Source organism: Sardina pilchardus, chromosome 18, assembly GCF_963854185.1.
Source record: "Sardina pilchardus chromosome 18, fSarPil1.1, whole genome shotgun sequence".
NCBI classification, from domain to species: Eukaryota; Metazoa; Chordata; class Actinopteri; order Clupeiformes; family Clupeidae; genus Sardina; species Sardina pilchardus.
In genome coordinates, this window is record NC_085011.1 from 16,707,345 (window position 1) to 16,779,433 (window position 72,089).

Consider the following 72,089-nt stretch of genomic DNA (forward strand, 5'->3'; position numbering starts at 1 on the left):
TTTTCATAGTCATAAAATCGCTTAGAAATCGTTATTTTGCTTGACTGACCAGTAATATTTCCTAACCTGACTTTCGCCAGATCCTGTAGTTCGCTGTTTGCTTCACACAAGGATCTGGGACTTCTCGATAGGAAATGTATTTCTGAAGGCGTGTCCTTGTAAAACGTCCTTGCATATGATTTGATAAACCACTTGCCTGTTATCTTGAATGACGTGCTAGGCTTCTTCAAGCTCTTGCCAAACCCGGTCGGAAGAAGAGTAAAAACATCCTTGCCACCAATAAATGTCTTCAAAACTATTCTCTGTTAATCTTTTAAAGAATGACTACTCGATAGATTCGACAAAACGGTTGAAATAGCAGAATCAATGTCAGCACAAGACTCCTCGCTGCGTGCCGCCATTGTTATTTGAATCAAACACTCGCTTCGGCGCTCCTGATTGGTTGCTCATTTTTTGATCACTGGCAGGAGTTTGGATTGCCCTCGTGTCCAGACCCTTGTGTGGAGCTCAGCGAAACGCCTCTGGTGGAGCATGGCGGAACTACAAGGGTCTGGCGAGAGTCAGGCTAAATATTTCCTCCCTTGCAGTTTGTTCAGGAGGCGATCGCTCCTTGTTTACATCTGGAAGTCTGAGACGCATAAGGAACAAGAAGAACCACACTTGCAAGTTATATATAAATATATAAAATTATATATAGCCTATATATGTATAAATATATGTGCTAAACCTGTCGGGGAAGCTCTGCAGAGAAATATGCAAGCATAAAACGAGCGAAAACGAAAAACGAAACCGAAACCGGAGATGAAATCGCCAATCCTGCATAGTAGTAACACTAAAGAGTTTTTTGTACCTTACAATAATGTTTCCAAAATCATTTCAGTGGTTCATCAACTCGTAATAGGGTGAACACTGCATTTGTGTCAGCTATAACCACACTATGTAAGTTTACCAGATCGGGTAGCGGATCCGTAGTTTTTGATAGAATGAGACTAAGAAACTACAAATTTGACTTGATTTTGACTTGATTGATTGATTGATGTCGTAATACATCATACTTTCATAAAATCATGCAACATACCTGGTCAGTAGATATGACTCTGCCTGTCACTAGTCCTTCGGCTCACATATACCGGTGTGTGTGTGCGTGTGTGTGTGTGAAATATAAACACTCCGTGACTCTAGGGAGAGCCCTAGGATCCAAATCTTCATGGGATGCCTTTAACCTGACCCCAAATGTTTTTTGTGTTCTTTGCATCTGCATTTTCCAAATCTGATACATGTATCTCCAATAGCTCTAGACCGTGGCTCCTTAGTGCTCTGATCTGACCTCTCTCTGGGCCGTAAATGCGGACCGCGAAGGCCAGGACTCCAGTAGCCGGTCACATGCAATAGCTGCCTTATCTGCAAGCACAGTGGCATGAACTTCATACAGTATAGGACAGCGTAGAGAGACCTTATGTGCAGCTATATGGGGCCTGGATAAGGAAGTGTACCATATGCTCACCTTCTGTAGTGCTCTTTCAGAGGGTCGCACTCTCCATCAGATAAAGAGGAGACGAATATGAGCCACTCTCAACACCCGCAGCTGAGCAAGCAGTCCCATAGAGGACTTGGCAGACTTGCAGACAGACAGACAGGGCTTTTGATGTCTCCCCCCCCCCCATGTAAACGAAATGGTCCCAATGCTGACTGGCATTTTCACTTCCATAAAAAGAAAGAAAGAAAAAAAAAAAAACGATGTGCAGGAAGGAAGTGAATTTGAATTTGATTGAGAATCATCATCTCACATGCATCTGGGTCAGCGGCTCCACATGTGTTCCAGGCCAGACCAGAGAGTGGGTGGGGGAGTTGGGAGTTGGGAGTTGGGTTTGCATCCACTCCTACCCCTGCACTACTGGATCATAGACTCAAAAGCCAATGTGCCCACTCCACAGAGCGAGCAGAGGTGAATGAGCGTTTAGTTTGGCCTGATGTGCCCTCATTTTAAACAGAAGACAGATCACTGTTATTTATGTCTGTTTCATAGAAAGGCAATCAAGCCATTCGGCCCAGAAGTGTAATTGAACCTGATCAACATGTGTTGGCTAAGGAGCTCGATGAAAAGTAAATAGACATTCCAGCTTTTGAAGTGATGCACGAGATGTTTAGGATGGGCGGGTGCAGATTGAGATAATGAGAAAGCATTGATTTACCAGGGTTAAGCCTAGTAATTATTGTTCCCTAGTTTATAGGATGGCTGCCTTTAACATGGATCAGATATAAAACACAGTATTGATTTTTTTTTTTTTTTCTGGATTACTCCGTAGTGCTTGATCACAAGAAACTTCTTAAGGCCCCAGCAGGGTGAGAAGAAGCCGTAAGTGTGTAAGTGGTAGGAGTGCTTACATGAGATGGATTGGGGGTATCTTTTTGTGTCAGCATGCCTCAGTGGACCCAACATTTATCCTGGCAGTAAAGCTAAAAGCCGACGTCAGGAATGATGTATGTGATGTTTAATTGGCATTTAAACCTATCACATATTGCTTTCACAAATGAGCGACCTCCAAGAATGGGTTTAATTGAATTAGCACCTTGAAATGGTAGGTAGCCTCTCTGAAGATTTCAATCATTTACGATCGGGTGTTATTGGATGAAGGGATCAAACTGACAGGCTTTACAGTACACAAATTGATTTCCCTTCTTTGGACCATTAATCCACAATTTCAAATTCGTTAATATGTTTGTCTTGTCTGGCCAGATTCTGTGCAATTGTTCTGCCGTGACAGGGGTGATTTACACACTAAAGAGTATAATTCCAAATATTTCTTCAATTTGTCAGACTTGTCGGATAATAACATAAGGGACTCAACAAGCAAAGAGTCTTAGGTAAATAGGCCTACACCAGTCTGCACTGGATTACAATAGAGCAAGGCAATGAAACATATGAAACATTATGATTAAGAAAATGCTACTCTTTACTGGGTACTGAAGGAAACTGTTGTCTTGCTGAAGACATCAGTATGAAATATAAATAATAAAAGAATCATGCTCTTGGACATGAATGTTAGGTCAGAGTATCTCACACAATTCTCAAAGCACTAGATAGTGTGGCAATTTAATTTAAATTTTCTACTGAAACCCCCTCTAAACATTGCACACATTACAGCTGTTGAATACCGCCCTTCCCCTGCGCTAACTAAAGATACATATTTAATGTAGGCTAATGTCATATTTTAGTTAACTGGCTTGGTTGGAAGTAGGATATGTGAGCTGCATAATTGTTCCATATATTTCTCTGACTTGCCCATAGTGCGAGCTGCCGATAGCTTAGCGCTGTTAAACTGCTATTGATCTGCCTTTAAGACAATTTCATTGTATATGTAGCAGAGCCCAACAGAGAACACCAATATTCACACAGAGGAGCAGTCGTTTTAGTTTGCCACTTTGGCACAAAGCATTTTAAACATTAAATGATGAGCTGCACATGAGCAATAATTCCCACTGAATTATTGTAACTGCGTTCACTCTCTCTTCGTATTCCTGGAAAGGTGTTAACTGTGTAATGTAATGCAGAGAGCATGACAGGTTGCCATGGGAGTCAAACAGCAGTGGTGGAAACATCTGTGCTGGCCTTGAACACTCTGCATTATTCTGCGTTACTTCCAAAGTTGCCTGATTTCCATTCCGGCTCTTGCCTGCCCAATTTAAATGGTTGAGTCCCGGGCACATCCCCGCTATCACCGTCAGCATGACAGTATGTCAATAATGATTAGCATGACTTCACTGATAACGGAGAGACATGACGTGACAGGGGCTAAATTGTGAGTTCTGTACACACAGCCACACACACAGTGAATATATTTGAGGAGATATTAGTTGAAACTGCCATGAAGAACTTCTGTGTGAAGGCTGGCGTGCATAACTATTTGGCTTTAAATGTTCATTCATGTAGCCTACCAAACTTGATCCATTTATGCGTTAGGGAGGCTGTCCGCGGATGTATTTGGATCCTCTGCATATGTTCTAAATGTTCAAGAACTTTGCACATTATTCATACATATTGGAATACAAGAAGTCATATCAGAAACTATGTTGACATCAGGGTGATTACTGTTGATGCTACGTAGAGCTTTTTATATTGGTGTCAGAGGTCCAGTTTATATGTGGTAGAAATCTACTCACCTCCCATAATTTTCCAACCTGATCAACTGAAAATTTTGAACAAAACTTCAAGTAACATAATATGCCTAATACAAAATGTGGATATGCATGCTGTCTGCAAGTGTAATTTTACAAGCCATGCCCCCCCATGAGTTTTGGAAGCCTCCGAGTAGGCTACTTGTATATCTGAACCTCAGCATGTGGTCTTATGAATGGACTTGTCCTACGCATCCTCCTGCAGAGATATGGGCTCAGCCCCAGAGGAACGATTAAGTCTTTGGAAATGGTGATCAATTCCCCCCAAATAGCTGGATGTTTGTGTCAGGGTAAGTCTAAAAGAAGTATTTCACGGGAGGCCTAAATGAATATTTGCTATCTGGCGTACACATATTGAGGAATGATTATAGCATTTGGGTTTGGAAAGCTTCTTTTAAGACTCAGGGTGATAATAAATGTCCTGAGGTGCTAGACCTGATTTATTTGCTGATGCCAATTGTCTCACCTTGTTTATGTTTACGTGGCCTTCACATTGAGATGGCACAAATTCCGCAGTAGTGTTTTGGAATAACAGAATATCACCAAATGAAAAAGAATGGATTGAATGTATTTTTGTATTTGAGCGTCTTTGAGGTGTGCAGGCCATAGCTGTGTTCCTGGCCATTACTCTCTGCCTCCAGAGTGCAGGTGGTATACCTTGCATGGCCACCTCCACTGTAGGTGTATGAATGTGTGAGTGGGTGAATGTGAGCCACTCCGTACTGCGTAGAGCACTTGGAGTACTTAGAAGAGTAGAAAAGCAAAAGCACAATGTGAATGCAGCCCGTGTACAGTACCATTATCAGCATGTTCCTCCACCACAGCGACGGTTGCTATAAACAAACCAGAGCTCAGTCTCCAGAACACACCAAGTGAGGTTGATGAGGTTCCCCCTTCACTTTGAGTGTTGAGGGAAGTGCTAGATTAATGTAATGTACTGTTTGTTGTTATTGTAAGGACTTAAGAGAGGAAGTGACTAAAATATCATGATCTGGTTCATTTGCGACATACTTCAAAAACCCTGAGATATGTTTACACTATGTTTTTTGTGCCAAAATGCAATAAATAAATAAAAGTTGAAATAAATAAATAAAAGATTACACGGGTGTAGTGAAAGATAAACGCAAGTAAACACGGTTTATCCACCTCTGAAAGGTCAAAAATGGCGTTTATCCACCTATCAAAGGTTTATTCACCAATTTCAACGTTTAACATGAGAAAATAACACTGTATTATCCACATTCACAAAATGTGCATTCATCAACACTCAACAATATGAACCATTTAATACCACTTATTGTTACAATAAGTCTACAATAACCTTCACTATTATCAAACAAGTTCTGAATGCCTTTTTAAAAAACCTGATACGGCATGGCGCAGTCCACCTTAGCCTACCGTGATGGCAGGATTCATAGTTTACCTACCTCTTATTTTACAACTACACCCCTGGTGGGTAATAGTTCTTCTTTTCACAGTCAAAAGACGTTGCCGTTGACCTGCGCTAGCCCCGCTCTGGACTACTCTACCTATGTCATAATAATCCCATCTCTCCGTCTTAATCACCATGATGAGCTTTTGGCTCCACACTCAGCTCACTGCCAGACACCCTCTGCTCTCACTGTCAATGAATGATTAATTACCTCTTGGCGTCATTTATAGGCGAGTTGGTTTACATTAAAAAGTGTTTTCCCTCTGGCAGTGTCCAGGTCTCAGTCACTAACCTTCGCCCAGAGAGCCGGCTGTGTGGGGGCCGATGGGGTGGGAGCGTGGGGTTGCGGGGAGCTGGGGCGGGCGAGGGGGGGGGGGGCGAGGGGGGAGGAAGGGGCCTCTTGCTGGCCAGGAATGATCTGCTGTCCTAGATGCTGGTAAAGTGCCATGGTACCTGCTGTGTCTCACCTGCTGTCCTTGGATTTCAAAAAGCTTTCTGGCCACGCACGCACGCGCGCACACACACACACACACACACACACACACACACACACACACACACACACACACACAGGCACAGATACACACACACACACACAGACACAGACACACACACACACACACACACACACATAGACACACATATGCACACACATATGCACACACACACACACACACACACACACACACACACACACACACACACACACACACACACACACACACACACACACACACACACACACACACACACACACACACACACACACACTCACAAGTATTCACGCATGCAAGCTGTAGCCTGGCTAGCTGGAGGTGTGGGTGAGTCAAGCAGGGCTCAGAAGACACAGCTGACAACCTTGGTCTCCGAAGGTGTCTGGTTCACTTGCGTTTTGCCCTTTTAAGAAGTCAGACCACAAACAACTTCACCATTAATAATGAAGAAATATGATGATGGGTTAGGGCGAGGCTTTTTTTGGCAAAATTATTTATTTTAAATCATTAGTTGTAATTCAGTAACTTGTTGACAATTGTCCACAGACCAATGGAACAGACAATCTTGCTGGTAGGCTTATATGGTAGGCTTACTGTATGTTTTTTCCAAAAATAAATATGCTTCTTTGTTCTGTTTATGACTGATAAACCCTAGAGCTCTTTGGTGTTACAATGATATAAAATCAGACTCAAGACTGGACAGACTCATTTTAAACACTCTAGGATAAAAGTGTGGATGTGGATTCTTGAATCAGATGAAGTGGTCCAGTAGCAATAATCCCTTTACAGATCATGTATATACCTTTAAGTGGTTACTGACACATGGAACGTGACTAAGGACATGTAATGAAACTACTTGTGTTCTTAAAAAAAAAAAAATCAGTCTAATCTATTCTCTAATAACAGTACTGTACTGTTATTTAGTAGCCACACCTGATAGTCAGTGTTCCTGTGTCTAGCCAGACTATGAATGTTTTATAGAGCAACATGATTTTTACCTTAAAATGACAGCTTCAAACTCATTTTGATGCCCCACTGACCTACAGTAATGAGGAAGAAGTCTCTGTCATTGCTGACACCTGCATGGAAGGGAACACGTTGTGTTGCTCTCGTTGTTGTGGGTAGGGACATTACACTTTTCATCATTTGTAGACTATATCATATGGTGCTCCATTAATGCTAAATGGGTACACAGTGCATTAAATACTGAAAAACAGGGTTCCCACTCTAAGTGAAATGTAAAATTCCATGACTTTTCCCTGACAACAAAACCCCATGAAGATGAATAAATGGGCATTGAATAAATGAAGTTGAGCTTCTCAAGCAGACATTAAAGTTGATAACTAGATATACAGAATTTCTGCTTGGAGATATATTTGACAGCATATACATACAGTATTCATGGTCTGCCATCTTACTCCATCTGAATCAAATAGTCACAAAATGTCAGATATACTGTAGTGTCAGTGGACTTTTGTTATGAGGAGGCTGTGCAGCCTTCAAAGCATGAAGTGCCCCTAATATACAAGGCTCGTGCTTTATTGTAATGGAGGCCATGTACTCTAATTCAGAGAGGGAGGAGCCCTTTTGCTAAGGGAGGCTGTCTGAGTATTTGCCTTGTAGACAGACATGGCATTCTGCCCAGACCTTGTCTCTGCTCACACCTTCAGCATAGTAATGTCCGTCTAATAGAAACACTTGTGCTCCACAGATACTGTAGCCTACATGCTGTATGCATTAGCCTGTATGTCTACATTTATGGTATCTGACTGATGTTATGCCATTCTACCTGTGCTACAGTTCATGATTAAGTCGCTATAAATTGTTATTGTTGTTAACTTGTTAAGTTACGGATAGGGAAATGTACCTGTCTATTTACACTTTACTTGAAGGCATTTACATAAGAGTGACATGACACTGTCATGAACGTGTCATAAACATTATAAACAAGACAAACATTTAGGTAACCAACATTTACAACATGATGCTTCTGTCATGTCATGCCATTGTTTTTGTCATGACAAGTTAGGGGTTAGGTTTAGGATTAGGGTTAGGGTTGGGTTGGGTTTAGGATTAGGGTTAGGGTTAGGTTAGGGTTCATATGTCATGACCGTGTCATGTCACTCTAATGTAGATACCATCAAGTTACTGTAAGTACTACCAAAAGTCTGTTCCTGAGAAATGAAATGTGTTTCCTGCCACCAAGTCTGGGTGACGAGATCAAAACTCACTGATATGCCTACGTCAAATGAATAACAGCCAACAGAAAATTAGTTTTACACAACAAACTGGGTTTCTGTAACCTATTGAGTTGGTTTGCATATTACAGTATTTGTTTATTTTCATTAGACTGTTGATCATTGATATTGCATGATACTGACATTGTTTAGCATTACTAAACTCCTTAATGTAGTCTTACCATTTTTTTGACCGTTCACGGTTAATTCAAACTATTATATTGTTGTTATTAAATAATTTTGGACAAAAGCGTCTGCCATATCCCATAACCATATCCAATTCATGTAGACCACTCAATAGAGACAACATGTGAATTGGAAACCAAGTACATTGAAATTGACAAAAAGGTGAATTTCTATATTGTTTTACTTTATGTAAAAATACATAAATGAATTTAAATACCGTAGATATCATTAAATAGATATCATCTGATCTATATACTGTATATCATAGTATATCCATTCCATGCACTGATGGATATTTGATGTTCAGAGTTCTTAGTCATGTTTTTCGTAAAAGTTCTTAGTTCTTAGTTAATTCTCAATTCACACACACAATATACAATTTCTTGTTAGCTGTCTGTGAAATCATCCAGACAGGCATCACGATGAATGAACCACAACTCTCCATCAAATACAACACAGCAGGAGTATCAACCAGACAAGAACACAAGAAGTGTTTTAGGGGAGTGGACACAAAATAGATTTCCAGCTTCTTGTAACGGCTCTATTTGGAACCGCTCCCAGTTTTCAACAAGAAAAAAGTTCCAACCAGCAGTTTCAGCAGCGGTTCCACCGGAACCGTAGCACTCCCAGAACTGTAACATCAGAAACGGCGCAAATTGAATTAAGTACGGGGTCCGCTCAATATCCACTGAACAAGTAAGTCAAATCAACTACACAAAATGCTTAGTCAAAACAAAGGAACAATGCAAAGGGGGGGAAAGGGGGGCCTAATTGACCACTTGGTGAGGGAAAATAGCCAACCTCTTTTCGGGGAAGTCTTGCAGACCCCTGTAACCTCAATGCTGCATACGGTCATGATTCAGCATTGGCAGAGGAAAAAGAACAATAAATTCCCCTTTAGCTTCAAAGGGAGAGTTGAGTCAAGTCAGGCATCTGCCAACTTCCCCACTGAAAAGCTAGTCTCTCCCCTGTGGCAGCATTACAAGCAATCTGTTATTTTAGAAAATTAACAGCCTAACAAAGGTGACCACACTGGCGCATTGCTGAACGGGAGCTCACAGAGGTGACCATACTGGCGGTGAGACGCAGAGCTCGCAGCCAGCTGTCACAGAGACGACGCAGGAGGGTCCTCAGATGCACCTTCAAGAAGCGAAACTCCCACAATGCATCTGTGACGCACGCCGCCGCACCGCCCAACCCGCTCACATCCCTCGGCGTCATGTACGGGGTGCACCACCGCACTCAGTTCTTTAGCGAAGTATGTCATCCAAAGTGACTTGCAGTCTGTCAGATGCATGTGTTGGGTTGGATTTGCACCACAGGATAGAGACCCATGACCTTTGTGGATGTCAACATGTCAGACGGCGGTCTTTTATTTGCCTGGGAACCCTTCACTGAAAGGCACTGATTCATACGTGTTTGTGTGCATGGGGAAGACGCAAAGGGAACAGACCAGGGAGAAGAAAGAAAAGTGTCCTGGTTGAAAAACGGAGGATGTTTTGTTGGGGCGGTAGACATACAAGAAAAATAGAGCTTGGCTATGGCACAGCTGTGTCTAGCACCGCTGCCAAGAAATGGGCCATAAAAAAAGGAAATGGCAAACCATGGTATTCATAGTCATCGCTTTCAGATTAAGTTGTGGAAATGCTTCTTATTTTTTAACTTCTGCATGCATCAGCTGTGGGATAAAATCATTCACATGGAGGATACTTTTAGAGATGTGGTAGATCAACTTGATTTGCATTTATTATGAGTTTTCAAATAAATCCAATAGTCACAAAAGTACATAAATAAGCAGCACATTATGATGATATATGGGTATTTCAAGAGCTGAACTAATTCAGAATATTACAGTGTGTGGACTGAGTCTGTTTAATGTGCAGATAGCTATGGTTCTCAATAGCTGCGATAACATATGGCCACAGGATGTGGCAATTTATTTTACGCACAAACATTTAAACTGGGAACAAAAGCAAAGATTGTTATCAGGTTCAATGAAAGACAGATGGTGTGTAAAAAAAAACCCACAATGATGATTAAACCCAACAGTGTTGTGTAACTAAAATGAAATGAAAATGAAACACCACTATGATGAATGAAATAAGTAACATTTTGATTGAAATCATTTTTGAGTGCAAACGAAGGCTATGAGCACCAGGCAGATCAATTTTGCTTACTGTATCTTCCTTCTGTTTTACTGTAACCCAAACTGACTTGGTAATATACAGTACCTACACACCAGTTTGGCCACATTCTGAAATGGTTCCTGCTCTTCCAGGCCTTTATACTTGTGCGCTTGTCTGCTGGGATTTCTCTATGGGGACTGTGCTTCCCTAAGTGTCTGGGGTGAACTATACTGTCAAACCTGGAAAAAAATAACTGCAGATTTGGAATGTCTTATTGGGATATGTATAAAGATGATTCAGAATTACAGATGCTCTCTGTCGAAGCCTACTCCATGAGGAACAGTATTTATCTATTTAAAAAATAAGGGTAGAGGAGCGCTTCCTGGACTCAAAAGTTTGCTTAAATTTGAAGTGCTCTATGGATGGGATACTGAATGCCAACAAACAAAGAAACTCCAAGGCACTCCCGATTGAAAAAGTTTAAAAAGCCTTTATTGTTATTGCTTGGTCATATTAACCTTCTAAAAACTCAGACGTGTTTCGGTTACATGCCTTCTTTTAACTCCCGGAAGAAGGCATGTAGCCGAAACGCGTCAGAGTTTTTAGAAGGTTAATATGACCAAGCCATAACAATAAAAGCTTTTTAAACTTTTTCAATCGAGAGTGCCTTGGAGTTTCTTTGTTTGTTGGCATTCAGTATGTATCTATTGTTAAATCTAAATGTTGCCATAGCCTATATGATGAATATCCCAAATAAATCCCATAGAACAGTTTTGTGCCTAAACACTAAGCACAATTCTTCTTGAAGCTCAATTCTTATCAACATTTAAAGCTGATCCATTCACCAAGTTTGCCAAACCATCACTGTTTTGTCAATTATTTTCCCACATTGTTATTTTCATTTTATAAGAAGTGGAGGAACAGAGGAAGGTCAACGACCAGGCGATGACGAAGAAGTGAAGGAGAAGGTGAATGATGCAAGCCAGTCGATGAAGAAGAGGACGAGGAGGAGGATGAGGACCAGGTCATGAAGAAGTGAAGGAGGAGGATGAGGAGGAGGACCAGGTCATGAAGAAGTGACGGAGGAGGTGAATGACGTGGACCAAGCGATGAAGAGGAGGAGGAGGAGGATGAGGAGCAGGTCATGAAGAAGTGACGGAGGAGGTGAATGACGTGGACCAAGCGATGAAGAGGAGGAGGATGAGGACCAGGTCATGAAGAAGTGAAGGAGGAGGTGAATGACGTGGACCAGCTGATGAATAAGAGGAGGATGAGGATGAGGACCAGGTCATGAAGAAGTGAAGAAGGAGGTGAATGATGCGGACCAAGCGATGAGGAGGGCATGTGTGTGAATGTGCATGCTTACAACACACATACTTATGACAAAGCCTATGCCCTGGAAAGGAGGCCAAGTGTTTTGTTTTTCCATCTATACCATCACTGTGTAGTTGGTGCTTTGCTTTGTCTGCTTATCCACATGATGATTCTGTGAACCGTGTTGAAAAACACAACTGAGTGCAAGGTATCTCTAATAATCTGCAGGTTTGAGATGCATGATGTAATTTGCAGATTTGAGGTGTGAGATTTTGTGGTTTGTGTGACAGAATTTGCCTTTCATTTCTAAGCAATCAGAAAAAACTGTTATAGTCTCCGACAGTTTCTGATTTGGTTGTTTCTTTGGCTTCTTTTATACCTGTTGGCTATCTGTCTTTAATTTGGAGCTCCTCTAACATGCTTTCATTGCAGCTTTTGCACTGGGAGTTACCTTCTTTGTCAGTGTCTATTGTTGCTATTAGAAACTGTTGTTTTCAAGAAATTAAAGGTACAAATGCAAGTGTAAACAAATTCCCTTTTGTTTCTCGTCATATTTTATCACCAGAACAAATTATGCATGTCCCTCAGCTCTCCTGAACATGAATAAATCATTTCTCTACTTCTCCTTAATTCATTCGTTTGGGAAGCACTGTGGTACAGCCCCTCAACAGAACCGTTCTACGCTGAATAACTTGGAAGAAAAAAACTCTTAATACCTCAACTTAGTGTTTTTTGGTTTGTTTGTTTGTTTGTTACTTGGCCATCATTTAATATCAACCAGCTTGTGTGGTGTCAGAATAGCTCAGCCTTTAATCTCCTCTATGAAATATTTACTCACAAGCTGTCTCTTTCCGTGTTGTTTTATTCTTATTGAAAAGATTAATTCACTTGCCATACAGATACAGCATGCACTAAGCAATTATGCATTTTGTTAAAGCAAAATGAGACTATTTCTTTCAAGCTATGGCCTAAGGATCCATTTGGATCTAAAGCTGAAGAAGAGAAACCCTCGCAGCACAGTGAACACAAGATGATGGCAGCAGCATGCTGCTTTGGGCGAAATGGACCGCTGAATAAATGGCCTTGTATTTAGTTTCGAATTGATTTGGTTCAAAATTGAAGCTGACTGATATAATCTCTGCCATATCAGTGAGAATGGAAGGGATCCTATTTACATATCTTTCCTATCTGATGACGCTCATGCCAGAATTGCACAAAAACTCAGCTCATTCAATTTGGCAAATTTACAATAAAATGCACTGATTTCACTGATTCTAATCTTCAAAAAGACAGACCCACAATCTTTCAAGTTGAAATGAAAGAAGTAAAACACCTTGTTTCCAGGCTGTTTTTTTTATGTGACAAACACACACACACACACAAAACTGCTGTCGAATTTCAATCTTTTGCGAGTCGAGGTGCTCCAAGAAGGTAAGCGTTCATGTGAATAATTAAATGTGAAGCGCCCAGTGTAATTTGTCATGTCGTGTGAAGGACCCAGGGCGTTTGCGCTGAGAACAGATGCTACTCAGTGGTTCTCCGGTGAAATCCTTCATATGGGTCACGCTTGCCTGTATTGCGGAGCATGCCAGATGGCCGAGTTAAAGGTGCCATGCCTTTCACCTCTGTGACACGTTTGAAAACACAGGGAAAAAAACCCCACACATGACCCATTAACTTAACACTTAAATCGCTTAAAGCCTCCTGGAGACATGTTCCTTGGTGCTTGAAATCTTCTTGACAGAGGCAGTATGTGACACTTGTAATAGGAGTTTTAAACTCATCATTAGTGATTATGCAGTTGTGCAACTGGTTCATCACTAAAGTGTTTTTGAAACTGACGGGAGATACGTAACTGTAGAAGGTGCACTCGTCAACATCAATGCAGCCATTTTGAGTCTTGAGTAGTACTTGTTATTTTTATTGAGGTCTTCTCACATTCACTTATTCATTCATTAATCAGCATATCAAGCTAATTTGTGATTGTTTATTAGCCTGAACCATACTCTGTTCCAGCACCATTTAATATGTGTTATATTTAGCCAAGAATGATGGAGACTAGAGTTAATGAGGAGGTATACTGTCCATATAACTTAATCAAACATGAAGAATGGAACTCTATCTAACACATACTGTAGCTTCTGCTCCAAAATGGATGGAGATATAACTGTGTCCCCTTCTATAGGTAGAATGGCTTAAATTACAACTAAATTTGAATAAGTTAACCTCAATTATGCATACACAAATTTGTATACTGTATATACTGTATTAGAAAGGCTCCAGAAGTGATTCTTAGTTCAACTTCTAATCATTGGTCAAAAAGCAATTTCATGAGCACTTCGGCAAACAGCAGCAAACTGAATTTTCCCTGACGTTCAGGGCAATAGTATAGCTTTTAATCCAACCCTTTTGGTTTTTCAAACAAGAGTATCATCACCTCAGCACAGAAACTCTAGACCTTTTCAGCTTTTCTAATTGTTGGTAATTTGTTGGATCCATTAATATGTGTTATGTGACCATGGCAAGGCAACTGCTGCCCTGTGCAGTAATAGATAAATCATTTTATAGAAAACACTGAACATGAGAGCTAAGAGAATATGTCTCAGAGAAGATATATTCTTCTTTAAGTAGTATTTCATGAGCAATCAAACAGAAGTCTTCCTCATTCTCATCTCTGAAGCCACTACAATCTCAAGAACATACAGTATGGTTCAGCACCTACTTGCTCAGAGAAAGACTTCATACAGGTTCACCCTCTTTTTTTCTGTTTCAGAGAGATCTTCAGAATAAATGAATGCCTCCAGAATTTCCTTGTGCAAGCGCATTTCACTGTGTCCCTCCCGCACCATGATATCCAAACCCCACCGGTACATGGCATACTCATGCATCAACACCAGTGCATGGCTCTTTCACAGCACGCGGAAGCTCGGAAGCTGCAGATGCGGATTCCGAAAGACCGTCCCTGAGAATTCATCCAGCCTCCTTGCCCAGCAAAATATTAATCACAAGGAACCACAGTGTCAAACTAAGTTCACCTGCACTGAGTCAATTTAAAACAGGGGGTTCACGCATAACAATTGTATAACATCGTCCACAACTCTGCTTTAATGAGCTCTGATTCAATTAAAGAGTGTGCTACCAAAGTGTTTGAAGGCAAAGGGGACTTCTTTGCTATAACAAGGGCACGATCCTTTATTATATTCCAAGACATTAGACAGCTGATATAATAAAGTCTTGAGATTAGATGTAATCTATTTATAACTCACATTCACTGTCGTTGGAGCGTCTAGCACTGAGCATCACCGTTGCCACTGAAGGGGAAGGGGATGCTCCTTAAAATGGAAATGCATCTTCCCTTGACATCCACCGTGCTTTATGAATAACCTCAGTGCGAGGGGCTTTTAGACTTCATTTTCCCCCCGTATCTGAAAGCTTTGATATTGATCGGGAGATTGGATTTTGGACAGCTACACACTTTACATGGAGTTTGGAGCCATGCCCTGGGCTAAGATGACGCGGAAAGAGCGCATAGCGCGGAAATCCGTCCGTCGAGCCAGGGCCGGAAAATATCTGCCAAGTGGTGGTTCAACACCTTGTAAGCATTTGAATTACAACTCTGATTGAAAAATGAAGAAGCGCATTCAAATACACTATGCGCTCCTTTTCCCTGGCAGTTTTTTAAAGTGCCAAATCTGTGAAGATGCAAACGCTGATATGGAACACAAGATTGGCACCTTCCACTAATAGGAACGTGTGTTCTGAATCAGGAATTGGGGTTTGATGATGAGTGCAAATCTTCCCTAGATATATTTTGCTGGCCATGGCAAACTGTTTGGATTATTACAAGTGGCTGGGTACCCTTTTGTCTAGATGACAGACTTCTGCAATGCACTAAACAGCATGCTGCATGTCACAAAATAGTAGCCTGACAAGCCAGACCCACATCAAGATGTAGGGTCTGGACACTCACCGTAGACAGGGCTCAATCGGAGGGGTGGGATAAAAAGTTGTCTTTCAAATTCCCTCCCCGCAATAGGATAACGCTAAACGAATCATCTTCTTGTTTTCAAATAACAGGATGCGTTACCGTCGCAACTTCTGGTCGCATGTCAGTCACCATTATGTTAAGACCACCCACCGACTCTATACACGCTGTGATTGGCCCGCTGGTTTTTCGAGTTCTCAGCTCCCTGGCTCTATGGATCGTGCCTAGACTGCCCCGCCAGCCAAATTACATTTGCTGCCGCTAGGGGCGTCTAGATTTCTAGGCTAACAAAATAGTGCATAATGCACAAACTGGTGCACAAGCGTGTACCTGAAAGCAAGTAATGTCGGGGAGCAAAATGTGTAATGTAATGCTTGCAGCCCATTCAATTGGCTCAACAGAATGAAGATGAGATACGATATGAAAATATGACCTAAACAATATGCTTCACTTTGTTAAAGCATTTGTGAACACTGGACTTGATGAACTATGAACTTCTTGACCCTTAGTGAATGATCTTCCATTCTTTCATTCCCAGTAACATGTCACATTAATTTGACTGATGTCTAATTTGAAAGCTCCACAAATATCTTTATGTAGGACAAATAAAGTCACAACATGTACATGTTACTGTTTTTAAAACACTTTCAAACTATTTCTTGTTTTTTTACATTGCTGGAAGCCAAGAAACATGTAATAGTATTTTCACCTCAGTGCTCTGGTCATGTGCATGCATGGGTCCACTCTCTTGCTCTGTTCCCTTTTGAGGCCCTAACATGGATGCCGGGCAAAGCGCAATGTCTTATTGCGTTACATATAGTGCGGTTATAGCCGACAGAGGGCCGCGAAGTGAAAGCAGAAGCACCGTTCACCCTGTTACGAGTTGATGAACCGCTGAAATGATTTTGGAAAAATTATTTTAAGGTACGGAAAACTCTTTAGTGTTGCTTTAAATCTAACTAAAGCTAATTTAATAACTAGACAAAATCAATTTGCGAGTCAGATCAGTGTTTCCATATGCTACACGATAGCTGTATTTCATGCAGGAGAAACACCCACACATGATTCACACAGTGGGGGGGTGATTTGACAGTTAACCCCCTGGTGTCATGCCAATTGGTTTTGATCACCGTGATATCTTTATAACATGTTTTCTATATTATTCCTGTGCACAATGTTCCCCTTTTGCTTAGATGCTAACTGCATGTCATTGGTTCTGTACTTGTACGCGGCACTCTGATAATACGGTAATGTTGAAACTAAGATAATCTAATATCAGCAGCAGTGAACATTTCTCTTCTCTGTGGTGGCTCTCTGTGGAGTGTCATCAAATGCTTTTAAGAGCGCTGCTATGAGTTTTAAGGTTTTACTTTTATTTTCTGTTTGAGTGAAATTTAAGTGGTTTAGGTGGTTTTAAGCGTATATCCAAAGAAGTGAGATTCTTGAGTGTATAATAGGCCAGTCAATCTAGCTCAAAAAAGGGCCAAAACTTAAACTAATTGCAATAGTAATGGTTCATACTTTTTATTGATCCTTAAACCCTCCTGCATCACATATTAAAAATCTACCCATTTATATTTAGTGGAACATACTTTTATTCAAGGTCAAAGGTAGCAATTTCCAATGCATTTTGCCATTGAGATTTACTACAGGTGAAATGGGTAAAATTTTAAACTATAGATATCAAATTGCAACTTTCACAGTTGTTTACTCACATTAAGGCAAAGATTTTTTGAATTGCAAGTTTTCTGAAATGTGATGCAAATTAGACCAGTTTTACTTAAATATGCAATAATTTGCATATATTTCTAGAAAACTAAATCTGAACAATAGGTACAGTCAACTTCAAAATAATTGCTGAATTTTGCTTCTATATTGGATACCAAAAGCCTATGCAAAGGGAATATTTGATATCACTTCATATCACCTCAGAAATGAGGAAATCAAGTCAAGTCAAAATCAATGCGTTTCAATGGAAGTACATTATAGAACAAATGATTGTCAATGATATGGTATGATGGAAGTATCTCAGTGCATGCCAACTCACTTGATATGTTGTATAAAGGTCAATATCTTCCTTATGTGACCTGGCATGTGACTTGAGATACTTCCATCATACCATATCATTGAAAATCATTTGTTCTATAATGTACTTCCATTGAAACGCATTGATTTTGACTTGACTTGATTTCTTCATTTCTGAGGTGATATGAAGTAATATCTAATATTCCCTTTGCATAGGCTTTTGGTATCCAATATAGAAGCAAAATGCAGCAATTATTTTGAAGCTGACTGTACCTATTGTTCAGATTTAGTTTTCTAGAAATATATGCAAATTATTGCATATTTAGGTAAAACTGGTCTCATTTGCATATCTAAACATCACATTTCAGAAAACTTGCAATACAAAAAATCTTTGCCTTAATGTGAGTAAACAACTGTGAAAGTTTCAATTTGATATCTATAGTTTAACATTTCCATTTCCCATTTCACCAGTAGTAAATCCCAATGGCAAAATGCATTGGAAATTGCTACCTTTGACATTGAAAAAAAGTATGTTCCACTAAATATAAACGGGTAGATTTTTGATATGTCAATTAGATATACCTAGGGATCACAAAAAACTTGGAATGATTACTATTGCAATTAGTTATGGGTCAAACGCTAGATTGACTGGCCTATAACTGTTTCTCACTGCTGAGCTATGCAAACCACTTATTACATGCCCAAACCGACTCTGATGTTGCAATTGCTGGAATTATCTATTCACCACATGCATGTTATTTTAAGACAAAAATATAAGTAACAAGCACGTACTTTTCTAAGTTCCGTAATTTTAGTGTTGTCTATTCCGTCAGATAGGGACTGAAAAAAATGCATAGTTCAAAGCACTTCCGCATTTCATGCAAGTCATTAAACACACTGGACCGTGGAGAAACGTTTCTTTAGAGGAAGTCAGCACCAAACGACTTTCAAAGGATTCACAGCACAGTAAGTGAACTCTAACTTCGTTGAATATTATTAGTGTGAATTGTTTACAGTGAATTTTGTTTTTAATTTTTTTAAAAAATATATAAGTATTATCATAGTACACTGAAATGAGTTTTGGATCACTGAGTTGGGTGGTAAAACCAAACTATATCACTATAGTAAGGAGGAAATCCTGCTGAACCCTTTAAATATGCTATTTTAGAATAAAAAAAAATTGCCACTGCTTAAATTTAAGGTCCAGAAATGTTTACTCGATGTCCAGAGGATACCAAAAACGCAAAAACCTCAATAACTTATAAGGGGTATACCTAAATTGCCAAGTGTTTCCCCTACTATAGTTGCAGTTACTGCTCTCACTTCTGAAATGAGATATGGAATGTTTGTTCTCTATTTCAGTCTATCAAAGATGGAATCAAATTCTGAGAACCCTCTCAATAACTCGAGTGGACATCGTTATGGTAACTCATGCGGGATAGACTTCAAGCAAGATGCAGTCTTCCTTCCAGTTCTGTACGGAATATTTTTCAGTCTCGGCACTCCCTTGAACATTCTAGCTCTGTGTGGACTCTACAAGCTCATCAAAACAGAAAATGTCTTGCCGGTGTATGTGCTTAACTTGTTACTTGCTGACCTTATCCAGCTGTTGACTTTGCCCTTGTGGATTGACTACTATACAAACGACCACCACTGGCGATTTGGTCCCAGAGTCTGCCAGTTCACCAGTCTATGTTTCTACATCAGCATGTACGTAGCAATCTTCTTCATGTGCATCATAGCACTCGAGCGCCACTTGGCAATCGCCTGTCCACTGAAATTCCACTTCCTGAGCCGACTCAAGTTTGCCCGCTGGTTTGCACTGGGTGCATGGGTGATAGTTACCGTCCCCCTGTCCGTCGCCTTCAACAAGCTCTTCCCAGTACGTGCCAACTACACCCTGTGCATTGAGAAATACCCTTCAGAGGGAGGCTTCATCACCTACCGGCTCATAACCCTGTTGATGTCTTTCGTCATTCCTCTGGCATTCATTCTCATCCTCCACATAAAGACCATGCGCTCGCTAATGGCCGTCACCGCCCTGGCCTCGAAGGAGAAGAGGCGCATCAAGAGCCTCCTCACCCTCCTGGTGGTCACGTTCCTCGTGGTGCTCGGACCCTACCACGTCACCGGGTACGTTAAGTACCTGGGCCTGCTGTTCCACAGGGACTCCTGTGCCTGGGAGAGAGCCATCTTCTTGCCCTTTCAGCTGGGCAGGGGCTTGCTGAGCCTCAACAGTTTGTTGGACCCTGTGTTCTACATCTTCCTGAGGAACGACTTCAGGTCGGCGGCAGCACGGTACCTGCCATGTCTGAGGAGGATGACCTGGGGCCTGAGCCAAGCCAGGGCATCCTGTGGGGCCTCTGAGCCCATGGAGAGAGGCACAAGCTCCACGGATGGGTTATAACGAGAACCTTATGGCCTGATTGATAGTCTACGCAAGCTACAGGAATGCAGTTGACGCCATTTTTAGTCTATGCAAGCTAAGCAGTCAATGAACCCCCATTGGAAACACATATGAAGTTACGTTACAAAATACTGGGCAAAGCAATTTTCAAGTGCAAATTTTTGCAAGTGTGCATTATACTGTACTTTTCCATACCTTTTGTTGACTATGAATCAGCCCTATGAGAAATTAGAAGCTTAAGCATTAACTTTAGTTCTATCTGGAAGACTGATGCATTCATTTCTCTTGTCCAGTCAACGGATACAGCTATGTAGTTAATGACTCGCCCAATGTGCTGTTGCCTCAGGTGCTTTGACTTCGATGTCCTCTCCTTCCTCCCACCACCAGGGCTGGACTGGGACCAAAAAACGGCCCGGGCATTTTTGGCCATAGTGGCCCACCATGATAATTTACACGATAAAACATATGTGCACACTGTTTTGTGTGTAAAAAATATTTAAGCAAACCGCAGTAGCCTGCATGGAAGCGAGTAGGCTAGCCTACCCTTGCTAAAAAAATATTAATTATTATTATACTCTCTCTCTCACACACACACACACACACACACACACACACACACACACACTAGAGTGACCTTTAAACCAGCAAGGATGAGGTTGTGCACAAAACTCATGCTATTAAATGCTTCACTAAATAAAACCTGCTATAATTTATGTTGAGCATTTGCACAGTTTTAGCCAACAATTCACCTTGATACTATTTAGTGAAGATGTATAGGCTACACATCCCAAAACATTTTCATTGTTAATTCCATGGGCTATCACCATTCCTGTTTCATTCCATGCGTCTGACTGCATGTCTGTGTGTATGGGTGTCTGCTTGTCGCAAAGAAATGTGATAGTTTGCTTGTTGTACTGCGTCAAGATTGACAACAATTTCGACCAATCGTGACTGTCTTAAGATTTCAGAAGGTTGATGGCGAGCCGACAACTCGTTAATTTAATGGGTATCGCAATTCAAATGCATGCGAGAGGGGTAGGCCTACACAGAAACCACACAAAAAGACGCGCTCACACTATAAAACTTTATTTTGCTTAACTGGGTGCTGAATCCTACATAGCAGGCAGGTTAATACGTCTAAAAGAAGCAAGGGGAAGAAGCAGTCGCAGATTTCAAACTTTTAATTGATCGTTGTGCGCCCAAAAAGTTCAGCCAACATTTCGGCTACTTCTTACCTGCCTCACAGTAGCTATTCTGGCCTCCTCCTCAATCTGTCCCTGCTGGGTCACGTTTCTCACCTCTTCCTCCTCCTCCGAATCAATTTGAATAGCTACTCCTTCCTCTGTGTAACTTGCACAATCGAATGTGCCTCTCTGAAGCCTGCACTCGGTGCTGCTTCTGCACTGCTGCTATATGTCGACGGCCCTGTTTGAACTTGTGGTGGCAAACATTTCTGTAATTTTAGCAAATTTTTGCTGCATCCACTTGTAGGCTTTTGCCTTTTATCTCGCAACTTCTCTGCGCCTCCCTTGCGCTTTTGTGGTTTGTCTTCGTACATTTTCATATACGAACGGTCTCAAACTCCGGTCGAACTCCAGTCAAGAGGGAGATGAGGCCGGGAGGGAGATAGGGAGGGCCCTGAGATTTCATTGGACTAGCCCAATGTCCATTAAGGCAGTCAACCAATGGGCCGCGATTCGCTACCGTTGTGGCCGTACGCTATATAAATGAGCCTAATATTTTTTTTAATTAAATTGACAGCCTCGGCCCAAATATATGCGTCGGCCCACCGGGCATTGCCCGGTATGCCCTATGGCCAGTCCATGCCTGCCCACCACCATCCAGTTTGGTCTCTGTCCATCTGTTTGAGGAGAGTTTCTAGCGTTGCAACCTTGCTAGTTTGCGCCGTCGTTCTTGGATTTGGTGTTTCCAGAAAAGGGTAGTACAAACTCTCTATCACAAACAAGGACGCACATTTTGGTCGTTTGAAAGACAGTTGCACCTTGGTAGTTCCAGTTGGTGTTGTCGTCAGTGTCAGGAGCTCAATGATTGCGCTCTGCTGTTCTCTGCATTTTACTTAAAAGACTGAAGAATGGATCAATGGCATTTCCTTAATCCACACATTTAACATTGTTATGACCACTCTAAAACATATCATCTATAATAATATGTATAATAATGTACATGTTGTATAAATAAGTAGTATATAAACAATTTGTAAATGACTACTTTTTTCTGAAATCTACTGAAAAAAATATGGACAAATGAACTAAAATAAAAAGAAATGTTCATGAAATGATATCATGTGATGCATTGTGTGCTTGTGTGAAACCCTTTGAGTAATTATTTTGGATCCAGTGCAAGTAGTTAGGCTGAATATCCACATTTCAGAATACTATTATCATAGCAAATTATATCATTATATATTTTGGATATTAGGTAACACTTTACTTGATGGGTTCGTTCATAACACATTCATCTGTCATGAACTGCACATGAAGCATTCATGACTGTTTCATGAAACATGACTCAACATTCATGCCAATCCTTTCAGGAATGTGGAAGACAAAACGTCAAAAACTTCAAAGTCCAAAAATCGCAGAGCAGCATTGCTGTCTTTTTTGTTTTAGCCAACCTGATCATGTCACATCTTAGTCAACGGGGAAGTACAGTGTCCAGGAGAATTTAGTTTGTTGTTTGTCTGTTTATATATGTTATGATAGGAACCTCTGAAGAATGCATAATTGTCTACACCAATGACTGAATATAGATATATAAAACAAGAATCTACAACCATTCAGAGGTCCACAGATGGTCAGTAGTTCACTTCCCAGTGTGATGAATACTTCACAACTCATATAGTAAAGTGACATTTGAAGTAGACTTCAAAAAATATTAATGAGATGTTTACAAACGCTGGAGAGGATTCATAATACCCTGTATATGGATTACTAGATTGTTGGACTTTTATTTTGACAAATTTTTCGTCGTTTTGTCTTCCACATTGTAGAAAGTAGCAGAAAATGTGAACCGTGGTAAAGTAAAAAAATTGCATAAGATAGTTAGCTAGAAAATAGTCTAAAATAATTGCTTAATTCCAGCTTGCTCTAAACCAAATAAAAATGTGCAAATGCGGCAATGATAGATAACTTGTGTGAAAAGAATATTTACTTAGACTAGAAGTGTGTTTTGACTAAAAAGCTTAAAGTGTGGTTTTGTTTAGCTTTAGAATGTGTTTTTGCTTAATCCTTTAAAGCACAATTGTTAGCCTTTGAAGTGTTTCAGTCAGGCTTATAGAGTACTGCTGTGTTAAAGTTTTAAGTTTGGTAGTTCCTGCTTAGGGCCATATATGGGCCTCATCCGAATGCTGTGTTAGAGTTTTAAGTTTAATAGTTTCTGCGTAGAGCCATGTATAGGCAACATCTGTGTGCTGTGTCGGGAAGTTAGGTTTGAAGAGCTGTGGGAAGCCATCAGAAAAGAAACAAGAGATAGACAAACAGCTGACTGTGATAAAAGGTGATAGATTGAGGTTCAGCTAGAGAAATACAAAAGTGTCCCGTTACCGGGGCAGACACACACAGCTCTCCACCACCTCTTTCGGAATTCACCTACTGAGAGCAAGAAGATTTTTTTTTTTCTTATTAAATAAAGTCAGAACCCTAACCCTTGGTTAGAGATTTTGTTAAAAGGCAGTGGATCTTCTTGAAGAAGATCCCACTGCGGATTGAAACGTTGCCTTTTTATGAAGTAAATAAAGTGTATTTTTGGAGCCTACCCAGTGTGCGGACCAATCCATTCCAAAAACTTACTGCACAATACACTGACATACAGTACACTGGAGTAGCGAACTCAGCTGTGTATTTAGGAAGGGAAGTCCTATGCACTGTAGCAGTCACAAAACCAACCGGACTTTATTTAGCGGGCATGGTTCTGTAAAGAATAAAGGTCGGGGGCCTTTAAAGGGTCCAAATGTACATCACACAAGCAAAGATACGGAAATCTGTTTTTAGTAACTAATGTATGTAAAAACGGAGTACAAATTATTAACTAGAAATGCAATTCCAAGGAATTACCAGTGCATGAAAATGCAAAAACAGATAGATAATGTAGATATGGTTACTAAGGTGTAGCTAGGGTAAACATGGTGGTTGCATAGTTTACAGAGAGTTGATAGTGTGAAGTTAGACAGTTTAAAGCTGAAACATTCCAGTTCTAACTTAACTAATGATTTCTATTCATGTTAAAATGTTGATTAACTAACTTAGCTAATGATTTCTAGCAGTTACGCTAAAAATACTAATTATGCTAGCAATGCTAACTTTACTAACAATGCTAACTAGGTTGATTAGCTAACTTAACCAATGATTTCTAGCAGTAATGCTAAAAATGCTAACTATGTTAACAATGCTAAATTTGCTAACAATGCTAACCAGGTCGATTAGCTAACTTAGTTGATGATTTTTTACAGTTATGCTAAAAAATGCTAACAATGCTAACCATGCTAACTAGCCACCTTGCTCTAGAGGACTTTTATTTTGAAACATTTGTTGCTAGGGTATCCATGGTGGCCACTATCAGGAAACAAGAAGTTACTGCAGTATAATCATGTTGGTTGCTATGGAAACGGTCATAAACGCTTAATTTTAATGGTTGCTATGTTGGTTGCTAGGTACATGGAGGTTTCATGTAGTTGACCGGAGGCATAGTTGATGATAACTGACAGTGGGAATGGTTGAACAGTTAAATAGTTGAGTAGTTTCAATGGTTAAATGGTTTAATAGTGTATTATTGCAGTGAGGACTTTTATTTTGAAACAGTTGTGGACAGAGGAAACAGACAGGATATGTAGTCTTCAGAGAGAGATTGTATGCTCAAAGCCTGAGAGAGAGAGAGCTGCTGCAGGTGGGGCTGGCCACCTGGCATAAGATTCTAATTACTTAACGACCCGATTGTGATGTCATAGAGGCCAATGTTAAGTCTATGGGGTAAATTGTAATAGTTTTTAATTTATAGTTTAAAAAGTATAAAAGTTACAAAGTTGAAAAGTCATACCAACCCGATCCATTAGAAGACCTACGTTACAGAGTTTGAATGAAGTTTCTAAGTTAAACGGTTGAAGAGAAATTGCGGTTAGAAAAATCGATCAGCGGAATAATAATAAGAAGAAGTCTAGGAAGAACAGTACAGTGCATTTGCATGCACTGTAATTAGATCTGTTATATGCCATGAGTGCTATACAGATTTGTCCTAGAAAAAGCCCATATTGAATCACTTGGCCCTGTCAATAGAATTAGATTAAGTTTGTTGCATGTTTCCGGTGGGATAAGAGAAACTGTTTCCCCCAGCCGTGTTACACAACTTACAATTAGGAACATAGGACCCCTTTAACCCCAACTATTCACCCTCTTCACGAGGAGGAGAATATTGTCTGAATTCCCAATCCCAAATTAGATTTACTAGTTGTCTTCTATGTCATAGAAATCTGTCACTAGAACAGTTATATATGAATCTTTCTGTGACCACGAGGAATAGGTCCCCTTTGTCACTCCATTGACGGGCGCCAGCCTTTGTAACAGGAGGAAGACTTTTAGAAATCATTGTCACAGATTAGTTTATGCAGTAAATGGCCAAGTCCTCCTATAAGAGGAGAATCACATAATTACAAGCACGATTGCAGGTAATAGGGTTAACATGAAATAGATATATGGAGAGCCTCCTATAAAATATCTACTTGTTGACCCTAAACTCCTGATTAAGGATTTTGATTCATAAAGGGAGAGAGCCTCTCCCTTGTATCAGTCCTTTCGTGCATCCTAAACCCGTTGAAAAGGGGCCTTTGCAACAGACACAACACTGATAATTACTTCCCCTTTTTTCGCAGAGCAGTCGCCTCACAAAGTCGAAAAGGGGAAAAAAGCTATAGATAGTATACACACACACACCTTTTTAGAAAGTGAGGGATTCACTGAAAATCTAAAAGGTTTATACGCACACACCCGGAGTAGCGATCTCAACTGTGACTATAGGAGCGGGTCTGTAGTCACCAGAGAGGACACAAAATGGAATGTTGAGTCATATTACTTGTATTATTATTTAGTATGTGATGTATTGTTATCTGTACTGTTCTTTGCATCAATAATAATAATAATAATAATAATAAATAAATAATAAATAAAATGTTGATTCATGTTTCATGAATCAGACATGAATGCTTCATGTGCAGTTCATGACAGCTGTTATGAATGTGTTATGAATGAACCCGTCAAGTAAAGTGTTACCGAGTCCCCATAGGGTTCCTCTTTGCCCTCACACATTTGTCGGACTGACACCTGTTACAACTGTAGAAAGTGGTAGAAAATGTGAACCGTGGAAAAGACAAAAGATTATATGAGATAGTTCATTAGATAGAAGTCTTAATATTAATGCTTAATTCCAGCTTGCTCTAAACCAAATAAAAATGTGCAAATGCAGCAATGATAGATAACTAGTATGAAAAGAATACTTAATTAGAGTAGAAGTGTGTTTTTACTAGAAGTTTAAAGTGTGGTTTTGTTTAGCTTTAGAATGTGTTTTGCTTAATCCTTTAGAACATAAATGTTTAGCTCTTAAAGTGTTTTAGTCAGGCTTATAGAGTAATGCTGTGTTAAGAGTTTTAGGTTTGGTAGTTCCTGCTTAGGCCCATATATGGGTTACATCCGAATGCTGTGTTAGAGTTTTAAGTTTAATAGTTTCAGTTTAGAGCCATGTATGGGCAACATCAGTGTGCTGTGTCAGTATTTTAAGTATGAAGAGTTGAGGGTAGCTATCAGAAAGAGGAACAACAAATAGCCAATCAGCTGACTGTAATACCAGTGATAGATTCAGGTTCAGCTGGGCAAATATAAAAAGTGTCCCGGGACCGGGGCAGAAACGGACGCGCGCTCTCCATCACCTCTTCTGGACTTCTTCAACTGAGCGCAAGAAGATTTTTTTATTTCAATAAAGTCAGAGCCCTAACCCTAGGTTAGGGATTCTGTTAAAAGGCAGCAGAGTCCTTCTTCGAGTTTTCTTTTGCCTCCCCTGTGTCAACGAGAATATTGATCTCCTTGCAAGTATACTTTTTTCTTGCGAGAGGCACACGCCTGCAAGGAGACCCGGCTGGAAAGGGGTGAGTTGTCCGTTTGAAGGGCTTACTTTCTAGACACTGTTAATGGGCAAACACTTATTACACAATATATTGACATACACTGGAGTAGCGAACTCAGCTGTGTATTTAGGAAGGAAAGTCCTAGACACTAACGCGGTCACAAAACCAACCGGACTGTATTTCGCCGACATGGTCCTGTAATTAAATGACACCAGATTGTATTTAGCAGACATGTATCTGTAGAAAAATTACACTGGATTGCATTTAGCAGGCATGGTTCCGTAAAAAAAATTAATGTTCGGGGGCCTTTGTAAGGTCCGAAACCTGCACCATACAAGCAAAGATAAGGAAATCTGTTTTTAGTAACTAATGTATGTAAAAACGGAGTACAAATTATCATTTAGATCTGTTATATGCCAATGAGTGCTATACAGATTTGTCCTAGGAAACCCCATAGTTGATCACCTGGCCAAGACTTTAGAATTAGATTAATTTTGTTGTATGTTTACGGTGGGATGAGAGAAACTGTTTTCCCCCAGCCGTGTTACACAACTTATAATTAGGAACCTAGAACCCCTTTAACCCCAACCATTCACCCTCATCACGAATAGGAGAATATATCTGAATTCCCAATCCCAAATTAGATTTAATAGTTGTCTTCTATGTCATAGAAATCTGTCACTAGAACAGTTATTTATGAATCTTTCTGTGACCACTAAGAATAGGTCCCCATTGTCCCTACACTGACAGGCATCAGCCTTTATAATAGAAAGAAGACTTTTAGAATCATTGTCCCAGATTAGTTTATGCAGTAAATGGCCAAGTCCCCCTATAAGAAGAGAATTACATAATTAAGCACGTTTGCAGGTAATAAGGATTTTGATTCATGTATCAGTCCTTTCGTGCATCCTAAACCCATTGAAAAGGGGCCTTTGCCACAGACACGACACTGATATATACTTCCCCTTTTTCGCTGAGCAGTCGCCTCAAAGAGTCAGAAAGGGGGAAACAAACTATCTTTAGCAAGGCAGAAATCCCATGCAGAGTCTAAAGATAGTATACACACACACAACCAGGTTAGCAGAGTGAGGGATTCACGGTAGTCTAACCGGTTTATATATGCACACACCCTGAGTAGCGGTCTCAGCTGAGACATTATAGGAGCGGAGCCCTGTAATTATCAGATACGATACAAAACGCAACACAACATAGGCCTACTTTGGATGTCCACACCCGTCTCTACAAATACATTGTTGCACAAACTGACAGTTAATGGACAAAAGCCAAAAGGCATGAAAGGCTCTTCCAGTAGCTCATTTATTTCCAGTAGAGCACGCCAAGAGATGAAGGTTTTTTTTTTAAGTCTGTGAGGAGTGTGAAGTGCGTCTACTGTAAGGAACATGCCACTGTTTGATGAAACTGCGTTATCCACCGTCTCCTTAGAGTTAGATAATGCATGCATTGTTGTAGTCCGGCAGGTTAGCTTGGCATAGTGAATGGAATCCTTTGTTGCCAGATAACATGTCGGGAGTAACCCAATGCAAACTACTTATTACATACTCAAACCGACTCAGTCTCTGATGGGAGTTTGAATTGTTCAAATGCTGTTTTCAAATAGTTCTTTAACACACCTAAAAAGAAAAGAAAATCAAGTTGCAATCACTGGAATTATCTATTCACCATATACTGTACACGTTATCTTAAGACGAAAACAAAAGAAACATGCGTGTACTTTCCATTGGAAGTTGCGTAATTTTAGTGTTCCAGTCCATGCTGTCATAGGCTCTGTGGCTGATGACGACAAAGTGCTTCAAAGTGCTTCTGCATTTCCTGCAAGTCATTCAACACACTGGACCGTGGAAAAAGGTTTATTTTAAAGTTAGTCAGCATCCAACAGCTTTAAAGGGAAGCACAGCACAGTAAGTGAACTCTAACTATGTTGAATATTATTAGTGTGAAGTGTTTACAGTGAATTTTGACAACATTTCAAACATATTTTTTTTTTTTTTTTTTTTAAGTATATTTTTTTGGCTTTTTGCCTTTATTAGTACAGGACAGTGAAGTGGTAGACAGGAAACAAGTGGGAGGGAGAGATGGGGTAGGATCGGGATATGACCGCAGGCCGGATTCGAACCTGGGTCCCCGTGGGCACTCGGACCCGTAAATGGTACGGGCACTGTAGCCTGCTGCGCCACAGCGCCCCCCATTTCAAACATATTTTAACACAGCTCAGCTTCTTTCTACAGTACATGTACTGTAGATATATACTGTAAGCAGTATTATAGTCACTGATAATAGTTTTGGATCATTTGTTGAGTCTTCTCAACTGAGTTGGGTGGTAAAACAGAACCCCTTTAAAAAGTTACTCTGGGTTTTGCATGTTTGGTATCCTTAGGACATCTTGTAAACATTTCTGGATGACAATATTGAAGGCTGTATTATTTTTAAATTATGATTTATTATTATTTATTTCATTTATTATTTATTATTTTTATATTTCCATATGGCTGCCAAAAGAATTGGGAACAAAACAAGAATAGCATACATAAAATCATATGTTTTCTGGAATGCTGAGTTTATTTCTGAGGTGAATGAAGAGGTTGGGGTCAAGTTAATATTGCAATGGTCAAGGTGATGGTCATTTCTGGACCAAATTGCAACCCCCCAAAAAAGCATAATCTCAAAATATAGCTGTAAGCAGCAATGAGGGGGCCAAGCAGTAGACCGGAGTAACCACGGCAACTCGACGCTGTTGGCTCAATGCCGCAATCAGACATATGGCCATAAGCCATCAGAGCAAGTATCATGTCTAGCATGTCAAAAGTTACAAGCCAACTTGCATTTTTTCTAATTGCAGCTGTCCTAGAGGTCAAGGTCACCAAATCTTGGGTGTCCTCCCGATGGGGTCATGATTCCATGTAGTAAGTTTGGTTTTGATAGATGTAAAGGTTGCTGAGATATGAGCTCACTTCCTGTTTGATGGCTTCACACCACAGAGGTCAAAGGTCACCAAATTTCTTGGCCGTCCTCCCAATGGAGTCGCGAATCCATATACCAAGTTTGGTTTTGATACATGCAAAGGTTGCTGAGATATGAGCTCACTTCCTGTTTGGCGGCTTCACGGTCAATTATTACAGAAATCAGAACACTTACAAGGCATAGTCTACCTATGGTCTGTGCCAATTTTAGTGAGGATTGGTTGAAATTTGTGACCTAGGGAAATTTGTTAGTGTTTTTGATTAATCCAATATGGCGGCCGAATCAATTACGCTGATGTCATACGTTGCCATCGGTCGACATATGGATCTCCCACAGTATTAACCGACACCACTAGTACATTGTAATTCTAAGCACAAAACAGCAGCTACAGGCCAAAAGGTCTGTTTCTTTATTACAACGCCCCCTAGAGGTCAAAGGTCACCAAATTTATTGAGGGTCCTCCTAATGGGGTCACAAGTCCATGTATTAAGTTTGGTTTTGATGCATGCAAGGGTTGCTGAGATATGAGCCCACTTCCTGTTTGGCGGCTTTGCCGCAAATTTCGATTCACGTTTTTTGGCGAACGGTAGGCTAATACTTCCGAAGACAAAAAGCAATGCGTTGGTAAGGCATCGTCTGAGGATGCTCCGTGTCAAGTTTGGTGTTGGTCGGACAAAATTTGTGAAAGGAGTAGGCTTTCAAGTGTTTTTGATGAAATCCAAAATGGCGGAAAATCCATCATGGCGGAAAATGACGGAAATAGGGTGTGTTGAACTCGGGCAGGTCCAAGGATTCCAACAATACCTGATTTTTGAAAATCGGAGCAACGGGTCAAAAGTTACGTGCGTGAACGCATGTCCAACTTTGGCCTGTTGGTGGTGCTAGAGCGTTTGAGCTGCCAACTTGGTCAAATGAATCAGGAGACTGTCCCTAATCAGTGTACTAAATTTTACAACTTTTCACCAATCGGTTCTATGGGCTGCCATTGACTTCAATGCACAGAGGAATAATAATAATAGTAAGAAAACTAACAAACACAATGGGAGCCTTTGCAGCTTCGCTGCTTGGCCCCCAATAAAAATTGTTTATTATTCACCAGTAACTACAATTGAGAAATGTGTTAGTCAGGGTCATTTTATCACCTGGAACTAGCCTGCACTAGGGCTACAGATGGGGAAGATATCTTTTTGGGATATTTCTGAGATATCAGGATAACGATTAGCAATATGATATGATGATGATGCAGCTTTGTGTCTGATGTGGCGTTGTTTGGTAAATATAGCAAGTTCAGTTGTTCAAACCACTGTTAATGACAAAAGGCTAAATTAATTGTAAAAATGAGCACATTTACTCTAATGGGGAGTAACGGTACACAAAATCATGGTTCGGTGTGTACCTCGATTTTGAAATCATGGTAGGCTACACTAACCCTGTAGGTACTCCAAACCCTAACATTTCTTGATGCACAATGGAGACAATTTTGAAAAATTGTCAACTGTTTTTTTGGAGTTGATTTACTAAACTGACACATGGATAAGGTTTGCCACCTAATCTATTTCTGTGTGAATTTGAATTTGAAGCATACTGTAGCCCACAAGCAAAAAAGCCTATAGTTGATTACTGACATAGACTGCATTCGGTACATAACTATCACTAATTTTAGATTCTGATACCATGCTAACCACATCCTGGATACCATCCCCAACCAACATCCTGGATTCCAGCCTAGCCACATCCTGGATGTGCAGCCTAGGCAATGCTTGTGTGGCAGGTGCAATACAACAAACAGGGCGTAGGCCCAGACAAGTAGCAGATTATACCAAAACAGGATTTACAGCCAAATAATTAGTTATTTTATTATAGCAAGGCACTCAGGTTTGTCTATGGATTAGCAGAGATAGTGGTCTGGCACAAAAATATAATTGCCAACATAGCCTAGGCCTATCACAGCAACCAAATGCACTGTACGCTAAATCAAATCTGGTTTGATAACAAAACCTTGATATTATCTTCTGGTGGCCATTTTGGAAATATGCAAATCTTTTTTTTGCCACAGCCTACATTTGAAGTTATTATTAAAAAAAGGTTCACTAGATGTCCCAAGGATACCAAAAATGTAAAAAAAAAAAAAAAAGAAAGAAAGAAACCCCCCCATATTTTTCAGGGGTTCCACCTAATTTGGCAAGTCGTTCTCCCTTACTACAAGTGTTGCAGTAACAACTTTCACTTGTTCAGAAGTTAAATATGGAATGTTTTTTTCTGTTTCAGTCTAGGAAAGATGGAATCAAATTCTGAGAACCCTCTCAATAACCCGAGTGGATATCGTTATGGTAACTCATGCGGGATAGACTTCAAGCAAGATGCAGTCTTCCTTCCAGTTCTGTATGGAATATTTTTCAGTCTTGGCACTCCCTTGAACATTCTAGCTCTGTGTGGACTCTACAAGCTCATCAAAACAGAAAATGTCTTGCCGGTGTATGTGCTTAACTTGTTACTTGCTGATCTTATCCAGCTGTTGACATTGCCCTTGTGGATTGACTACTATACAAATGACCACCACTGGCGATTTGGTCCCAGAGTCTGCCAGTTCACCAGTCTATGTTTCTACATCAGCATGTACGTAGCAATCTTCTTCATGTGCATCATAGCACTCGAGCGCCACATGGCAATCGCCTGTCCACTGAAATTCCACTTCCTGAGCCGACTCAAGTCTGCCCGCTGGTTTGCGCTGGGTGTATGGGTGATGGTTACTGTCCCCCTGTCCGTCGCCTTCAACAAGCTCTTCCCAGTGCATGCCAACTGCACCCTCTGCGTTGAGAAATACCCTTCAGAGGGAGGCTTCATCACCTACCGGCTCATAACCCTGTTGATGTCTTTCGTCATTCCTCTGGCATTCATTCTCATCCTCCACGTAAAGACCATGCGCTCGCTAATGGCCGTCACCGCCCTGGCCTCGAAGGAGAAGAGGCGCATCAAGAGCCTCCTCACCCTCCTGGTGGTCACGTTCCTCGTGGTGCTCGGACCCTACCACGTCACCGGGTACGTTAAGTACCTGGGCCTGCTGTTCCACAGGGACTCCTGTGCCTGGGAGAGAGCCATCTTCTTGCCCTTTCAGCTGGGCAGGGGCTTGCTGAGCCTCAACAGTTTGTTGGACCCTGTGTTCTACATCTTCCTGAGGAACGACTTCAGGTCGGCGGCAGCACGGTACCTGCCATGTCTGAGGAGGATGACCTGGGGCCTGAGCCAAGCCAGGGCATCCTGTGGGGCCTCTGAGCCCGTGGAGAGAGGCACAAATAACGAGAACCTTATGGCCTAGTCTACCATAGTCTACACAAGCTACATGAATGCAGTTGACAATGCAGGGCTCAAACACCATTTTTAGTCAATGCAAGTTAAGCAGTCAATGATCCCCCATCGGAAACAGGTGGTATGAAGTTGCATTACAAAATACTGGGCAAAGCATTTTTCAAATCAGCCCTACAGTATGAGAAATTAGAAGATTTAGCACACGTTCTATCTGGAGGACTGTATTGCTATGTCACTCATTCATTTCTCGTGTCCAGGCAACGGATGTATATAATAGCTATGATGATAATGACTCACCCACCAATGTGTCTGTTCTGCTGCTCCAGGTGCTTTGACCTTTTGATGTTCTCTCCTTCCTCCCACGACCATCCCCAGTTTGGTCCCTGTCCATCTCTCTGGGTGGTTAACTCCCTGTCACGTAATATCATCAAGGATATTTAACTCTTTTGAGTATCTTTGGCTTATTGGAGTAACAGGTGCAGTTACATATGCTAATTTAATGGAAAAAGTAGGCGGAAACTGCTTTGCTGAAGTCCAGATGTACAGCTTTTAAGCTAACTGTGTTATGTTCTAACTATGGAAGCCCGTTTCCGCCACTTGGTGGAAAAAAACTGGCAGATACTAAGTCATAATTATGAGATGCAAAGTCGTAATTATGAGATAGAAAGTCATAATTATGAGATAAAAAGTCATAATTATGAGATGCAAAGTCATAATTATGAGATAAAAAGTCGAAATTATGAGATAGAAAGTCATAATTATGAGATAAAAAGTCATAATTATGAGATAGGAAAGTCATAATTATGAGATAGGAAAGTCGAAATTATGAGATAAAAAGTCATAACTAGAAATGCAATTCCAAGGAATTACCAGTGCATGAAAATGCAAAAATAGATAGATAATGTAGATATGGTTACTAAGGTGTAGCTAGGGTAAACATGGTGGTTGCATAGTCTACAGAGAGTTGATAGTGTGAACGTAGACAGTTTAAAGATGAAACATTCCAGTTCTAACTTAACTAATGATTTCTATTCATGTTAAAATGTTGATTAGCTAACTTAGCTAATGATTTCTAGCAGTTATGCTAAAAATGCTAATTATGCTAGCAATGCTAACTTTACTAACAATGCTAACCAGGTTGATTAGCTAGCTTAACCGATGATTTCTAGCAGTAATGCTAAAAATGTTAACTATGCTAACAATGTTAAATTTGCTAACAATGCTAACCAGGTTGATTAGCTAACTTAGTTGATGATTTTTGCAGTTATGCTAAAAATGCCGACTATGCTAACAATGCTAACTATGCTAACTAGCTAACTTGCTAGTGAGGACTTTTATTTTGAAACATTTGTTGCTAGGGTATCCATGGTGGCCACTATCAGGAAATAAGAAGTTACTGCAGTATAATCATGTTGATTGCTATGGAAACGGTCATAAACACTTAATTTTAATGGTTGCTATGTTGGTTGCTAGGTACATGGAGGTTTCATGTAGTTGACTGGAGGCATAGTGGATGATAACTGACAGTTGGAATGGTTGAACAGTTCAATAGTTGAGTAGTTTCAATGGTTAAATGATTTAATAGTGTATTATTGCAGTGAGGACTTTTATTTTGAAACAGTTGTGGACAGAGGAAACAGTTAACAGGATATGTAGTCTTCTGAGAGACTGTATGCTTAAAGCCAGAGAAACTGACAGTTGGTGCCCAGGTGGCCGGCCACCTGGCGTAAGATTCTAATTGCTGCCGTGATGTCATAATGAGCAATGTTAAGTCTATGGGGGGAATTGTAATAGTTTTTAACTAATAGTTTAAAAAGTATAAAAGTTACAAAGTTGAAAAATACAAAGCACACATGGCATAAGCAAGACCTACGCAACAAAGTTTGAATGAAGTTTCTACGTTAAACGGTTCAAGCTGAATTGCGTGCGTTAGAAGAAGAATAATAAAAAGTTGAAGAAGCCTAGGAAGAACAGTACAGTGCATTTTCATGCACTGTAATTATGAGATAAAAAGTCGAAATTATGAGATAAAAAGTCGAAATTATGAGATAGAAAGTCATAATTATGAGATAAAAAGTCGAAATTATGAGATAAAAAGTCATAATTATGAGATAAAAAGTCGAAATTATGAGATAAAAAGTCGAAATTATGAGATACTTTCTCATAATTATGAGATGGTAAGTCATAATTATGAGATTATAATAAAGTCGTAATTAAGATTATAAAGTCAAAATTTTGACTTTATTGGTTGGTAGCCTGCCTTGACCTCGCATCACTTCCTTCCCGTTCAAAACTGTTGCCGGCAGTGTTGCGCACGTTCACACTCTTCAGTAGCCGGCCTACCTAAATCTAACAAGTTAGGATTATTAAAACAATATTTGAGATGGGAAAGTGGTGCTAAATTTCCATAAACTTTATTCAGTGAACGGGTAAAGCCGTCCGTTTGTAAGCAAAATCAAGAAATACGATCTTTTAGTTCTGTTTACCGTTACCTAGCAACCCCAACAACAAGTGAATGAATAATTAGTATTCTTCTTTTCCAGTTCAACAGGGCGTAGTGCAGTGGGTTAATGGTCGGTTTACCATGCCGGAGATGTACGGTTCGACTCCCTATAGACCTGTTGCTTTTTGCATGTCAAAGTACGATCGATTACTTCTTTTTTCTTAGATGACTTTACCTCGCGGCAAATAAGAGTTTGTGCTTTTTGAACCTGTCATATATTATAGGTTCAAAAAGCACAAACTCTTATTTGCCGCGAGGCAACGTCATCTAAGAAAAAAGAAGTAATCGATCATACTTTGATATGCAAAAAACAGCAAGTCTACTGGGAGTCGAACCCCACATCTCAGGCATGGTAAACCGGTCATTATCCCACTGCACTACGCCCTATTGTAGTTAAATGGAAGAATACTAATTATTTACTCACTTGTTGTTGAGGTTGCTAGGTAACGGTAAACAGAACTAAAAGATCGTATTTCTTGATTTTGCTTACAAACAGACGGCTTTACCCGTTCACTGAATAACGTTTATAGAAATTTAGCACCACTTTCCCATCTCAAATATTGTTTTAATAATCCTAACTTGTTAGATTTAGGTAGGCCGGCTACTGAAGAGTGTGAACGTGCGCAACACTGCCGGCAACAGTTTTGAACGGGAAGGAAGTGATGCGAGGTCAAGGCAGGCTACCAACCAATAAAGTCAAAATTTTGACTTTATAATCTTAATTACGACTTTATTATAATCTCATAATTATGACTTACCATCTCATAATTATGAGAAAGTATCTCATAATTTCGACTTTTTATCTCATAATTATGACTTTTTATCTCATAATTATGACTTTTTATCTCATAATTTCGACTTTTTATCTCATAATTATGACTTTCTATCTCATAATTTCGACTTTTTATCTCATAATTATGACTTTTTATCTCATAATTTCGACTTTTTATCTCATAATTATGACTTTCTATCTCATAATTTCGACTTTCCTATCTCATAATTATGACTTTTTATCTCATAATTATGACTTTCTATCTCATAATTTCGACTTTTTATCTCATAATTTCGACTTTTTATCTCATAATTTTGACTTTTTATCTCATAATTATGACTTTGCATCTCATAATTATGACTTTTTATCTCATAATTATGACTTTCTATCTCATAATTACGACTTTGCATCTCATAATTATGACTTAGTATCTGCCAGTTTTTTTCCACCATGTGGCGGAAACGGGCTTCCATAGTGTTATGTATTTTTACTGATGTAAATAATTTGTAAAACAATTTGCAGGAATTTCTCTTTCAGCCTTTACATCTCATTTTTAGGTCTTGCTAAAAACTTGAAAACTTGGAAATGATATCAATGCTGACGTTTCTTTTGTTTGTTTGTTTAATTGTACATACCATATCCTTTGTTGAATCATTGAACATTATATTACACAGTGATCATTCAGTAGGCTACCATTGCAGAACTTCTCTTCCTCACACTGGTGTGATGCATGGTGTACTCCACAGTAATCAGAAATTAGCTGAAGGTTTAGTAAACGTATAGTGTATGCCACATAGAACATTGCCGGTATCTTAAAGGAGCATTTCCATGTGCATTAAATATTCTTAGCTAATCTGCTTTTACACCGGTGTGACGTATGAGGTATTCAACTTGATACCTTTTTTTCTGAAATCAACATTAACTTGTGAATATGAACAAAAATAAAAAATAAATAAAACGAAATGTTCTCAGATATAATGTGATGCATTGTGTGCTTGTGAGAAGCCCTTTGAGTAATTCATGCTACTGTTTTATGAAATTGGGTTATTCACCGTCTAAGTGTGCAAAAATGCTTTTGTCTCCGTGCAAGCATTGTCTTAGTCCAGCAGTGCCTCCGATAGTTGTAGTGAATAGAGTCTCTCATTGAAGGATAGCATGTTGTGAGTATAAGTCGCCCAGCAACAACAACAACAACAACAACAAAATCCCTAATTACTTCTTGTGGCCTACATATTCACAATGAGTAGAAATGTCAATGCGGATCAAGACTAGGCAATTTCTTAGGCAGATGTTGACTTGGCACTATATTGGGGCAAAGCACAGGTAGGCACTGCTACTTGGGCAGAGAGATAACACGCAACATAGTGTCGTGCTGTGACTTCTTGAATGAGCAATGCGCCGCTCGACTGACGTGGGTTAAATGACTTCACACGACAAAGAATCCTCCTTTTGTGGAATTTACTGAACGTCGGCAGGTGAGTACAATAATACATAAGTATACATCACAGTGGCCGTGACTAAACTAGGCTAAGGTCTCTAGCTCGGGCACAGAACAAGTAGTTGTCCATGCAGTGAGCTGTGAGCCTATCAACCTAGAAACTGAAACTAACATGGTCTTCTCACTACGCTCACTATACGTGATCATGTCACGCTCATGGCCAATCAGCGTAAGCATCACACAACATAAACATTAAAGGGGAAGGGATAATATATGTGAACAGCCTTACACTACTCCCCTCCAGGAGTACTGAGTCCCTTCAGTACAAGTGACTCCAAAACACATCTAACACAATCAAATGCAGTAGAACACATTTCTTTGCTCTATCACAATTAAGCTCACATATTCTCTTAAACATTTAACTTGGACTTCAATGAACTAGAGAAATCTGAAATTTAACTAAACAGTCTCTCTTCTGAACTACTAGTTCTTGAATCGTTCTGGCTTATGGACAGTACGCCCTCTCGAAGTCTTCATAATCTTCTCTTGTGTAGATTGAGCTCCTGGTCCTCTATCCTCCCGACGCCTTGAAGCTTTAAGATGTGATGCTTTGTCCTCCTCATGCGGCTCCTCAGCAGTACTTCCCTCAGCTGGCTCATCACTACTGCTTGGTAGTGGCAGCTGTGGTACCAACGGGAGATCCTCTTCAGGCAGTGGTGTTGCCAGGTCCTGATGCTGCTGTAGCACTTGGTTTCTCCGGCGTCCAATCCAAGCAGGAACCACATCGCTGTCATATGGTTTTAGCCGGTCATGGTGAAGTATCTTGCTGCGCTTAAAGCCTTGGACTTCATAGATGACATGACCACGACGGGCAGAAACAATGAAAGGGCCGTTCCATGGTGACTTGAGCTTGGGGCTTAGTCCCTTCTTCTTAGTGTCATCCTTCACATACACCAGATCTCCAACACTGTATGAATGCTCTTGTGCTCGCACATCATATATCTTCTTCTGGCGCTCTTGTGCGGTGTGGAGATGTTTTCTTGCTATGCTTTGAGCCTCCTCAAGTCCTTCTCTTAGATTGCAAAGGAACTCCACCACACTCATTCTATCTGACTTGAGTTCTGCAGCCCCAGATTGAACGTCATGTGGTTGGTGAATTTCCCTGCCAAACATGAGCTGGTTAGGTGTAAACCCTGTGACTGCATGCCGGGAACTGCGATAGGCTGAGGTAAGTAATGGCAAGTGCTCGTCCCAGTTCTTCTGATTTTGATCCACATAGCACCGGATCATTTGGAGCAAGGTCCTATTGAACCGTTCCACCTGTCCATTAGAGGCGGGGTGATATGGAGTAGTCCTAGTTTTTGTGATCTGCAGAAGCTTGCATACATTCTGAAAGAGTAAACTTTCAAAATTGCGGCCCTGGTCTGTATGCAACTCAAGGGGGGCACCAAATCGAGCAATGAAGTCATACACAAGCTTCTTGGCTGTTATTTCCGCTCCTTGGTCAGGAACAGCAAAAGCTTCCACCCATCTAGTAAACTGGTCAATTATGACCAGAATGTACTTGTTGCCTGAGCTGGATACCGGGAACGGTCCAAGGATGTCCAGGTGGAGACGGTCCAAAGGAGCACCAGCTTGATAGCTTTGCAGCTTGGCCCTTTTTGTTGGTCCTGCAGCTTTAGATGCATTGCAGTGCTGACATTTCTTCACAAACAAATGGACGTCTGTGCCCATTCCATACCAATGGTAGCTTTGGCGCAGGCGCTCTAAAGTTTTTGCCTCCCCAAGGTGACCTGAGTTGGGAGGGTTGTGGCTAGCCTGCAGGATTTCTTGTTGCATGGAAACTGGCACTAGCAACAGCAATGTTGGATGTTGCCCCCCGACTCTCTCCCAGGAATAATATAGAACTCCTTGTCTCAACACCACCTGAGGCCAACAGAGCCAGAATTTCCTCACTGCAGGGCTCTCAAGCATCACCTGATCCTTAGTTGGAAGTGTCCCAGATTCTTTCCACAGGTGGAGGATGGAGAGGACAGAATCAACTTTCTGGAGTTGGGCAAGCTCATCAGAGCTGGTGGACTCTATCCAATTAATGACTGGAGTCTCCAACTGGGTTGTTGATAGTTGGCCTGATTCCATCGACTGTGCACCACTGGGTTCACTGGCTGGTTCAATGGACCTCAACGCCAATGGCAAAATGTCATCAACATCTTCCTCAAAACGTGTCCACTGTTCGTGAAGCCTTTGGCAGTACTTGCAACCTTGACATGGGAGGTCAGACAGGTATTTCCCTGCTTGATAGCAGTCACACTTGTCTGCATATTCCATGCTTCGTCTTGACAGGGCGTCAGCATTTGAGTGCTTGTGGCCTGCACGATGTTCTATGAGGAAGTCATACTGGCTCAACTCCTCCAACCACCGAGCCAGCTGGCCTTCGGGATATTTGAACCTGAAGAGCCAGGTGAGACTGCCATGATCTGTTCGCAGCAAAAACTTCCGTCCCAGTAGGTAGTGGCGGAACTGGCGGGTGAAGCGCACAATGGCAAGTAACTCACGCCTTGTGACACAATACCTCTGTTGAGCTGGTGTAAGATGACTGCTGGCATATGTCAGTACTCGCTCCTCCCCCCACTGGACTTGTGACAAGACTGCGCCAATACTATGATTTGATGCATCAGTGTCGAGAATGTATTTGCCCTCTGCAATCGGGTATCCCAACACTGGTGTAGTTGTTAGCTTTTCTTTTAGCTGTGCAAAGGCCTCCTGATGTTCTTCTGTCCACTGAAACGTGACCCCCTTCTTTAGAAGATTGTGGAGAGGACTTGCAAGCTCTGCAAAAGCTGGGACGAACTTGCGGTAATAGTTACATAGTCCGAGAAAGGCTTGAAGCTCTTTAACGTTGCTGGGAGGTCCCCAGAGCTGTACATCCCTGACCAAAGCTGGGTTTGGCTGAATACCTTCTCCACTCACAATGTGGCCTAGGAAGAGAACCTCCTCTTGGAGCAGGTGACATTTTGATGGCTTCAACTTCAGACCATAGTTGTGGAGGCAATCGAAGACTTGTGAGAGACGATCCAGGCTCTCATCTGCATCTCTACCTAGGACAATAACATCGTCCAGATAAATGAGCAACGTCTCCCATTGGAGTCCCCTGAGGACAAGTTCCATAGCCCTTTGAAAAGTGCTGGGGGCGTTGCACAGGCCAAAAGGCATACGGGTGTACTCGTAGAGGCCCCATCTGGTGATGAACGCCGTCTTCTCACGGTCTTTGTCATCCACTGCTATCTGCCAATATCCAGATTGCAAGTCGAGTGTCGAGAACATAGTAGCTCCCCCGAGAACATCAAGACATTCCTCTATTTTTGGTAAAGGATATGCATCTTTGACTGTTAGGCTGTTTAGGCTACGGTAATCTACACACCATCGTACTCCTCCATCCTTCTTGCGTACTAAAACCACTGGAGAGGCCCACTCTGATGATGATGGCGTGATGACACCTGCTCTCAGCATGTCTTGAAGATGGGCTTCTTCCTCACCTTGGAATCCAAGAGGTGTTCTTCTCACTGGCTGACGCACAGGTCTGGCTGACCCAGTGTTAATCGTGTGTGTTACAGCAGAGAGGTAACCCAGATCAGAATCAGTTCTGGCAAAAAGGGACTGGTAAGTTATTAGCAGCTGAAGAAAACGCTGTTGCTGTTCCTCAGTGAGTGTTTCGCTTGTGGCAGCAACCAGGTCATGGAGATGCTGAGGTAGATCAGAAAGAGTTGCTACTCTTCCAACCACCAATGGTCGCGCACTCACTGACTCGCTCTCTAATTCGGGTGCTGCACCTTGCTGGCGTGGACTTATTGGTTCGTCAGGATAAGCTTCAACTAAAAGACCAAGGCATGCTCCTTTCGACAATGCTGCTTTACTGGTGGAAAAGTTGCATAGTCTGACTGGCACCTGCTTCTCCATGGTGGTAGCAACACTTCCAGAAGCTACAGCTTCAGTGATGTTCAATGGCTCGAGCACAGCTGGGACACCTGGTCTTGGATTTTCTACCTCCCCCCACACGACACATTCCGATGTGGGTGGTATAGTGGTAGTCTCTCTCAGGGTCACATTGGCAACACAATAGTCAGATCCATCCCCTCTCACTATTTTGGATGGTACAAGTTCATTTCCAATGAAAACTTTGCCACGGGTGTGGATGACGACATCATGGGCCTTCATCAAATCTAATCCTAAGAGAACAGAGTCACGGATGGGGGCTATATGCACATCCCAGTCAATGGTCTTAGATGCTATTTTGAAAGTGACGGTCAGCCCACGCTTTGCCTTCATGCCATCTCCAACACCTGCATTCAGTAGGTAAGTCTTGTGCAGGTTTGTCGGCTCACATCCCGAAAAACTCTGATACAGCTCCTCAGAGATCACTGTTGTTTGGGCTCCAGTGTCTACCACAGCTTGAGTTGGAACACCATTTGCAGTTACAGGAATCTGCAGACTCTCGCCTTGGTTTTTGGTGCAGCTAATTTGTAACTCCTGTGGCTGGTGACTTGAATTTATGGTGCCTTCGGGTGGTGTCTGATGGCCTGTGTTCTTTTCACCAAGGTTTCGGGTTGCTGTTGGACTTGATGACCTCCTGCAGTCTCTCCTGAAATGCCCTTGTTCTCCACAACTGAAACATGTACCAGGTGCGCCACGGTTTGGGCTTGACGACAGGGAGCGTGTTTGACCTGGGTGCACTTGTTGGGGACTTTGCCTCCTCTCTTGGGGTCGTGCTCTTGTTGGCTGGTTTTCTGCATGATTAGACTTGAGATGATCCATCTGCAATTTCAAGTTCCCCACTGTACTAACAAGGGCCTTGATTTGGTCAGTCAGTACAGAAAACTGATCAGTAGTGACATACTGAGGAGCCTGCACCCTACGAGAAGTAGCAGTAAAGTCATCGCAGATGTCTCCCTCATCAGCCCAAGATATGCGTCTCGCTCTGCTCTTTATTTCAGTTTCACGTCCCACAGTGGCCTTGAAATTATGTTCATGAGCCTCTACACACTTCTGAGCATCTGCAAGGGAACATGGGTCACGGTTCATAACTTCATAGGCCACCTTTTGATTTCTCAAACCCTTCAGGAAGGCATCAGTTGCCAGCTGGTCTTGTAGCTGAAGATCGACTCCTGGATATGCAAAAGTGATAAGACGTCGTACCTCTTCTGCAAATTCAGCTGTCGTCTCCTGGCCTTGGCGAAGTTCTCCTAGCTTTCGTCGTACGGTAGTAGGGGGGTCTTTTTGCCCAAAGCGCTGAGTGAGCTGCTCTACTAAAAGGACATAGTCCTCTCTTGTGCGCTCGGGCAATGAACAGACATATCGAATAGCTGCTCCTCTTAAACATTCAAGCAGTCTGTCCACTCTCTCAGGAGCACTCCATCCATACTTCCTGGCCAGGCGTTCAAACGGTAACAAAAAAGCATCCCAGTCTTCTTTACCGTCGTATGTGGCGAGCTTAGGCCTACGTACTTCCTGCACAGACAGCTGATTATTATGAAGCCTCTGCCCATCTTGGCTGGGGAATAGACGTTGGGTTCCACGTTCAGAATCTCTGCTATCTCTCTGTCTAATGTCCAGTTCAGGATTAATGCTCCGCCTAGTCGGGCCTGAGTGGCGAGCACGCTGGCTGATAACATCCAGCTCAGCTGCAAAGGGCCCACTGACTTGTTCTCTAGGCCTTACAGATGTGTCCAATGTAGCTGGCATAACATTAAGCTCAAATGCATGCCTGTCCCCCGTGGAGCGTTGTCCTATCTCTTCCCCACCACCAGCAGGAGCAGCTAAATGTGGCGTGAGGGTTTGCACTGCTGCTTTTTCACTGATGTGCGTAAGGACGGGGGCAAGCATCATTTGCAGTTGTTTTGCCTGTTGACTTTGGCTATCCAATAAAGCTTGAAGCCATTTTGGAGCCTTTTCAGACTCGTCTAAGGCCGCTGTAGCTCCTTGTAATTCGTCAGTCATTTTTTAGTTTATTAGTATTTTCTTCTTTCTTCGAGAAGGTGAACTTTTTTTTATTTTTTTATTTAAACAGCCATTGTCAGCTGGAAAAAAAAATCCCTTATAAGCTCCTCTAAGACTTCAGCAAAATTTGAGTTCAAAAAGCTGTTTCTTTTTCATTAAGTCTCTTCAACTTGTGGGCCTATAGTGAAACTCAAAACATTGCCAGCAAAAAAAAATATATTCTTTTAGCTTTTCTTGGGCTTTTATTTTGACAGGTGAACGATTGCCACTGCTAGTTCACTAGTTAGCCGATTAGCATCAATCACGAACATTTAAACACTTCTCCGTCTTGGAATGTTACTGCTAGCAACGTTCAGCTGATTAGCTAGCACATATCTCTTGGGTGCTTACTTCATCCGTTGGATTTACTCACGGTTTGGAAAGTTTTATCTCGCTTCTGACACCAGTTGTCGTGCTGTGACTTCTTGAATGAGCAATGCGCCGCTCGACTGACGTGGGTTAAATGACTTCACACGACAAAGAATCCTCCTTTTGTGGAATTTACTGAACGTCGGCAGGTGAGTACAATAATACATAAGTATACATCACAGTGGCCGTGACTAAACTAGGCTAAGGTCTCTAGCTCGGGCACAGAACAAGTAGTTGTCCATGCAGTGAGCTGTGAGCCTATCAACCTAGAAACTGAAACTAACATGGTCTTCTCACTACGCTCACTATACGTGATCATGTCACGCTCATGGCCAATCAGCGTAAGCATCACACAACATAAACATTAAAGGGGAAGGGATAATATATGTGAACAGCCTTACAATAGCGTCTCACTCGCCACAGCACACACCATCATCGTAGGGGAGTTTTTTGGCATCATACTCGTGTTACAATCATCAGTCAATCAAGGTGGCCACTTCAATCAAGCTTGTGCATGAGTAATGATGTTCCATACCAACGGAGCCCTGATCTTATCTTAGGAGTTATCATTTTTCTTTACTAAGACTAGGGCTGAGTGACTTTCTGAATAGATTTTAAAGGGTAGGAAGGGTATTGTGTAGGATTGAGAACATTTCATTCCGAAATTCTCCCATCTAGCGGTTATGGATTATATCGCAGCCTGTAGGAACTACGGAAGCCATATCGCACAACAAAAACATAATGCCTAATTCACACCAAAGATCTGCAATGAGACGAAACTGTTGCGGTGGTGTGAATTAAATGCAATTTATTTTACTCTCTATGATTAAACGTTGCTAGACTGGCTAGCGCCTACCACTTCTCAAATGAGACGTGGTCTGGCAACCAGACGTTCATTTTCTCGTATTTGAAAAACTGCCCAGATCCGTTCATTGGGCGCCACGGATGTATATCAAATGCGCGTAGCCAACACGGTCTCACACCCAACTCGTCGAACGAGGACGCATGCCAAGCCCCCTGGCGTCAATATCGGAAGGCGAAGGTGCTCCTGCGCGTTCATATGCAATGCAAAGGCCTGCCATTGACATCAGTGTAAATCCTTTGGCGTCGAATGTAGACGCAAGAAGGCAACGGAAACTTCTCGGATGTTCTGTGATTGGTTACCAACATCAGGCAAAAATTTGGGTGTTAGTGTCCAGACTGCCTGAATGAAATCACCGCGCAAGGCAGGATGGGAACACCCAGGCTAAAACGTTGCCAGCATTTGCTGTGGTTTCAAGGTTTTAGAACAGCTCATCTCGTCGCGAATCTACCAAGACCCTACTTCCAGTCTCCTAGTCAAAACAGCAATTTTTCGTTGCTTGTGTGCGATGCCAATAAAACTCACTTTCGGACACGTAATACATTATTTCACTTTGCCTGTTACCCGAGTTGTCTAGCATAGTAGCTAGCTAGCACAGTAGGCCTACATAGAAAGTTAATGGCAGGGGCTGGCAAGGGCTAGCAAGGTTTGCTAGTTAAGTAGCTATAAGGACTGTGGTTAAAAGTGTATTGTTGCAAACTAACCTGAAATACATACATACAACATAAAACAGAAACTTCTCTATGACATTGCTTGTGTGTGACACAAATAAAACACACGTTCGGACACAATAAACGATTTCATTTAGCCTGTTAACCGACCTGTGGGGTATACTACGAATCTCGCTGAACATAACCAGGCTTTCTTTGGATAACCTGGATCGCTGAATACGAAAGTCGCTATCAGAGTTGAGTGGTATTACGAAACTCACTCACGGATGAATTTATCAAACTAGGCTTTCAGCTCAGATCTGTGCGCGTTCTCGTGGTTGGGGTGACTTTGACTAATCGGGAAACGTGGAGATGCACAAGACCGTCTCGGTTTAAAAACGATTACTTCCGCATTTATGAGCGGTAGCAAAATCTAGGGTGGTCTTTTTTAGTGTCTAACCTATAACATCAAAACATCGATGGTCATCAGATATTGTATGCTATGCATGTCCATAAAAGTGATACATCTGCATGCGCAACATACAGGGGCAGATTAATGTGGCCAGGGGCCCCTAGGCTATAGGCCCTACAGTTACTGTGGGCCCCCCAACACACACACACACACACACACACACACACACACACACACACACACACACACACACACACACACACACCAAAACGCTAGGTGCTTTCACACTGGACAGAGTTCCACTGAATGAGTAACTCAAATCTTCAGTCAGAAAACAAACATTTCAAACTGCAAAGCACATTGCGAAAATATGCTTTTATGTGCTGTGTCTTCTGTCATTCTAGTCACATATTTGTCATTCATATTGAATGTTCCTCTGTTATGTGGAACCACACAGTGTTTAACTCCGTTTTGAGGCAGGATAGTATTACTGTCATTTATAGGCTACTGTATATATGTTTATTACTGTATAGCTGACACCCTGACAAGTCTGGACTGCCATTTCTTCATGTAAGGGATAATGTATAGAACGCCGGTCATTATCGGAAAATAATTCCCGACAGGATGAACTGAACCCCGACGCGCAGCGGAGGGGTTTTGCTTCGTCCTGAAGGGAATTATTTTCCGATAATGACCGGCGTTCTATACATTATCGCGCTTATTATACGGCTACTTGCCAAAACGAGAAAAGAAACTCATCTCAATGTGTCTTTAGCAATGACTTGGCTACCGTTTCGTGGCTTCCGCAACAACTAGCGGAGTGAACCCGTTGCCATTGGCATTGGTCATTAATCCTTCGGAGCGGTCATCTATCAAGAAATAATGACCGGTAGAACGTTGGGAAATCCCATTCAAGTCAATGGAGTGTTCTACTTGCATTGTGAAGAGCCGTATAATAATGTGGAAATAATGTGTTGATCATTGAACCAAAGACACCCTGTGGTTTGGCTAATGCATTTCTTTATTTGTCTTCAATCCATGCAGGGACATGTCCAGACCAAACACACCCCATGCCATTTGATCCCACATCACAGCTACCCCCATAAGTTACTGTAGATGAGCACCCACCACATCAACGGATCTTCTAACAACAGGGGCTTTCACACGGGACAGCACTCAGCTAATTTGCTCGTCTTTCTCGCTGCTCAGTTCGGGGTTTCGTAGCGTACTGGGTGCGAGATATTGGGGGGTCGATTTTACCCCCAATATCCCTCCTGTAGAGGTTGCCTACACTTATTGTCGCCTCCGTTGCAGTGTAAATCCAAGCGGTCAACGTGTCGGCTCTTGTGTGAGATGGGCGGAGATGTCAATGACACTACAACAGCCTATGTCCAACCCACCACTGGAGATTTAAAATCTGACTGATCAAAACCAGCAATAACTTCACAATTGCTTCACAAAGCTTCCAGTCATTTAACGTTGACTGTCACCCAGAGTGCAATCTGTGGCCATAGGCTTTCTTCATCTTCAGGAAACGTTACTCTCCTTCAATAACATGACGCACAACTTTATTTCCATTCATTTGATTAACAGCTAGACAAGGCAAGCATAAAATTAGTGGGGCTATCAGTATCATCAATAAAGTCCATTGTGTCTTGAAGGCTTAAAATCCTGTCAATGTAGGGTTTTTTTTGCAGGAGAATTTGATAGCTTTCTTTAGCTATTAGCCTTTTGTTTATGAGCCCCGCTCTCATACTTTCTTTATGACATTTTCGTATTGAACTGTAACGTGAATGACATATATTTTGAAAAAAAATGTACCTTATGAATTCGGTCGGGTCTGCACTATGAATATTTAAATGAGGACTTTTGAGCCAATGGGAATGCTTCGAATTGGTGGTACTGGTAATTAAACATGAACAAGGCCACATTTATGATTGGGAAATGTTGATTTTGGTAACAAACCATTGGAAATCTTACACAAGGTCCCTTTAAGAGAAAACGAGTTACACACTTTTAGTGTGAATTTGGTGTATTCCTAGCGGTAAGGTAAAATGCTTTGTCAATAAGGCACCAGATTCAGTTTTCATTTACATTTTACGCAACATCCTTAATTTAATTGGTGTCTGTCTTCAGTTACATTTTACTTGAAGGTACTGTAGTGACATGACACTGTCATGAACGTGTCATAAACCTTATTCATAAATGTTCATGAGAATGCATAAGTGTCATTCAGTTTTTGTCATGACAAGTTAGGGTTAGAGTTAGGGTTCATGTTCATGTGTCATGTCACTCTTATGTTGATACCTTCAAGTAAAGTGTTACCATATCTTCTTACATCTTTCCTTCAGCTTTTCAGACTTAAATGACTATTTTGCATTTTTCTGTTCATTAGTTTAATATATCTTACTCTGTGACGATAAGCTGGCTATGAGCTGAAGAATGTCATCACTGTTAAAGGTTGGGTATGGCCGGGATTCGCAAAACGACCAGCAGATTTTGAAAATACACAACTCAAATAGTCCCACCCATTTGAAGAACATGGCGCGCATTCATGCACGAGCGAGAATTCAGATGCGCGAGAGCCATGCAGAATTCAGATGCGCGAGAGTCAGAATTCAGATGCGCGAGAGCCATGCAGAATTCAGATGCGCGAGAGCCATGCAGAGTTCAGATGCGCGAGGCTAGGCACTCTTGAGCTGTATAAAATGAAATGTCAGCCTGGCATCTGTAGAGCACTATACGAGCTCTAGTCTCCATACAATCGCTCACATCAACTTCCCCAAGCAGGTTACTTAGTTTTACGGTTGGTAATAGTTCCACAAATCCCCGAAGGCAGATTTTATACATTATCGTAAAAGCACCAATTAGGCTACCGCCCCTTTCATTCGGAAATTCTAAAACAACAATGCTTTTTAATACACCAAAATAACATTTGATAAATGAACCTTAATTTTTTCAGTAGCCATAGGTGTGTATATTTGAACAGAATCTGGTTTGGTTCTTACCAGGGCTTTTACCCCCTGAAATAGGCTATCCGAGTTTAGTGCTGGCCCGGTGGTTTGCCTATTCCACTGGAGCTCCAAGCGGTTTCGTCTCGGTTTCAGCCTTACAACACTCTTCGAGTTTTTGTAAAATGTAATTACTACCTTAGTTTAATCAAAGATCGTATAGTTACTAAGATGAATCATAAAGGGGTTTTTCAATGGAACGAAATAGCAGCACTTCCTGCCTCCTAAAGGGGCGTGTTCAGTGACGAAATAATCGGTTTAGAAAGGTGTAGAATTATTTCTCCCATATAAATACCTCCGTTTGCCTCCTAAATGGGAGTGGCAGTTGCGTCACAATGAAACCAGAATTTACCCTCATATGAATCGTCTCGCTTTATAAACTGTCTCTGGTTTAATGTGACAATTAAACGTGAACTTGAGATTACCTGTGCAGGGCACCTAACAAAAAGAAGCATGTGTCACTTGTGCTATTTTGTTCTAGGGATAATGTATGGAACGGCAGTCATTATTGGGAAATAGGCGAATCGGACCCCGACGTGCATCGGAGGTATCAAACGAGTTACTGTGTTTCTGTCCGTTGCTTAACGTCACACGTTTCTCACTCACCTGAGGATGTGCATGAAGTGAACTGGAGTCAACCAACAGGAACGGGTTCAAATTGGCTTCGAAGTCCAAGGGATGGCTGTCAATAGTGCTCTGCCTATTTCAGTAATTTGAAGAGTAAGCAAGCAAACTTCTGCGGAAACAATACATTAGCATATGCTGTTATTTTTGCAATTTCATTGGATTTCTTTGTAGTCAACCATATTGACCAGGCAAGCCCATTTTTAGTCGGTAAAAGCTATGACCCTTGGGGCCTTGTGATCTCAACTGACTCACTTCAGAGGTTAGCCTATGTGGTCACTTAGCCGGTGACAGCATCATGGTCCGCCTAATCACAGAATTTATTATTTGCCCACCTCTTTCTTTTTCACTATCAAAGAGTTGCTGGTTACAGAAATTGTAGAAGACTGAATTTTGGTTGGGTGTGAAGGTTACAAAACAAAATCTGTTTGACACATTAGAATAATGAAGAATGTAAAAAAAATGGCTCATCTTACCCTCTCCCTTACTAATAGTACAGGGCTGCATTTCAACCTTCCCTGATGTCATATGGATGTAGAATTTCATAAACATGAACAAGTTCATTTAATGAGATGCTAGTGAATCTTTTCACATTGGGGTAGAGGGAATAGACACGTCCCAATTCAAGTAGCCATTTATAATATGGAGAAGATCCCCATGAGGATTTGAAAAAATGTAAGGCAGGGATATTGTCCCAGTGGATCACACTACTGTAACATTTGCTTTCTGAGCAGTGTCCACCCATAGGCTACATTAGATATTCTGGACTTTGTCAATTATATGCTGATGTTGTGAAAGTGTACAGTATATGAACAGACATTGCAAAATGTTGTTATATGGATGTGTAAAGGTGAAACAAATGTTGTCAAATGTTTTAACTTGAGTTTCACACCAATGGCAACCATCACTAACTAAAACTGATTACAATATAGGTCAAATGAGAACATTGCAATATTCATAGTACACAATTAGTTAACTATTTTGTTGCAGAGGGACTCATATGCATGTGTGACTCTATATTGGAGATTCACATCATAGCACTAACCATGCTGGCTCTGCAGGAAAATTGGAGGCATATTTGGATTTCTGTTTTACTATGTGGACTGCGGCTAGATCCAGAAACTTGAGTGACTTTAGTGACATGCTCTGGAAGTTATAATATCAACATTTTAAACTCAAACCTCAGTACAGGCAACACCTATAGCTATATGCTGAGTGACTGGACCATGTGAAAATCTGGGAACCAAATAGGCCGATCTGACGTGCCATATGCCAGAGCCATAATATCACTGGCCAGGAGTGCGCGATCAGCCACGGCGGTGGTCACTACACCCCACCTGTGTGCTCATTGCTGACCCACAGGAGGGCCCTGCTCCCTCTCTCCCTCCCTCCTTCCCTCTCTCCCTCCTTCCCCCAAGTCCAACTCCCCTTCTCCTTCCTGCGCAGGCTCTCACATCCAATGTACATCAGGAGGCCGTTCCCATGGCAACATCAGCTCTCTTGCTTTCACTTTGCCAAAGTGTTTCTTCTTAAGATCCCCAACTACAGTACAATTCCCCACTCTGTTTTTTTTTTTTTTTTTTTTTTTCTTTATCCCTGAGGCAACTGCATTATGACTGATTAACCAAACAGATTCCTCTCTACTCCATTTTCTGCCTGAGAAGTGCAGGGCCTTCTCATCAGATGCAGTGAAACAGAGGTCAGACAGGCTGATATGAAAGAAGCCCCTCTTGAGATAGTCCCGCTGTGTTCCGCTGGCACGACGTGGCAATCTCGTGGCTTCTTCTCTCTGACGGATAAACAGACTCAGAGTTCATGTTCTGTGCCGCAGGATGTTCCCTGTCCATATTGTGGTTGCTTTTTAGCCACTTTTGCCTGGTGATAGAAGGCTAAAGTGGCCAGACGACAGTTGATGGCAAACTGTTTTCAAAGCATATTCATTTAAAGGTGTTCACAAATCTATGTTGATTAGCTGGTGAATGTTAAGAGGACTCCATGTTGTAATGTTTTAAGGTGCTAAGTGATTGCTCACACTTGACAATAAAACACTCTAACTTTCAGTATTGAGATTATGCAATGATATGACTCTTAATTAACCTTTAAATCTGTTCACTGATGGACTAGATAGAGAGTCACTTAGTGTGCGCTGAACTCAATGAGAACTAACATTATTCCAATGGCTAGCCCCAACCTAGACAAAACATAAAATGAAAAGTAAACCACAGAGATAACCGCATGCACCATCTTGATTTCTTGTCAACCTTCTGGCAAATCAGCTCTTTACCTTACGACTATGCAGCAGGACCCCTTGCTGGTATCACTTATGACCATTTTAATATCTCTTGAAGGCCATCATTCATAACCAGAACAGCACATTACTGTTGTGAACTTCTAGGCAAGTGTGTTTACAGCAGGATAAAATATATTGTGCTTCAGCGAAGCCGTCCAACCACATGCCCTTTGGATCCTGTCCCGTCTATTCTCCTGCAGTCTATAGCACCCGCTATTATACCAGCAGTCACACATGTACTTTAATACTTTGGAGAAAGTGGTCTTCAAGCAAATGTGTGACTTCCTCTATCAGAATAACCTACTAGACCCTATGCAGTCTGGTTTCAAGAGTGGTCATTCTACTGAAACTGCTCATCTATCTGTGACTGAAGCATTGAGAGTAGCTAAGTCCTCTGCTCAGTCATCAGTGTTAATTCTGTTAGATTTATCTGCAGCCTTTGATACGGTTAACCATGACATTCTCCTTTCTACACTATATGAACTGGGAATTTCTGGGAAAGCTCTTGACTGGTTCAAATCTTACCTTAAAGGGCGTTCTTTTAGCGTGTCTTCGGCACGTAACTTGGGTGTCATAACTGATGACCAACTTACTTTCTCTGAGCATGTTGCCTCAGTTATTGTTATTATATAATTAACTGAGTGACTTATTTGATTGCTATTCTCATTTCATTGTTTTATTTCTCATTAGATTAGTGCTTAAATGATTGTTTTATTGATAATATTGCTATTCTCCCTATTTTGTAATTGTTCACTGTTATTTAATTTGTATTTCTATTTATTTGTATGTCGCTTTGGACAAAGGCGTCTGCTAAATAACCATAACCATAACCATATAAGTGTTATTTTACTAAATATATTAGGTATGTATAATATAATATATATAATATATTATAATGATTCCTTTCAAATGCATACCAGTTCTGTTTAAAGAGATATGGCAATAGACTTCTGCTTTTGTGCAATATAAACACGCTAGAATTCCCGTCCCACACAAACACAAATCCATACTCAAAATCCGACATGGACGCACACACACACACACACACACACACACACACACACACACAGAGAAAATATAGACATACACAGCATCCCCCACCACAAACAGCATCCCACCGCCTCTTTGTGAGGAACTGTTCCGAGTAACAGCTTGGCACACACTGCAGGTTTTGCGGGCAGAATTGGTTCAGTACAAACTGACCCATTCACTTTATTTCCTCTGGTTTTACTGACCTGTTTGTTGTAAGACTCATGAGGATGTCCAGGGCCCACATCTATTTCAAGTCGTCACTTTGAACTCGAGCTAGACCATGGGATATCGACAACATTGGCACAGTCTCTCGCCCTGTAGGGAGCTGGCAACAACTTGCACCTCGGCACAGGAGCTGTGGGTAAATTTAACACTGTCTTTGATGTTGCGCTTGCACATTGCATCCTCCCTTAAGATGTGTTCCTCACACTGGGAACATTATAAGGACTCGTTTAGTCCTATCTCACATGCATAAATATTTGTATATTTAGGCCCGCTGTGCGAGGGGAAGAGGCATTCTGAGATGGTATTATTTGTTTTTTGTTGCCATAGAGAAATACTGTCACAGCATAAGAAGGGTTGTGTCCAGAATATCTATGAGCAAGAGATCACATGAAAGAACACACACACATAAATACTGTAGGTGCTGTTGTTGATACATTAAAAGAGTATTCCGTCCGCTATTCTAATCCAATTCATTTTCTTCTTATTCACCAAATTGCTTCCGATACTAGTCTTCAAGCTGTCTGTTTGGAATATGTATCAACCCAGAATAGAGAGCCTAAGCCATGCCATTTCAGGTCTACCCCCATGGGAAATTATAATATATATATACTTAGTCCTTTGAGTTTGTGATGTGTTATGGTTTGTATAATAGTATTGTTTTGTTATAATTTGTCTATTGATAGAATTTGAAATTTATTTTGCTATTGTCCTTAAATTTAGCCATACCATGCTTTAGTTATTATTATTATATATAATTAACTGAGTGACTTATTTGATTGCTATTCTCATTTCACTGTTTTATTTCTCATTAGGTTAGTGCTTAAAATTATTGTTTTACTGATAATATTACTATTCTCCCTAGTTACAGTGCATGAAAATGCACTGTACTGTTCTTCCTAGTCTTCTTCAACTTCTTATTATTCTTCTTCTAACGCACGCAATTCAGCTTCAACCGCTTAACGTAGAAACTCCATTCAAACTATGTCGCGTAGGTCTTACTTACGCGATGTGGGCTTTGTATTTTTCAACTTTGTAACTTTTATACTTTTTAAACTATTAGTTAAAAACTATTACAATTTCCCCCATAGACTTAACATTGCTCATTATGACATCACGGCAGCAATTAGAATCTTATGCCAGGTGGCCGGCCACCTGGGCACCAACTGTCAGTTTCTCTGGCTTTAAGCATACAGTCTCTCAGAAGACTACATATCCTGTTAACTGTTTCCTCTGTCCACAACTGTTTCAAAATAAAAGTCCTCACTGCAATAATACACTATTAAATCATTTAACCATTGAAACTACTCAACTATTGAACTGTTCAACCATTACAACTGTCAGTTATCATCCATTATGCCTCCAGTCAACTACATGAAACCTCCATGTACCTAGCAACCAACAAAGCAACCATTAAAATTAAGTGTTCATGACCGTTTCCATAGCAACCAACATGATTATACTGCAGTAACTTCTTGTTTCCTGATAGTGGCCACCATGGATACCCTAGCAACAAATGTTTCAAAATAAAAGTCCTCACTAGCAAGTTAGCTAGTTAGCATGGTTAGCATAGTTAGCATTTTTAACATAGCTGCAAAAAATCATCAACTAAGTTAGCTAATCAACCTGGTTAGCATTGTTAGCAAATTTAATATTGTTAGCATAGTTAGCATGTTTAGCATTACTGCTAGAAATCATCGGTTAAGTTAGCTAATCAACCTGGTTAGCATTGTTAGTAAAGTTAGCATTGTTAGCATAATTAGCATTTTTAGCATAACTGCTAGAAATCATTAGCTAAGTTAGCTAATCAACATTTTAACATGAATAGAAATCATTAGTTAAGTTAGAACTGGAATGTTTCATCTTTAAACTGTCTACCTTCACACTATCAACTCTCTGTAAACTATGCAACCACCATGTTTACCCTAGCTACACCTTAGTAACCATATCTAAATTACATTATCTATCTATTTTTGCATTTTCATGCACTGGTAATTCCTTGGAATTGCATTTCTAGTTATTATTATTCCGCTTACCAAATTCATTTTTTCTATTCAGCTTGAACCGTTTAACCTAGAAACTTCATTCAAACGTTGTAACGTAGGTCTTCAATAGGGGCATGCTGCTAAGTATTTTTCAACTTTGTAACTTTTATACTCTTTAAACTACAAATTAAAAACTATTAAACATTTCCCCATAGACTTAACATTGGCCTCTATGACATCACAGTCGGGTCGTTAAGCAATTAGAATCTTATGCCAGGTGGCCAGCCCCACCTGCAGCAGCTCTCTCTCTCTCTCAGGCTTTAAGCATACAACTCTCTGTGAAGACTACATATCCTGTTAACCTGTTTCGTCTTTCCACAACCGTTTCAAAATAAAAGTCCTCACTGCAATAATACACTATTAAATCATTTAACCATTGAAACTACTCAACTATTTAACTGTTCAACCATTCCAACTGTCAGTTATCATCAACTATGCCTCCAGTCAACTACATGAGACCTCCATGTACCTGGCAACCAACATAGCAACCATCAAAATTAAGCGTTTATGACCGTTTCCATAGCAACCAACATGATTTTACTACAGTAACTTCTTTATTCCTGATAGTGGCAGCCATGGATACCCTATCAACAAATGTTTCAAAATAAAAGTCCTCAGTAGCAAGTTAGCATGGTTAGCATAGTTAGCATCGTTAGCATTTTTAGCATAGCTGTTAGAAATGATTAGCTAAGTTAGCTAATCAACCTAGTTAGCATTGCTAACATAGTTAGCATTGTTAGCATAGTTAGCATTTTTAGCATAACTGCTAGAAATGATTAGCTAAGTTAGCTAATCAACCTGGTTGGCATTGTTAGCATAGTTGACATTGTTAACGTAGTTAGCATTTTTAACATAACTGCTAGAAATAATTAGCTAAGTTAGCTAATCAACCTGGTTAGCATAGTTAGCATTGTTAGCATAGTTAGCATTTTTAGCATTACTGATAGAAATCATTAGCTAGGTTAGCTAATCAACCTGGTTAACATTGCTAGCATAGTTAGCATTGTTAGCATAGTTAACATTTTTAACATTTTTGTTAGAAATCATTAGTTAAGTTAGCTGATCAACCTGGTTAGCATTGTTAACATAGTTAGCATTGTTAACATTTTTACCATAACTGTTAGAAATCATTAGCTTAGTAAACCAATCAACCTGGTTATCATTGTTAACATTTTAACATACCTTTTAGAAATCATTAGTTAAGTTACAACTGGAATGTTTAACCTTTAAACTGTCTACCTTCACACATTAACTCTCTTTAAACTATGCAACCACCATGTTTACCCTAGCTACACCTTAGTAACCATATCTACATTATCTATCTATATATTTTTGCATTTTCATGCACTGGTAATTCCTTGGAATTGCATTTCTAGTTTGTAATTGTTCACTGTTAATTTAATTTGTATTGTTATTTATTTGTATGTCGCTTTGGACAAAGGCGTCTGCTAAATAACCATAGCCATAGCCATATATATTATATCTGAGTTTGTGCAGACTCTCTCCTCACAAAATGGCATCAACCTGAAGAAGAGCATTTATTTACTGCATACCCCTTTTGTGCACTTAGAAAGTATAAGGATATAGGCTATGTGCTATGTTGTAAATGCACATTCTGGTCTTACTTAAAACTGCACTGAATCACATCATGTTGGTTCTAAACAAAAATGTGCATTCGTTATCATACAAAAATAGACCCTATGCTGTTAGACCAGAGTTTCCCTTTCAGAAAACATTTGTCCCATGCACCATACTGTAAGTGCAAGGGTGGATGGTGGGCTCTCTGTGGTAGAGTGTGGAGAAGCGAGCATGCTGACCAAAGCACAAAAACAGTTAAAAAAAGTATTCTTATGAGCATGTACTAGTTTGCCCAATTTAAAGTGCATAGTATTAACCAACTAATAGGTAAGGGTGTTAGTACTATGAACTGGTCTGGGAATGGTCTACTTTTTACCCTTTGTGTTATGCAGGGCCATGCCGAGTGTGAGCATGGGTCTTACCCACCGGTTGCATGTACCATGTCTTCCAGTGATCTTCCAAGGTAGTGGAGCAAAGGTGTTGATGTCACCAGTGAGCAAGGGATTATATTATCCTCATGCCAGGTGCTTTGGGCTACAGAAAAAACTACTAACATTAGCCCTAGTGTGCATGAATCGTTCCATAGATACAGTACAATACTTTGTATGCATGTTTTTTTTTAAACTTTCTTTTTGATTAGCGCTGCGCTGACTTTACAAAGATTATATTTGTAAATTATATGTAAATGATTCGGAATGCACTAGACATGAAATTAAATGCACAGTATGAGGCAATGTCAGGCAACATGACAGATTCTGTGTGTGTGTAAGTGGTCTGTCATCATGAATAGTAAAATTAATCTCTATTCGTTTTAAAAATGAATCTAAAATTAAGAGTGTCAAGAGGATAGCGTGTTCAGCCATGTCAGAGCATTGCTTGGATAAATTCTACAGAGCTGTAACCTCCCCATCCAGGGTTTTGACGATTTATTCTTTGTTATCTCCATAGCTATTTGAAAAAACTGTATATAGAAAGAGTGAACTTTGTATTGATAGAGGACCTCTTACCTCTATGACTCATCACTTAGGTTCAATCCAGATGACAGATCCAGTCTGCTTGACAGGTTCTATTTTAAAGCGCACATAGGATAGAAAACAGATTATACCATGGCTTTGTTGAATGAGAAAAGTTTGGCGCATGATTATAAAACTACTGTGGGCCTGAAACTTGGCTGTCTCCTCCATCATATGCAAATCTTGGACTTTGAAATGACCGCTAAAAAAATGGGCCAATCTGGACCCAGACTGACGCAAACCCTTCCGCAAGTTATGTTAGCACAATGTCAGCAGTCTTTGCCAATCAGCATCAAGCTCACTTAATTATTCATGTGGGTGCCAGATAAACATAAAGGGCGCCAGATATCTGCTAAAACAGGAAATTCTATTCCCCAGCCTAATTACAGGGTTTGCAAAGGGGCTTGTAAAACAGCACCTGAACATGTTTTTTGACAGATCTAAGTATACCTTCTATATCAACATCGGAGAAGGTCCTCTCTCTCCTCTTTCTTTAGCTATAAGGGTATCATCATCCATATAAGTCTTTTCTATCATCGTTATAGTGTTGCTAGTTGGCTACTCGGCTAGTTGGCTTTTGTACTGTTACTGCTGATATATGTATATAAAATGCATATTTCAAATGCAAAATAGTAGGCTCATTTTATATCTTTTATAGGGCTGATGAAAATGGCATTGCATTTTGTATCAACATTTGTATTGATGTGTATATTTTTACATTTTAGAAATACAGCAACTTAATGTACATCATAAAAGTGCAAAAATGTTTGATGCTGCATGGCTCTAATTGTGTGAATTAGATTTTACACGACTTGAGCCCAGAATTAGACAGATCTGACTATTTCTAACTCAATCTGTCTGATTTCTTGAGCAGTTTGAACAGGCTCATGATGCTTGTAAAAATAAAAGATCCAGTCCAATCAAATTGAATATCTGGTAACATGTTAGAAAGACACACACACTACCCAGACACCTCCCACACTAAACTGCTTTTGGGAATTTCTGATATGACATATTCTCTATGTAGTCTAATTTGAGTGTTTGTGATAAAAAACATGATCTAATGCCCTCCTGAAAAAAAAGTATAAAGAGTATTTTGCAAAAATACAGTATTTTATTTTGATATATGGCATGGGCCTAGTATTTACTATAGGGTCATGGTTGGAATATTGTCATCAGAAATGACATTTTCCGAGCTTCTCTTGTGTTCCCTTGCTATGTTTTTGCATTCCCCCACAATAATTTGCATTCCCTTGCGACGGTTTTATGTTAGGGTTCCTCTAGAGTTACGATGTTTTGAGCTAAAATCTTATCTGAAATTCTGGGTATAACTTTTAGGGCTCATCCAAAATTGCGATTGCTTCCCTGTCTCAGATCTGCTGTTGTGGTGAATCAGGTTTCCTCTGTGCCCCTTATAATTCAGACTCCATTTTTAATTGCCACTTGAAAATGACTTGTCTTTCAGAAAATTACTTGTAATGCAGAAGATGTACACTTGTCTCTGTCCTGAATGGCAAATTATTTTTAATGACTGTTTACTGAAGTGTGTTTTAATGACATTAATTGGACATTTTGCTACACTCTTTAACTCACCATTCACAGAGTAGTTGGTATATTGGTCTAGGGCACCTTGAACTCAAAGTAGGTATTAGAAATTTGGCCATGAATGACAAGCTGCCCTTATATTAAGTTGTATTCTTTGGCTCAAACTTGAGTCTAGCCTACTTGTGTTCTTTTAGACAAGCTTCTCATACAGTAGTTTGTGCTCACTGAAAAGTGTACAAAGACTAGCACGCCTTCTCAATTGAACAGGCGGTGGTACCCTTTTTTTCAGAGTTAAATTAGTATTTGCATCACCTCAGAGCAACATACCTGTCCCACTGTAGGTGTCGCAATCAATTGAAAATGACTGCTAGTATAATGCCAATTGTAACCTCTCTGTTGAGCAACTGTGATCAAAAGGCCAGGTGACCCACCCTCTCCCCTTATCTCAACGTGTCCTTTTCAGAGCACATCCAAAGGTGTAGTAAACAGCTTTCACATTTGCGAGTACAAATGCCCATACAGTAGGCCGAGCCGATATAGAGGTGTGGCTACACTTGACTTCACACATCCTATTTCCTAAACGGACACACCCCATTACTTGCACCTGGTGTTCTGTGCTCATTTGGCCAGATTAGAAAGCTGCTCACTTGGTAGCTCTTGGCCAGAACATGGAAGGGGGGACAGGGTGGTCACATTTTACACACGTTTCCTGCAAGGCGCCCGCTTAGCCGCCCTCATCTGTGCAGAGAAGAGTTTGATTCCAAAACGCTATATATCCATTTTTAAAAACATCAAAAAGTCATGTTATTTAATTGTGTATTATCAATAAAATCAATATCAGTAATATCAATAAAAATGCAGTTGTTTTGTTTTGATTGAGTAAAGATAAATCAACTAAACATAAACCAATACAGTTCCACTTTGATTACTTGCAAAACAAAATGTAAAAAAAACATTTATGAAAATTCATTAAAATGGTGGACATAGCGTTTTGGAACCAAACTCTTATACTGTTTAATAATACAGTATGTTAAAAAATACATTTGAAACATTTTGTTTAATTGGACAGGTCACATTCCATACTGTACAGTATACTGATTTCTAGAGCATAGGATAAACAACCAAAATATTTACTAACTTAAATGCATTCTATTTATTTTTGTTTATGTATTTCATAATCACAGTGCATTTTTCATGGATAGGCTGTGATTAAAAATAAAAAATTTTTAAAAAGCATCAAACACATGAATACACTAAGCAGTCTGATGCTGTCAGAGCAGACATCCTCATAGTAGGACCTAGAAAAACCTAGAACAATCCGATAATGGTCTCTACCAAACTTTTTTCAGTTGATGTGGCTGTACTTTTTTTGCATAGAATCCTTTTCTGTTTGGGACATTTTTGTGTTGTGTATAATGAGATAATTTGCATATTGGAATAAATTAGCAGATGTAAAGACATAGGAAAGACGTATTGATAGTTTGGCTGTAGGTAGCCATGTATTTTTGACCATAACATATTCAAATTTGATCAAATCAAAGTGCCAAATGATGCTTTTTCATGTGATATCAGGTACATTAATCTAATCAAATCTAATCTAAAACATTGCATACAATTTGTTACGATTTATTAAAATCAGTCCATTATGTTTTTTTCTACTTGTCAGCATCCTGATACACTACCAGACCAAAAATGGTCACCAACTCTAAATGCATATTTTTGCCATAGTTATGTTGCATATTCTTGCATTTGCCTTTACAATACTTGTTTTTGTTCAGCACACTATCTTTTTTTGCTAAGATCTTGAATAAGATAAGGAGACTCCACCCTCTATACAGTATGTAAAATCTTCTTCAGCATATCTGAACGACTTTCAATGGGGATTAAGTTACTCTGTGGTGGCCAATTTATCTGTGGAGATTATTCTTCATTCTCCCTAATCCACTCTTTCACAGTTGGAGGCAGACGATTCCTCTTATGATTCAAGTGAACAGGTTACCGCAGCCACACTGCCTCCATCACATCCACGTCTCTTGGCCACATGTAGCCTATACCGTAAAGCGGCAGAAATAGGCACTCGGAACAGGAGGAGAAATTGTGTCCGGAAGTATTATGGTATGGTATCCTTCAGGATTCATGTTTTAGCAGCACACTATGTTTATGAGTTGACTAAAATGTGGATGTGTGCTGTGAAGCGTTATCAAATGATAAATAGCACACTGACTCTTCATTATAATGCTTTAGCCACTGTGGGAGGAAAGGCCTGTAATGTCAATACAATGCACGGTATACTGTACAGTACCACTGTTTAGTTTCCTGTTTTATTGATCAAATGGGGCAAGGAGTTCAGCAGTACAAGGCAGTAAAGGAATGAACATTAAATGTTATATGAATACAAGATCATTTCTGCTTAATAAAAATACAACACATTATTTTGGGTGCTCAATATGGACAATTATTTTTTTAGAATCAGATTTATTCAGAATTAGATGAAAGTATAGACACGTTTGGGAAAGCAAGTAACATGGACAGGAAGTACAGAATAGTACAATGTCACCTCATATGTGGGGGAGACTAGACGACCAGATCTGTAGCACAGCTTGATCTCGCGATCAGATCTGTGACCTCTAAATCCAAATACAGTGCAGATAATGGATCACTCTCGGAGGATAAAACATTTTGTTTTCGCACATGATTATTAAATAATAACTCAGGGCAATCCCGGGAGCTCTCGAGCTGGCTGATTTAACCCTTCCCTTTCACCTTAAACCCCATATCACTTGCCGCCAGCTGCAGAGAGCCTCCAGCCACTTCAGCTTAATCCAATTTGACTGGTCTTAACTGTGGGCAATGCTGGACCTAGGGACACTCTGACTGTGCACTGCGCTGGGGGTAAAACCCTTTCAAGTCTGCCTTCTGTGGGGCTGTTATCACCACATTATTTGACTTTGTCTGAGAAAAAAATATAATACATTAATCGAATATTAAATACATTATTTGTCAGTCACAGAGGACAGATCACTGATCCAGTTAATAGAGGTCTCGCTAATGCAAGAGAGAGCAAAAAGAAGGAATGCTTTTGTGAATTAAAAGCTATTTAACAGCTATAAAGCTATAAGCACATTCAATGACAAACATATCTATGAATACATAAATACACTGAGTAGGCCTACTTAGCATGCTTTGGACAAATCTTTACACGTGAACAAATCGTGATAGCTAATGATTTTGACAGTTGATCAGGTACAATTAATTTCTTTCCCATTAACATTCTATGTGTGGAGTTCATTTGCAAGGTTGGAGCTCACAAGGACAAAATGCATGTATTTAGTTTGGAACCCACCCCCCATCCTTTCATACTGTAGTTGAATGCTTTGGAGCGCATATGGTCGCATGGACGGCAAATCATCTGAGAAAACGGACCTCGTCAGCCAGAGACTATGCCCGAATCATCGTTTGGCTAATCCCAGCCAGGCATCTTGGACATCTGTCACTCTCTGAGCCAGGCTGTCTCAACATGGGCACATCCAGGATGCCCCCACCCCCGCCCCCTCCTACGGGTTTCCAAGAATGCCTGTAGAAATGTGCTGCTAGCTGGCTCATGTTATTCAACATGAAATACACTCACACACACACACACACACACACACACATACAAACACACACATACACAAACTATTTGCCCCTTGCTCGCAAAATTTTAGATTAAAAAGGACAGATAAAATCACATGCACGAAAAAGCCAATCTCCCCAGCGTTCCGAAGTGTCCCTATGGTTTGTATGTCACCAAGATGCTTATTCAAACTGACACAATTAACTTGCAATCAGCTCACAAAGCATAAGGCACGTTTGACAGCAACAGAGCACAGTGCAATCCGGAAATATTCCTGTGTGTGTTCACCACATCCCTCAGTTAGCAGATGACTAGCCTAACCCATCCACCATGTGGTGCCGTCCCTGGCTTACTCTGTTTCATTATGTATGAAAAAGTCAATTGACATGCAATTGACATGCTTGGACTCAAACTCGCTGCCTCTATATACACGGCAACCATTGCAGGTTTACATTTCCTGGAAGATGAAGATCTTATTTCGGTCCAAATCAGGCAATGTAGAGGTTGCACAATAACCACTGCATGCTCAATTACTTTTTTAGTTACAGTAATATTCCTCTCCATATTATAAATATATAGAAATACTAGTCTCCACATTTATCATCACCCCTAGTAAATATGAGTAAGAAGAAGTATTCAAAATAATATCTTTGGAATTTATCCTAGTTTCACAATGAAAACAATGAAGGAAAATCCAAGTGTATAATTCAAATGTATATCTAGCTAGTTATATTCTCCTCCATGTGTAAAAAGCAGATACAATGACTCAAAATAAAGTGGTTGTCTGTGTGCAAGCATTCCATGGAACACTGCTGGGAACAGAACACTAATTTGAAGCAAATTGTTTGCCATAGTGCCCCTGGTGTTAATGTGAGTTTTAATATGACTGTCTGTATGGTCATTATAGGATGAGCAGTGGGATCAGTTCCTTGAGATATGAGAGTTGAGAGATATCATTTCGGCACAGCCATGTCACCGGTCTATTTTTGTCTTTGTAAAGCGATGCTTAGCGCCACACCAGTTGCATAGAACGGCTCCTCTATTCAAATGCAGTATATCAAAATTAAAGATAAACAATTTAACCTTCATCTTCCTCAACTATTTTGCTACTGTTAAAACATTGTGCCTGGGCTCGTCTCTTGTTTTGCCCACTGCATTCATACACACACAGTACTTCATCTTTAAGTATTCAAGTGGTTGGGAAACTGTGAAATCCCTCTGGAAGGAAAGCAGTCACATCAGCTTCCCACAGACTCATTAAAATTTGCAAAGAGCACAAACAGAACTGCCGCCCAGTGTTGTGCTTGCACAGGTGATTACTCCAGAATCCAGCAGCTCGGATGATGAATTGAATTTTCTCCTTCTTCTTTTTCTTCTTCTTCTTCTTCTTCCTGTTCACATAGAGGCTTTTTGGCTGATTGACACTAAGGGGAGGCTGACAGAGGCAAAGCTGGATTGCGAGGGAGTATCTCAAACACACATACATCCTGTGTTTGCCTCGCCAGATGTTTGGCTCTGAGAGAGAAAAGAAAAAAAGCCAAAAGCAGGGACTGAAAAGTGACCAGTGCATCTTTAAAGGCAGCACAGGTTGAAGAGGGAGATGGAAGCAGGTCTGCGTGACACAGATTCAGTGCTCACGTCTGCTTGAATTTAGCATATCTGAGCAAGCAAATTTGTTTGCGGTGGAATTTTTTCGAAAGGGGTTTTGGATGGGGTGGGGTGTGTGTGTTTGGAAATGACCTTTTTAAAATCAAAATGGGAGAATTTAAAAATAGAGAAGAGAGGGGGAGAGAGAAAAAGCTTTGGCACCCTCTGCTGTTAACTTTTTACTCTGTTGGATGCTGGATGTTTTTCCCTCATGTTAACTGAGAGGATTGCAATGAGGTTATGATGCCTTTAACACTGTCATAGCAAGGAGGACAAGCTGTAATCATGACTTATCATCAATCAAGAAAGTCATCAAAAAATAACACGAGAAAACAAATAAAATATCAATTCTATTAATGAAATGCATTTTGTGGAGATAACATTGGGGTATTTTAACAGCTCTCAATCTATGTAATACCATACCCTAATATAAAATATATAGAAAGATCAGAGATGTGCATAAAATCATCTGTCTTTATCAATTAAGAGAGTCAGTCTAATAACGGTAATTAATCTCCACTCCCCGCCCTCAGTCACCCCCTGGTCTGTCCAACCGGAGATTTGACAAGTGTTCTGGGGCCAGGAATTTGGACTGGTTAGGAGCGTGTCAGTTCCAGCGGTCAACCAGCGCTGTCCGCGAGACCGGACTGGAGACTCTCTTTAATTGGTGTCACTGTGCTCCAGTGTGGCCACCCTCGCTGGAAGCTTGTGCCATTCGGCGGAATGAAAGGCACATCAGCCGTCGTCTCCTAAATGTCCTCAGACAGCTGTAACTTTTCATCGTTTGGCAAGGCTGGCATGGAATGCCAGGATGGCATTCATCATCCCTTGAAACCAGGGAATGTGACATACGCCCAACGCATATGTCATCCCATGCTGGGTGCCCGGGCTGGACGGCAGCCTCCGTGACGTGCCAAGCAGGTTCCCGGTCTTCCAAAATAATGAAGCATCGCCATGGCGGTGGTGGGCAAGGAGGACCCAGGCACAATAGAATATATAAGAACATGGCTTCTCATGCAGCATCATGCTTCTGCCTCACCAGAACGAGTCACATGCATCAACTCAACCCACAGACCCACAAAACATTCCTCTCTCTCTTTCTCTCTCTCTGTCTCCCTCTCTCCCTCCCTGTCTGTCTATCTCTCTCTGTCTCTTTTTCTCTCTCTCTCAGTCCCTCTTTCTCTTTCTCTCAAATTCAAATTCAAATTCAAAGGAGCTTTATTGGCATGAATCAGACATGAAGTGTCTCTCTCGCTCTCTCTCTGTCTCTGTCTTTCTCTCTCTCCCTCCCTGTCTGTCTCTCTGTCTCTCTTTCTCTCTCTCAGTCTCTCTCTCTCTGTCTGTCTTTCTTTCTCTCTCTCTTCTCCCACTTCACAGAGAGAGCATCCCCGGCTCTGTCCCAGCTGTGTAGCCCCCCCCCCCCCCACCCCCCGGAGCTTTCCTGGTGGCACACCCTCGCCGTCCTCCCTCCGAGAAGCACAGGCAAGGCAGCAGATTAGCCCATTAATATTGGTGCCCTTGCTCGTACAGCAAAAGTGCTGGAATAAAGACCCCCATCTCCTCCCCCTCCTCCCCCAGGAGCAGCGCACGTGTGGCCCAGGTGGGCCCCATGCAGAAGAGGCAATAAGACGGAGGGGGAGGGGGGGGGGATGGAAAGGAGGAAGAAAGTGCCTCACTATCGGCCTTTATTAGCTCTCATCTGCAGCTTCTACTGGGGCTGTAAACAGGGACAGAGGGGCCTGTCATTAAGTCGATACGGACAGAAGGGTTCGATCCGCTGGCCCCTTGGGGGTGGGGGGGTGAGGGGGGGGGGTGAAGGGAGGGAGAGGAGGAGGACCCAGTCCACTGCTCCGAGATAGGGAGTGTGTGTGTGTGAGAGAGAGAGAGAGAGAGAGAGAGAGAGAGAGAGGGAGAGAGAGAGAGGAGGTTCTGATGGAGGTATAGGAGAGGGAGGAGCAGAGGTGCTCACTCACGTCCTCTGCGTGTCTAATGAGAGTTGACAAAACACTGAAATCTATTAACATTCATAGGAATTGTCATCATTAAGGTGTCCCATGGTGCTCGCACATGGAAGGTTCCGGGCCTTGGATTACACAGATGCAGGCTGGGGGAGAGATATTCTTAGAAATGCAAAACCCATAGAACAAAATTTTAATGAGTTGCATTCTGTGTTGAGAATTCTAAGCTTTCGGAGTAGAATTCATAGATTCTACCAGTCCCTTTTTCTCTCTCAAGGGATATTCAAATTGACACTTGTAAAAGATCCCATTGTTTCCATTTAAATACAAAGACACTCATTGGATAACTGTTTCTCAGCATAGCATTTCACATACAGCCATGCTATATTTGCTCTCTAAGTCTCTGGGAATCTGCCTGGAATTAACATATTGTAAAGGGGGGTACCCTGGATTCTGGATTCTCTGCCATCTGTTGAGGGCTCTATGGATGAATGGATGAATGATTGGCTGGCATGCCACTTGGTTAGAGGTCTGAAAATTCCGACTGTAAGTTAGGGAACTTCATCAAGGTAGGCTTTTTGTAACAGTGATCAACACTCAATTATCTAAAGTGTTATCTATTTCTCAAACCATTTTGAATCTAAAGCTCAGCCAGCGGTTACTTTACAAAGATAATATGCTCACTGTGCATGGTTTACAATCAGCATCCAATAGAGGAAGCAGGCGTGTTATGTCTGTTGTTTGTTTCTGCTATAGATTCCAAGAAATAATAGTTCAAACGCTTACAAATACAAGCGCTCTGTTCATGTCCTTTACCATTCTCATCGCATGTTACTGTAGCAAACGTGAAGCAATGCTGAGGATTCGTTTTGGCTCTCTGCCTTATATTGATAAGCACAGACAAGGCCAGACTGATACAGAAGGCTTAAAAAACAAGGGGTCAGTTCTTTACACAGCACAATGGCTAAGGGAGAAAAAAGGTGCTAATGCATGAGAAAACTACCCACAGGCGCTTTCATGCGTCACATGGGCTCCAAAACACCAATAGCAATACAAGCTGGAACACAAAAGGGAAGACGTTTGCACATTTTAAAATCAAACAGTACCTATTATTCACTCTCTCACTCAAACATGCTCAGCATTAAAAAACACACTGCAACATAAACATAGACAGAATGAGAGAGGCTGGAGAGAGAGAGAGAGAGAGAGAGAGAGAGAGAGAGAGAGAGAGAGAGAGAGAGAGAGAGAGAGAAGGGGAGAGAGAGAGAGAGGGGAGGAGAAAGAGAGAGAAGGGGAGATAGAGAGAGAGACCCCACGCTAAAAATATGATTTATCGCTGGGTTATCTGGATGATTTTATTCATGGATCCAAAATATTTTGTTGCAAAAAATCAAAATATGGTATATGATCAACAAAGCACTGAGATACAGTCTTGGTCATCAGGTATGCAAAATGAATTTATGGTTCACAAGTTAGATTTGTTTTGCTAGAGCCCATATGTTGAACATATTTAACAGCAGTCCTGTTTTTGACAAGCATGACAAATGTTTTATCCAGTTATATCTCTTCATCCAGAAACCATGTTTTAGATCCATGGAGGAAACACCTCCGTGAAACATCAGACACAAGCCTAATGTTCTCTTAAGGCTTGTAGACGGGATGCTGCTGTGCTCATCAAAGGTTTGGTTCTTGTTGTATTGTGCGTTTGTGTTTGGAGTTTGTTGATTACTGCTTGTGTGCCATCCTAGCTTCAGTGCATCTGTAGTCAATAGTTCACGTATGAACCTGCTAGCAACCTAAGGTGAGGTTGTCATATCCTTTGATATAGGCGCGTATACTGTAGCTCTTTAATGTTTCTGACAGTGTGTACTGTAGGTGAGGTAAGAAAATGCTCCAGTTCTGATTCTCAAGGTCTGATAGGGAAAAATAATTCCAAAAAGCAGACCTCTGATATTGCAAGAAATTGAATACAGGTGAAAGTCCCATTTTAAAAGTAAAAAAATGCCAGTGGCAGTTGGCAAGATGGGATATGCAGGTTTTGTTGGGCATATGATTATATATTATTATATTATTATATCATTTTAAGATGGCATAAAATGGTAAAAATCCAACATAGGCGCCTTTTGCCCACCCCAGCATAATGTGCTATTGATTTGAGTGCAGTAAATGTTGTTTTCTGTTCATTGAATAGCGTATTGAATTATATACTTTTACGATAGTTCACAATACAAAGTTGCATTCACCTAGTTTTGGTTCATCCATTTTATAAAGCGGAATCCAGATTTGGCCCAAGCGGTGGCTTATTTCCTCTTCCTCTGTCTGCCCTAAGGCCCGATGGAAAAGGTGCAAATTGTTCCACCAGACTGTTGGTCTTGGATTAATTAGTCCACATGTGTGAGAGCAGGATAACCTGCCCTGGGTGAGCTCGGAGCTAAGGGTTAAGAACATCTCCAGGCATGGGAATGACGAGTGTGTGAAAAGCCGCCTTCTCCCTTCTTCACACATGACATGATTCTGTCTTGGACCTGAGCACCATGTTCCACACCATTTAGACAATCTGTATGTTTGTATGGGTGTATTTGCTACCTACGCACAGTGGAACACAAGACACAGAATAATATAGGCCATATTCATTATTTTCACGACACTGAGAATATGAAATGACTGTCCTATACAATTGAATATTCTATAATATTAGATGATGCATTCATAAGTGTTAAGACAAACCTGTAAAATAATACAACAGGCATCTGCACTATGTAAACATACTGTAAGAGTTATTTTTACAATATACTGCATGAAGGCTACTGTTTTTTTGTTGTTGTTATTTTTTTTACATATTCCAATACATTACTCAAGGTGAGCAACATATTCTGAATACTCAGCAATGTCTGATATTTTATTAGCTGTGGATGAATCGATTATATCAGGTTATGTAAGGTTGCAAAACTCAGCCAATTCCAAAAACAGCCTAGTACAGTATAAAGATAGATTGATATAGGCCTGGGTGCAACTTACAACAACAACGTTCAGCTTGCACATTGGCTAAATCACTACCAAAACAAACATTGCCCAAGCACACTGATTTGTTTTCTTAACCTTATCAATACTTTATCAGTTCTGAACCTGTACCTTTAACAAGACTAAATGTGCATGTTGCATGAATGCCCTACTGACCAAAAGGATAATAGATTGAGCCTTATCTGAGAGGTTTTATTGTATTCTATCCTTTTAATTGAACAAAAGAAAGACAGACAAAGGAGGCACATGAGAGATACATGTGGTTTTGTTATACCATTTCAATACATAGTGCATTTCATATACATAATCCTGTTTTTAATCTTGTATTGTATAATACTATTATTGTATTGTAATATGCTACTCCCCAACACTGTTCATGAGGTACTGTAAATGTATGCAGCTCATAGTGTACAAGTACAAGTATATAAATAAGTTGGAAAATGTTAACTTTTACAAAGTAAGACTTCAGTAGTCAGCAACGTGCTGCTGCCTTTCCATCACACGGTTTGTTTGTGCACTCTTCTCTGACCTGAATGCTGGGACCGCAGGTGTGAAATATTTGGATGTTTACGCTCAGGGATTTCGCTCATAACTGAGTAAATTGACTGCTGAAACAGAATGTGTGGATATGACTTATGTGAACGCTTCCCTGTCTTACAGTGTGTGTGAGTAGACTCTTCTCTCTTTCTTTCTCTCTCTCTCTCTCTCTCTCTCTCTCGCTCTCTCTGCAGGGAAGCTTTTGCATGAGCCGTAAAGTAAACTCTTTTTTTGGGTTGGCTTTACAATTCCCTACCTTTGTAAGTCTCAACAAATGCAATGCACTAACTCAAAGCAATGCTGCTAAGTCACAGAAAATGCTAATGATTGTACTGTAGAACGGTCCAGATTTGTTTAATTATGTTTTAACTCCGTGCCCAGATGTGCAAATTTGGGACAGGAACTGCTTCCCCTCTAAATTGGCATAAAATTAAAGCTCCACAGCATGTGTACTGTAAACTGTATGTCTAAGAGTTTGTCTTTGAATATGAAAAAAAAGAGAAAAATGTCCTAGTCAGAATGATTGGAAGGTTATGGCAAGGTTTTATTTTCTTGACTTTATTCTATTATTGAATTCCTTTACAGTTCAGTCTTGGCCTGGTCACCCATTAAAGCTTGAATAAAAGAAGCAACAACGATAGATTTTTCCATTGAAAAGAAATCCACTTCTCGTAGGGTGAGAAGATACAGATCAGTACTTTTTTCAGCCTTTCATCGGAAGTTGTTTCAAGTCAACACGACCTTCTCCCACTTCTTCTGTTAATCAATTCCACAGCAAGAATGTTTTATAGGCTACTGCAAATTCTTGAAGAAAGAATTGAGTATGTCAAGCTAGTGGATGCCAGATTTACACGGGGGGTCAAAAAGATAATACTAACTTGAGGCCATTTTCCTCCACATTGTATGTTTGTACGCTGGAAGACATTTTCCGCTGTCTGAAATGTAAGGAGCAACAATGCCTACAGTTGTTTTCATTGATTCCCAAATGAGCAAACCAGGCCAACTCCTTGACACAACACACCTTCCTCTGTTCCACTTCCATACAACCACACTCAAAAGTTTCCAAGCAGTTTACCAAGCCTTGTTTCCATTGAGTTTCCATGAGGCATGCATATCAAACT

The 72,089-nt window shown here is 40.7% G+C and overlaps 2 protein-coding genes across 3 annotated transcripts; both read left to right on the forward strand.

Annotated features, from left to right (window-relative positions):
• The first annotated feature begins 18,878 nt into the window (after nucleotides 1-18,878).
• LOC134064269 (G-protein coupled receptor 4-like) lies at nucleotides 18,879-21,819 on the forward strand. Its single transcript, XM_062520134.1, has 2 exons — nucleotides 18,879-18,941; nucleotides 19,338-21,819. Exon 2 carries the CDS (start codon nucleotides 19,348-19,350, stop codon nucleotides 20,380-20,382), a length of 1,035 nt encoding a protein of 344 aa, XP_062376118.1. The 5' UTR covers nucleotides 18,879-18,941; nucleotides 19,338-19,347; the 3' UTR covers nucleotides 20,383-21,819.
• Nucleotides 21,820-27,298: 5,479 nt separating this feature from the next.
• Nucleotides 27,299-34,366, forward strand: LOC134063905 (G-protein coupled receptor 4-like). Of its 2 annotated transcripts, none has more exons than XM_062519650.1 (2): nucleotides 27,299-27,529; nucleotides 32,756-34,366. In XM_062519650.1, exon 2 carries the CDS (start codon nucleotides 32,766-32,768, stop codon nucleotides 33,801-33,803), a length of 1,038 nt encoding a protein of 345 aa, XP_062375634.1. In that variant the 5' UTR covers nucleotides 27,299-27,529; nucleotides 32,756-32,765; the 3' UTR covers nucleotides 33,804-34,366. The 2 variants fall into 2 exon arrangements, with proteins under 2 accessions (XP_062375634.1, XP_062375635.1); XM_062519651.1 differs by lacking the exon at nucleotides 27,299-27,529 and adding an exon at nucleotides 29,367-29,427.
• Nucleotides 34,367-72,089: the final 37,723 nt, after the last annotated feature.

Bases quoted from the DNA above. Each gene is read 5' to 3' on its own strand.
- LOC134064269 (XM_062520134.1), top strand. From the start codon at position 19,348: ATGGAATCAAATTCTGAGAACCCTCTCAATAACTCGAGTGGACATCGT.
- LOC134063905 (XM_062519650.1), top strand. From the start codon at position 32,766: ATGGAATCAAATTCTGAGAACCCTCTCAATAACCCGAGTGGATATCGT.